General features: G+C 34.8%; 1 protein-coding gene across 1 annotated transcript; it reads right to left on the reverse strand.

Annotated features, from left to right (window-relative positions):
* Positions 1–682: 682 nt before the first annotated feature.
* Positions 683–54,769, reverse strand: Secisbp2l (SECIS binding protein 2 like). The gene is made up of 18 exons (XM_026390696.2): positions 54,553–54,769; positions 45,518–45,696; positions 43,343–43,667; positions 41,613–41,748; positions 38,794–39,023; positions 38,493–38,517; positions 38,035–38,150; positions 30,153–30,287; positions 28,707–28,787; positions 27,534–27,701; positions 27,246–27,387; positions 23,172–23,338; positions 22,122–22,254; positions 20,546–20,708; positions 18,017–18,237; positions 17,168–17,322; positions 8,265–8,484; positions 683–4,896 (listed from the first exon to the last, which is right to left on the reverse strand). The coding sequence occupies exons 1-18, from the start codon at positions 54,574–54,576 to the stop codon at positions 4,214–4,216; spliced, it is 3,303 nt and encodes a 1,100-aa protein (XP_026246481.1). The 5' UTR covers positions 54,577–54,769; the 3' UTR covers positions 683–4,213.
* Positions 54,770–63,285: the final 8,516 nt, after the last annotated feature.

Below are 63,285 nucleotides of genomic sequence, written 5' to 3' on the forward strand. Positions count from 1 at the left end.
TTTAAGTATCTTACTGTTTCTGAATAGAGAAGAGTCCAGTCTTTCAGATTCCCTGCCTTTCATTGTGACAGTGACTACTCTAGGGAAAGTGATCAGGTAAGGATCAATAATCCAGTCCCTAAAGCAATCAGTTCATTCCTCAAGTTTCACACTGAGTAGATGCCTAAAGGTAGTGAAAGTATGCTCAGTTTGTATAGCCTCAGCACTTTGTGCAGAGACCCAAGAAAGCAGTGATTAAAATCAAGCACTCTGGAATGGAACTGAGTTCTGCTACTGACCATCTATGGGATCCTGGACAAATCAGTATCTCCATGACTGTTTCATCTTCTGAAAAGTGAGTAGTAGTAATGGCATCTCTAAATGTGTTACTTTTGGGAAGTGGCTTAGAACAGTGTCTGGCACAGAGGAACTCACAAAAAGGACGACTCTTCAGGAGCCTCCTAACAATAGGATGGTCTCTGGCTACATCCCTAAGCCCTTGCCACAGCTCATACCAACCATCCCATATGAAGATTTTTAATACCTTCCTAGAGATTTTACAATATTCTTTGGCAAACCTAGGTGAGCACTGAACAACTCTACAAACTAAGCTTTTCTTTTTTCACTACTCTACATGTTGGGTGAGTACCTATTCTGAAATGATAAGACTACTTTTCAATAATCATTTTATTAGTACAGAAGAACCCCCACTAGAATTTACATAGTGCAAAATAAGCTGTTATTACCCCCAATGTGATAACAATTATTCTTCATACAGCAAAAAAGCAAGATGAAAATCCCTTCATATTATAACTCAACTAATGTTGCTAGTTTTTATTAGAGCATTATAATTAAGACATTAAATTATAAACTCATATGGTATATTTGGAAATTACATTATAAAATAATACAAATACTTTTAAGGTGTGATGTGCCAACAAATTTTAAATTTTTATCATTAAGATTTAGATTTCAGTTTCAGATTAGAAAAAATTTGGTTGATATTGTGGTGTGTATAAAGACTGAAAGGATAAGGGAGGAAGAAGACAAATAAATTACTTCACAGAAAAAATTTTTAAATCAAAAAAGATAATTAATTAAATTTTTAGCAGATTAATGTTCTAACCTGTTGGCACAACATACAGAAAATACTTACATGATGAGTTCTTTTTATTTTTTTAAAGCCAACAGCAGCTTTACAAACAATAATACTTTTTTATACATATATTAAAGTAACAATGTGTTACGGTTTAGCAGTTTTATGTTAAAGAGTTGAAAATTAATGTAGAGATCATTACTCATTTGCACATTATAATTCCCACCCCACCCACCTTCCCTAGCTTATTAAGAAATCAAACAAGTACATTATTTGGATATTAATTTATCAATATTTAAACTATGTGAATTCCTTTTGACTAATTCTTTTCCAAATACCGGAAGCATATAAAATACCATCTCTGCAAAAATGACCTCCAGTCAAAGCCTGTAAAAACTTTTCAATATAACACACATTATTTTTCCATGTTTAGTCAAAAGAAATATATTACATCATTTACAAACATATTTAAACCAAAAAATTAAGCTAATATGAACATTTGTCTTTTGAGAAGTAATCTTCACAGCAAACAAATCTACTGAAGCAGAAATCTAATTTGGGGAGTGTAATTCATACTGTAATTCATATACTTATATACTGAAATAGAAATCTAACATTAAGTATTGCCAGTAAAACAACTATACACTAAGAAAAAAAGTCACTATGTTTTTATTTCTTGTGCTAATGAACCCTTACTCTTACCAAGAGATCTCTTTCTAGGTCTCCAAAGAGTGAACCACACAATTTCCAAAAATAAAACTTTCCTAATTCTCATACCTCATCCAAAGCCTATAGTTCAATATACACAAATTTCAAAATTTAAAGAAACAAATTATAAAGACATCATTAATACATACTTTAGTATACTCTCAACATAGTAGCATTTTCTTTAATAAATCTTGGGTTGTCCTCTAGAAGTGACCTGTCTCATATAAAAAAGGCTATGGTCCCTTGGTTTTGCTGGCAGAAGAGGTACTGCATGCGTGAGAGCATTTATCAAACATAATCAAATACTTCTGAAGTCTATAGCAAAATTAAATTACTGGTGTTCTGAAGATTTCCCCAACTTCTCTTTTGATACAAATGTCAAAAATCTAAAATGGTGATTCCTGTTCAGAAGAGATACAAAATATAAGAAACCTTTGAAAAGCCATTACCTCAAGATCAAGAGTTATCTGAATCACTGACATGGAATAAAGGAAATTAACATCATAAAAAGTATGAAAAGTTTTTCAATTCACTTTTAAGATTGTCAGTAGTTCAAATCCTCTATCATTTCTTTAAACAAACTAACACTTCCAAATGTGTAGAGACAGTAAGATCTGCCACGTATAAATCCATGATAACTATTTCAGAGGCTTCATTCCTTACACGCTGTGTTCCTTTAAGTATTGGATAATTAGTGCCTAGGAAGTCTATACTGGAGAACAGTGTAGACAGGACATATAATAATGTCCCCTTTTAGCACACTAATAAAGCTGACAGACTGACATTATAGCAACGCTCCTAAACTTTCGTAAGCCACAAGTACTATATTATCAACCAAGAATCTAATCTCTCCAGTAATTAAGTGCCAGCATTATAAAACATCAAAACTAGCACAGTAGTCCCAGTAAGTTCAGTAAAGAATCTGCCCAACTCTTCTCTCCCACCTCTGTGAGGCAATGCCTTGCCCCATACAATCAGGGTAGGGAAATAACACTCCCTCCTCTGTTTTGCATCTATGGGAGCTTTTAAGTAGAAAGCTGATTGAGCATGTGCATGTTAGCCAGTTGGAGATGGAGGAGGCGGTAGAGGGAAGACAGCGAAATGAATAATTTGTAATTCTCCTACCATTACATAAACTTGTAGATATCATTAAAGTTCAGGTGATGATTGACTAGCAAATAAAATATTAAGCTCAGTAAGTGTAACTTCTCCCAAGCAAGTACACACACTCCTAGAGAAGGGCAGAGATAAATAATAGTGAATAAAAAATACCTGCATATATCTGTATATAAGTCATCTAATAGGTTCAGCACAATTAGAACAACTTTCTCTGTTCTTCTAAAACTTCCTCTTCTAAGCCTTGATTATCAGGATACATGTTATGAACTGTGCAAAATTCCCTTTCCTTTCAGTAATTATGGTGGTCGCTATGTGGAAGGTTCTCAAGGCTAGGCTTGAAATGTATATTTAAAAAAAGATGAAATGGTTTTGTACTCAGGACAAGTTTGAATGCCCAATCAAATCCATATCTCAAATCAAGAGTGTCCTGAACCAGAAGCATGCAAGAGAACATATCAGAATAGACTTTTTCAGGATAGCTTACATGTAAGTGCTGCAGTCATACAATCAGTTACAGTTATTCACCTGTCAAAATTAATCTAACTTTATGTAAATAAGACTATGTACAAAAGCATTCCTGAGGTAAGTAAGAAGCAATTCAAGATAGAACCTGACAGGTCCTATCTTGGGTGACTATTCATTATCATAAATGACATTTATCACTTTTTACAAATGAGGTCAGCCAGTTCTAATCTATCCCGGTGGCGTCATTGCTAAATTCTGGAGACTCTGTTTTAGCCCATCACAACTTTAATGGATTATAATGATCAGTGACTTCTGAAGTAAGCATTTATGGGCCAAATAAAAGTTGCATCCATTTCTTAATGTATACACTTTGTGGACTCATTAACCTCAGCCTTTAAGCTTTCTGAGCCTATCTTTAGCTCTTTTTAAAACAACAACAAAAAAAACCCAACTTTTTAATCAGACAAATTAAGAGTGAAGTTGTAGTCATGAAACAAACACTGACAGCTGTTTTTATCCTTAGAACCTTGACCTTAAGCTTTCAAAATGAACTTAAATAGGCATTTTAAATTTATTTTCTTTAAAACTTGGTCTTCTCTTTTAATTATTATTTTCATTATAAAATAAGGTGAAACAGATCTGAATTTTCTGCACAGTCCTTAGAAAGACACTTTGATGCTAATTAAAAGCTAAGCTATCGATCATAACGAATACATAAAAGCTACAAAAATATTTGTTGGGAATTAAACACACATAACTATTGGACAGTGCTAAATGTTGAGATGAAGCATAAAAGGTGATGGCTGCAACCCTTACATGGTTGGGAGATGGGTGACATTTCCTGAGTTATATATTTTGGGGTGCAGAATTAGAATCAGATTGTTCTTTGTTCATAGAGCTGCAGTTACTGGACTTCTGTTGCTCAGGATTGGCTTGTTGGTCAGGAGTCCATGCTTCATTGTCCATTCCTGGCTCCAGCACCTCAGGTGCTTCTGCTTCCTCTTCTCCACCTAGTTCTACATTGTCTTCCTCAGAACCATTAAGGGTTTTTCCAAGCTGAAGGGTTTCCATAGTTCTCTGGGTCTCTGAGACCCATGACTCAATTCTACTATTAAGCTGCACTTCTACTGATATACGTTCATGAGTATAATCTTCCTCCTCTTCCTCCTCTTCATCATCCTCTTCTTCAAGCATGCCAGGTACAAGAGTGCTAGTGGTGCTGGTGATGGAGGAATTCAAAAGATCTCGGCAACTACCATCCAAAGAGCCAGTCTCTGTACTCTGCTGTGAGGCCCATTCCAGGTCATCTGGCTTCACTTCCTCTTTATCCCCTGCTGTAGATTTCCCAGGATCTGTAGCTGAGGTAGTACTGCCTACAGACACTAATGATGGCTGCTTACTAACATGAATTGTGTCAAGTGGAAGTTTAATAGGTTTTTCAGAAGTGCTGTGCTTATAGGAAACCTCTTTTTCATTTTCTGATGTTTCCAGTCCATCTGAAGTTTCCACCATGTTTCTCCAATTTGTTTCTACAAATAGCAAACAGATTTTTAAAAGCTAAAACACTGTTTCAAAATCATGGCACTTAAAAATGCAAAAAGAGTGACGAAAAAATTACTGAAATTTGTTGGCCTCAGAAATTGATTGAAAAACTAAAAATTAAAGCAAAAGCTCTTACACCAACAGGAACCAATGACATTCATATATAAAATCCATATATTCATGAAAATCAATGGATCATCTACACTTTTTTTTTCTTTTCTTTTTGAAGGGGGCAGTTGGCAGGTTATGGTTATACTAAGCTCAAGTAGTCACAACTCACAGATGGCAGAGCCAAAATATCCAGCAAAATATTCTGATTTCAAGAGTTTATATCACATTTGGTCAGCAAGTTACTAAGATATTTTGGGGAATGTAATTCCACATATAAGCAATGAATCAGTCCATGTATTCCTAATACTGTGAAAATCTGTTTGATAGTATGTGTAGCTTGGCTTACACAGTGATTCTGAAGTACCAAATGTTATTATATAATACAGTGGTGATAATCTAAAATTATTTTTAATATCAGGAAATCAATATAGAACAAAAAATGTACCAGGAATCAGTAAATGAAACACAGCTCTTCTACCCCTCTATTTTTATCTTTTAAATAAAAATATTTAATTACACTCCAGCTCTGACTTGTATTTTATAAGTATAATATTTTCATCAAGTTGTAGTGAAATAAGAAACCTACTCATATTAATGTATTCAATTTGATTATCACCCATAGACTGACTATACTTTGACACAGACCATATTTATGGCACTTTGAGTCAGGTACATGGTTTATAAAGAAAAAAACTGCCTTTCCTATGAACAGATCCTTCCCATTCTCACTTCTACCTCATGAAAACAAAATTTTCTCCTAGATTCTCAATCTCAGCTAATTACATTACCATTCACAGTCTTGAAGGTGAAGAAACCTCAGAGTAATCCTTGTCTTCTTTCTCCCTTAAGATACATCTTCATTCCCCTGAATTTATCCTGTCACTTCTAGCTCAAAAACTACCAAATTTGATCAGTACTGCTTTAGTTCATGCCTTATTTCTTCTTAACTGGTTCTGTGAATTGACTATATCATTATCTAACTGGCTTTCCATCACCCTAGGACAGGATTCAAACCCTTTAGCTTAGCATAGCCAAGCCCTTCATGATCCAATTCTGTGTAGTCTGTATGTGAGGTGTCCCCCAAAAGCTTATGTGTGAGACAATGCAAAAAGGTTTAGAGGAGAAATGATTGGGTTATGAGAGTCTTAACCCAAGCAATGAATTAATCCCCTAGTGGGATTAACTAAGTGTAGCTTGAAGGCAGGTAGGGTGTGGCTGGCACAGGTGGACATTGGGGGCATGTTTTGGGGGGATATATTTTGTACCTGGTAAGAGGAACTCTCTCTGCTTGCTGATCATCATGTGAACTACTTCCTTCTGCCACATTCTTTTGCCATAATGTTTAGCCTCACCTCAAGCACTGAGGAATGAAGCCAGGTGCTATGGACTGAGACCTCTGAAACTGTGAGCCCCCAAATAAAACTTTTCCTTCTCTATAGTTGTTCTGGTTAGATCTTTAGTCACAGCAGCAAAAAAAGTTGATTAAAACAGACCTTTATCTATCTTTCCAGTACCATTTCATCCTGACCCCAACCCATGCATGTCATCTTGTATCACTGAATTCTCACTGCTGCCTGAAGTCACTGCATAAGCTATGCTTTAGCATACAACATTCTTTCTATTCAAATTATGTTTTCTTTTACCCCTCAAGACTCTTACTCATCCTTGATATCCACCCTTAAATGTCAGTTTCTTTGTGAATCTTTCCTGACTTTTCCACAAGAGGCATTTACTAACCTAACTCCCACAGCATTTTTTACATAGTTCAAAAAGCATTTGTTCTATTTGCTGCTCCACACATCAACTCTCCTCACTCCCAATCCTATGTCCTCTATGGTTGCCATATACTAAGTACAGGGGGCGGGTACTCAAAATGAAAAAGTTTACAAATATATTTATAGATATATTCAATTATGCAAAAAACTTTAAAAGCACTAAATTTCTTAAAATTTTATGGCATATTTACATTTCCTTCAAACATTTTTTTCCTAAAGAGAAATCTGAGGTTCAGAAATTAATTGATTATACCTAAATCCCCTAGGCAGAGAGTGAAAAACCAAGTTTCAATCTTTGAACAGTTTAAATCTGATACTAAATCTTTGAGAGTTTCTTTTCATGCTGTTTTTTTCCTATACATCCCCATATGGAGATTATTTATCTATCTGTCATTAGCCCAAATCCTTTGCTTTATAGATATATCTTGCAGAGTGCTTTTGAGACTTGGCCTTTTACTAAATATATATACAGAGAGAGGAGTGAACTTATTTACTTCATTTTATTTTTAACTAGCTATCACTTCAGCAAAAGAACCATGGCTGCCTCTAGCAAGTAACATCTGTCTATGACCAACGGATGATTCCTAAAGACCAAAAACAATTTGTTAATTGCCTCTGGCCTGAAGATTTATCAAACACTTAGCTACAATCACAGACAAGAAGCCACAGAAGGGAATGTGGGAAGAAAAGGGGACTCAGATTTCTATATATTAAATTTTAGGTGATAACAAACTATTTGATAAACTCTTAGATAAGATTAACATAAGAAAAAGAAGAACAAGATGCCAAAAAGAAGGAGGAGGTTATTCTTTAAAAAAACCCAAAAAACAATAAACAAAAAGAACAGCAAGATAGGATACATGAATCAGAAACTAGTTCAAGGAAGAGAAGTTAAAAGAGTTCAAAGTATTATAAAACAAGGCAAGGAGACTACTAAAATGCAGACTGCAGTAAATAATGTTAAACATTAAACACATATACTGTGGGTCTGTATTTCTTTTTTATCTCAATTAGATTTAATTCAAAGTAAATGTCATGTGTCTAGGTTTTATAAGACTGGACTCAGCAGTATTCAGTTCTTTAGTTTACTTAGTAAATATAGAATTCAATAACTGAGTATAAATTATTAGAATAAAACTTCCTAATATTTACTTAGTGATAGGTCACATGTATGGTGCATTCTATTTTTAAGATCCACGTTGGCTATTTTAAGATTTTAGAACTGTGATTGAATTCCAGGATCTCATAGAATGCCTATTTCAAAAATTCTCCTGAGTTTTAACCCATTATGTCCCATTGTCCTATACAGAATTGAAAACTTAGAAATTTATAGGTTATTGAAATGTTTGGATGATTAAAAAAAATAAAGGTAAGAACAAAAGGTAGAATGGAAAGTTACATACAAAATTATTTTAATTAATTAAATTATTTTAAAGTTTAAGTCATTCAAATGGTATGCAATAACTTACCATATTCCTTTTCATTTACTTCAGAGATAGGTTCAGAAATAACACTGCAGAAAGAAATGGCACTTGCTGCAGAGGGGTTCCGAGAATGCCCCATGTGGTGTGGTACCTTTTTCACATTTTTTAAGGCTTCTTCAGCTTGCTCTTGCTCCATTGCTGCAACCATATCTTTATATGCTTTCCTGGCTTCCTCAGTGAGTTCAACTAATTTATTAAACAGGCTCTAGAAAGAAACAGAGATTCTGATTAATCCCTGAAGATTCCAATTAGTCCATTTTTTATTACCCTTCTTTTCAGATAAAAAAAATCTGAATGGTACGCAAACCATAGAACTACACAAGTCTGAGAAAATTCCTTGATTCTAACACTAGCCACTAACTGTGATACATATTTAAAATTCTTCCCAAGTTTATCAACTCAACAACAAAACAAGTTAAATGCACTTCATTTTGTGTCTTGTTTGTTATCACAGAGAGTACAAAGACTGGAAAACCAACTTTGCTTTTGTGGAACTTTCTGTGTGGCTACAAAAAGACAAAAGACAGCTATAATTCCAGGCACAATATCTTAAACCCCTTGAGAGGTATAACATATTATGGCTTTTAGATAAGACATTAACTCTAATTGCTGAAATTCATGAAGGAAGATGACACCTAATATCCATACAATTTTGAGGGGTAAAGATAGGGCATTCTTAGCTAAACATACAAAGCCACGAATAAGGGTACAGACATTGAAAAAAAAAAAAAGTACAGGGCTTATCTGGAGAGCACAGGGCTTATCTGGGGAGCAGTGAGGAATCTTATGTGGATTAGGATTTAAGGGATGACTATATGTAGGGTGACATTTGCAGATGTAGAAGAGGGCAGTCTCCACATGAATTAAAAATTCCCAGTAATTTCACTTATTGGAAGAACATGCAAAAGACCAAAAGGAAGTCAGCTAGGGCCTTGAAAATGATAAAAATATTACATTTACAAAACAGGTAAGCATGATTATTGGGTCAAAGGCAAATTATACAAGCAGTACATTTTAGCTGGATTAAGTTTATGATTATGAACAAAAATGAATAACAAAATTTCCCGTATTTTCCTTATTCTATTTGGATTACAGTTAAGTTTATAATTATGATTAAAAACTAACAACAAGGGGGAGATCCAAGATGGCGTGCTAGAGGGAAGCTGCATTCTGTGTTACTCCCAGAGCTGGGATTCAAGTAGTGGAAATACCGTTTCTCTGCGAATGATTAGAGAACCCCTGACAGCTGCTCCCATGCAGGACTCCTGACCACTCCTCCATGCAGGTCCTACAGGTGCCCAAGTAGGACCACCAGTGTCAGCACCCATGCGGAACTCCTGCCCACCAACCCGCTCAGGAATCCTGACTGTAACACCTGTGTGGACCCATGTCTACCAACATGGGCTCCTCCAGTCTCCTTCATCTTGGGGCACTGCAACCACTGCCACAGTTCTCTACATGTGGTAGCCTGCACCTGGGGACATTGCACTGGGTCTGATGAAAGCCGCTAGCCACAATACTGCACACCACAGAGCTGCATCTCTGAACACACCTCTCAACACCACCATTCAGCCCCACCTCATCTGATACTCCATCACTGAAAGCAGCCACCTCCATCTTGGGACACCTTTGTCGCCATCTCTAGTTGGGGCAACTCCCAGCTTGGAACACTGGCTGAGGTTTAGAAACATAATCAAGGTACCAAAAGTCCCCAACTCCACCCTCTTCCCAGCAGCCCGATAACCTGGCACAGTGCCTGTGGCTATGCAGCCAGTCTGAAGCCTGCAAAACCAGGTCCTGAACTGCCCAATATAAAACAGTTCTCTGAGACAGGTGCACAGCCCCCTGAGCACATCCCACAAGACCTCTGGAGAAAAAGATTCCTAATTGGGAAGTAGAAAGGGAGAGTGTGGGTGAGACACAGTTTAGAGACTAAATTAGAGACCAGGAATTATGAGGTCTACAGGAAATATAAGGAGATAAGACCAGGCACCCACATCACAAAAGTGGGCCCCAAAGGAGATCCTTGGGGTACAGTCTCCCATCGATGACTGGCAAGTGCTATACTCTATTTCCCAAGGAGCTACATTCCCAAGACCAATCCTCACACCCTAATAATCTTCACCATCCTGAGGGTGGAGATAGGAGCAAACAACAGACAACCCCACCTACTGGATGAGAAGGGAAGCTGGAAAGATACTGATCTCCAACAAAAACAATCCTTGTATCTTCCTTGGGATTTCTCTTTCTCTCTCTCCTCTGGTCCTCACATCCCCAACATTTATGAAAGAAGTACTTTTCATGAATTAGGCTACTAAGGACTGGGATGTCTAAATAGCATATACAGTGGTGTTGTATATTCTTTTATCTCCTATTTTTACATTTTTTACTTTTCCTAATATTTATGTTTGTCTGTCTTTTGTACTCTACTGTCTTCTCACTTACTTGTCTCCCCCAAATCACTTTCTCTCTCTTCTGCTACTCACCAACTTCTTTAGATTCCTCTTTCATGCTTTCTAAGATCTAATACTCTATATCCTCACTTCCTACCCCAACATCTCATCCTATACCTCATCCCTGGTTCTTTGTCCACCAAGAGAAAATGAAGACCCTTTTGCAAACCTAGTGTTTATACTGTAGCTAATAATTGAAGGTACCGTTTCTGTATATTGTGACAAAACTGTTAATGTCTTAATAGCAGCTCTTTGGTTTAAGGTTGTATATCATTTGTATTGAGATCTGTTCACACTGTTCTTCCCCTTAAAGGAGAGATATTGGAAACCTGCAGAAACACTATAAGCCTATAGGGTAAAAACTGTAAAGCCTTGGATTTACAGTGCTAGATGGGAAGACACACGAGCATCATTAAAAAAAAAGGGGGGGGGGGAGAAAGTGCCGCCAACAAACCAAGATACTACAATATTAGGATCCATGGCCAGCACAACAGAAGAGAAGGAGTTCAGGATGTAAATAATTAAAATGTTGTATGAATTAAAGGATGATATAAGAGAGAAAATACAGGCAGCAAAAGATCATTTCAATAAAGAGCTACATAAGCAAATACAGGAAGCAAAAGATTACTTCAATAAGGAGATAGAGGTTCTGAAAAAAAAAACAGAAATCTTTGAAATGAAAGAAACAATAAACAAGATTAAAAGTTCAACAGAAAGCATAACCTAGAGATTAGATCACTTGGAAAACAGAACCTCAGACAATGAAGACAAAATATATAATCTTAAAAAGAATGTTGACCACACAGTAAAGATGGTAAGAAACCATGAATAAAGCATTCAAGAATTATGGGATAACATAAAAAGACCAAATTTAAGAATTTTGGGATAGAGGAAGGCATAGAGTCACAAACCAAAGGAATGAACAATCTATTCAATGAAATAATATCAGAAAATTTTTCAAACATGAAGAATAAATTGGAAAAGAGGCTTACAGGACACCAAATGTACAAAATCACAACAGTTCCACACCAAGGCACATTATAAGGAAAATGCCTAGCATAGAGAATAAGGAGAGATTTTTAAAAGCCACAAGAGAAAGGAATCAAATTACATATAGGAGGAACTAATTAGGATATCTGCAGATTTTTCAACCCAGACCCTGAAAGCTAGAAGATCCTGGAACAACATATACCAAGCTCTGAAAGAAAATGGATGCCAACCAAGAATCTTATGCCCAGCAAAATTAAGCTTTAGATTTGATGATGAAATAAAAACTTTCCATGATTAATAAAAGTTAAAAAGAATTTACAACTAGAAAGGCTGCACTACCGAATGCCCTCAGCAAAATGTTCCATGAGAAGGAAACAAAATACAATAATGAAAATCAGCAAAGGGAGGTATTGCACTAAAGGAAATACTAATCAAAGGAGAAACCAAGTCAAGTTAAATACCAAAAATAAACAAAAATGGCTGGGAATATAAATCATGTCTCAATAATAACCCCAAATGTTAATGGCTCAAATTCACCAATCAAAGACAAACTAGCAGATTGGATTTAAAAAAAAAAAGACCCAACAATATATGCTGTCTTCAAGAGACTCCACTTCATAGGAAAAGACATCCACAGACTGAAGGTGAAACATTGGGGAAAAAACACCTCTCTCATGGACTGTGGAAACAAGCAGGTGTCTTATCTTCATATCAAATAAAGTAAACTTCAAGCCAAAATTAATAAAAAAGAATAAAGAAGGACATTTCATACTGCTTGGGAGAACCATATATCAACAAGACATAACAATTATAAATATATATACCCCAAACAATGGAGCTTCTGTGTTCATCCAACAAATTCTTCTCAAGTTCAAGAGTCAAATAGACCACAACACAATAATTCTAGGTGACTTTAACACACCTCTTTCCCCACTGGATAGATCTACCAAACAAAAGCTAAACAAAGAAACTATACAACTCAATAATACAATCAATAACTTAGACTTAACAGACATATATAGATATTTCATCCATCAATGAATAAATACGCTTTCCTCTCAGCAGCACATAGATCCTTTTCTAAAACAGACTATATATTATGCCACAAAGCAACTCTTAGCAAATGCAAAAATGTAGAGATACTACTCTGCATTCTATCAGATCATAATGGAATGAAATTAGAAGTCAATGTTAAAATAAAAAAAATAGAAGCTACTCCAACACCTGGAGACTAAATAATATGCTACTGAATGAACAATGGGTTGCAAAAGACCTCAAAAAAGAGATTAAAAAATTCTTGGAGGTAAATGAGAATACTGATACGACATATCGAAATCTATGCAACACTATCAAGGCAGTACTAAGAAGAAAGTTCATTGCATAGAGTTCATTACTTCAAAGAAGAACAAGTCAACAAATAAATGATCTAACATTATATCTCAAAGCCCTAGAAAAAGAAGAACAAATCACCACCAAAAATAGTAGAAGACAGGAAATAATTAAAATCAGAGCTGAAATCAATGAAATTGAAACAAAAGAAACAATTGAAAAAATTGACAAAACAAAAAGTTGGTTCTTTGAAAAAGTAAATAAAATTGATAAACCCTTAGCCATGCTAATGAAGAGAAGGAGAGAGAAAACTCAAGTTACTAACATATGTGATGAAAAAGGAAATATTACAACAGACACTACAGAAATACAGAAGATAATTAGAAATTATTTTGAAAATTTATATTCCATTAAAATAGAAAATATCAAAGGCATCAACAAATTTCTAGACTCATATGATTTGCCCAAACGGAATCAGGATGATATACACAATTTAAACAGATCAATTTCAGGCAATGAAATAGAAGACACCATCAAAAGCCTACCAACCAAGAAAAGTCCAGGACCAGATGGATACATAGCTGAGTTCCAGGAGACCTTCAAGTTATTTCATGAAATCGAAAAAGAGAGAACACTTCCAATCTCATTCTATAAAGCCAATATCACCCTGATTCCAAAACCAGATAAAGGCACATGAAAAAAAGAAAACTTCAGAACAGTATCTCTAATGAACATAGATGCAAAAATTCTCAATAAAATGCTGGCACAAATCGAATATAAAAATACATTAAAAAGATAGTGCACCATGATTAAGTGGGGTTCAACCCAGGGATACAAGGTTGGTTCAACATATGGAAATCAAACAATGCATCACATCAATAGATGTAAAGATAAGAATCATACGATCATCTCAAAAGACGCAGAAAAAGCATTTGACAAAATACAGCATCCCTTCATGTTCAAAACACTAGAAAAACTAAGGATAACAGGAACATATCTCAACATTGTAAAAGCTAGCTATGCTAAGCCCAAAGCCAACATCATTCTAAATGGAGAAAAATTAAAAGCATTCCCTCTAAAAACTGGAACAAGACAGGGATGCCCTCTTTCACCACTTCTAATTTAACAGAATTCTTGAAACTCTAGCCAGAACAATCAGACAGATGAAAGAAATTAAAGAGCTACAGATAGGAAAAGAACTCAAATTTTCACTATTTGCCAACGATATGATTCTATACCTAGAAGATCCAAAAAATTCCACCAGAAAACTTCTAGAACTAATAAATGAATTCAGCAACACAGCAGGATATAAAATCAACACCCATAAATCAAAGGCATTTCTGTACATCAGTGTCAAATCCTCTGAAAGAGAAAATAGGAAAACTACCCCTTTTATAATAGCCTCAAAACAAAACAAAATGAAACAAAACAACAACAACAACAACAAAAACTTGGGAATCAACATAAGAGGTGAAAGACCTCTACAATCAAAATAACAGAACGTTAAAGAAAGAAATTAAAGAAGACCTTAGAAGATGGAAAGATCTCCCTTGTTCTTGGATAGGCAGAATTAATATTGTCCAAAATGTCCATACTACTAAAACCACTCTTCAGATTTAATGCAATCCCAATCAAAATCCCAGTGACATTCCTCATAGTAATAGAAAAAGCAGTCATGAAATTCATCTGGAAAAATAAGAGACCCAAAATAACTAAAGCAATCCTTAGCAAGAAGAGTGAAGCAGGTGGCATCACTTTACCAGACCTTAAACTATACTACAGGGCAATAGCAACAAAAATGGCATGGTATTGGCACCAAAACAGACTGGTAGACCAATGGTATAGAAGAATAGAGGACAGAGAGACAAATCCACATAAATACAGTTATCTCATATTAGATAAAGGTGCCAAAGTGGAGAAAGGATAGCCTCTTCAACACATGGTGCTGAGAAAACTGGAAGTCCATATGTGATAAAATGAAATTAAGCCCCTGTCTCTCACCATGCACAAAACTCAACTCAAAGTGGAACAAGGACCTAGGAATTAAACCAGAGACCCCATGCCTAATAGAAAAAAATATAGGCCCAAATCTTCATCATATCTGATTAGGCCCTGACTTTCTTAATAAGACTCCTACAGTGCAAGAAATAAAATCAAGAATCAATAAATGGGATGGATTCAAACTAAAAAGCTTCTTCTTGGAAAAAGAAACAGTGAGGTGAATAGAGAGCCTACAGAATGGGAACAAATTTTTACCACAGACATATCAGATAGAGCACTAATCTCTAGGATATATAAAGAACTAAAAAATCTTAACATCAAAAACAAAACAAAACAAAAAAAACAACCCAAGCAACAAATGGGCCAAGGAACTGAACAGATACTTCTTAGAAGATGCCATATAATCAATCAACAAATATATAAAAAATGTTCAACATCTCTAGCAATTAGAGAAATGCAAATGTAATGTATTTAGAGTGCAACCAATAACAAGAAAATATGCATATGGACAAATGATTTTGAGATTAACATTGGTTTTACAACATACATAAGTTATTAGGAATAAAAGAATATAAGGGAAGAGAAGAAAAATTAAGGAGAAAACTAGGATCAGGGAACAAAAAGTCTTAAATGTGAGAATAAGGAAAGTTTAATTCAAAGGTTTTATCAGATAATAAAAATAACTTAGGTACATATTACCACAAATGGACATACTTGATAATATGCCAATATTTTATAAAATTTTATTTTAAGAGTACATTTTAGTTTAAATAATAATTTACTCACCTTAATATTATAGAGGGCTAGAAAAAATGTGCAAAGCTGGCAAATATTTTATAATATAAAATTATAAAAATAAATTAACACATATAATTCATGAAGAAACTGATACAATTAAAAAAAAATTCACTTTTCTGGACCCTAGCTCTGTTCCTATTAGATAAACTCTTAATAGTGAATTTAAAAAGAGGACATTTTTATTAGACATCTATATGTGACCCTTCTTTTTCAGCACTCAAATTCCCACATATAGTTAAACATAGGCAGATGTACATATATCACAATTTATTCAACAAACATTTGTCACCTGCTCACGCTCAGGTAATGTGAAAGATGTCAGGCACACAAAGACAAGGGGCCTTTCCACCCTCAAAAAGGTCAGTTAAAGAGAAACACACATAAATTATAGCAAAGAAATGCGATAAGACCTAAGGGAGAAAAGCATAGGCAATTTTGAGAGCACAAATTATGATATATTCATAGAAAGTGGGTGGGTAGATAATTTTGTAGGCAAAGGAAAAGAAACTGAATGGAGGGGGAATGGGAGGTATACAAACACAGTGAATGGACACAAAGGGGGAGACACTTAAATACATAAAAATAGTGTGTTTGGCAAGAGAAAATGATCTGCCCATGATATCACAAAGTACTTAAGAGTCAACTCCATAAAAAGATAGTCATAAAATGCCATCAGGGGGCTGAGGTTGTGGCTCAGTGGTACAGTGCTTGCCTGGCACCTGTGAGGCACTGGGTTCGATTCTCAGCACCATATAAAAATAAAATATACAATTAAAATGCCATCAGTTGACAGGCATTATTCTAAACTAATAACTCTCATATTATCAATCCTATTGTAAGCTCTGTATTAGAAATTGCCAGAGGCGAAGGTATCATATGTGCAAAACTATTCTGACAACTGGTTTAGGTAGTTAATTTTCTAGAGGAAAGTTCCTTCAATAAAAGAATTCTTTTCTCTCTTAATTCCTAGTATACAAAATATAACCATCACAGTGTCTATTTCACATTGCATAATTCTGGATATCTTCAACTAGCAGTTGAATAAATAATCAAGTATTAAACAGCTGAGCTCAAAAGAAAAAACCACTGGCAGAAGAAAAACTAAGATCTTCTCAAACTGAACATAACCTACACAAATGTTTTCACTGATTTCAAAGGAAAAGGTAATACTCAAGAATTTCCACGTATTCTTTGAGAGTCATCAACTCACTCCTTTATATGCTTAAACTTAATTCTGGTATGTGTCCACAGAAAATGTACTATCTGGGGGATGTGAGGGGAGGGAAAACTCCAAGAGTGTGTGTTGCTTATTCTTACCTCAGCACCAAAGTAGTTGAAAATTCCCACTACACTAACAGGAACCAGCTTGTTCACACAGCGTCCTAGAGCTTTTCTTCCAAGGGCAAATACAAAAGGAATTTCTTGTTCCCGTGCCATAGCTATGACATTATAGAGAGCCTCATCTAGACCACCTATGAAAATCAACATATATGGAGGTAATTTAGTTATTTCCTAAATGGAGCTAATCTAGCAAGCAACAGCTAAAGCATAAAACACAGTAGCAAAGAATTCTATGAGAATTCTTATAGCACTTCAAACCCAATATTTTTGTCTCTCCATACAGATTAGCATAGCAGGAATCAAATTTCAATTTAACAGACATTTATAATGAAGAAATTATTTGTTAATAGTAGCTAACTCCTTTTTCCAATCTTTCAGCTCAAATAATGACCTATCACAATGCAGTGAGACAGATAACACATTATTGATTTTATTTGGTATTTCTATCCTGTGTATTTGCCTACCACTGCTACTGGGACAGATCTGTCTACTCCAATCCACCTAAAGCAGCTTTTCTACCAAAAAAGGACAAGTAAAGAAGCATGACATGGCACAATGCACTCTGACTAGTCTCCATTCTCATCACAACAGTAGGGACACTTAATGGACCCAAGAGAATCCTTTTACCACTATTCATACATGGGGATTTCCTTTGTAACTCAATCCCAATTATCCTAGTTAATTTTAGGCTCTGAAATACTTCATTCTTTTCTCAGGCTCAATATTTTGTTTCATATTATGCTTTACAGAGAAAGACCTGTGTTTAAATACCCTACAATTATACCAAATAAATATCAAAACACTTCAAAATCAAAGTGTACATACCTTTTGACTGGATTTTTTCACAGTTTGGAGAAATTATAACACACTTGATCTTATTTAGCTTCATATGTTTGGTGACTTCCCTTAGACCCATAACCAGCCGTCTTCGTGCTTTTGCTCTTACAGGATCCTTTTGGTAGATGCGTTCCTGAAAACTGACAAGTTCTTGGAGAAGAAGGGTCACACATTCATCAATCTCTTTACAAAGAACCTGATTACAGTACCTATAAAGGAAAGATAAATAAAAACATAAAAAACAACAGGAAACTCCACCCTATTTTTCTGTAATTATAAAGTTATATTAGGAAAATATCTTTAAGAGAAACTATATTCAATAAAAAGTTTTCATGAAAAGTCAAGTCTTCAAAACTTTTAAATCCTTATCTGGGAATTGTGGTTTTCATGCTTGTAATCTCAACGACTTGGAAGGCTGAGGCAGGAGGATCACAAGTAGGAAACAACATAGCAAAACCCTGTCTCAAGAAAAAAAAAAGGTGGGGGGCTGGGGATGTAGCTGTGTGGGTAAAGCATCCCTGGATTTAATCCCCAGAACCAATAAATAAATAAAGCCTCTGAATCCCTCAGTTAACTAGAAATAAGAGTGATATAGGCTATCTTTGATAATGAATTTCAACAAATTGGCTTTTAGTAAAGGATAGGTTAATAACCTCTATGAAGTATCCAATTATTAAATTCCTAAAGATATAAATCAAAATCAAATGTTTGCTTGCCATGTGGCTAAAACAGATGAAATATTTCTGGTGAAAAGATATAAAGTTATTTCTTTTCAATGAATACTAAAGATGCTTCTCCAAGAAAAGAAAGGTAACTTCTAAATGAGTGTCCTAACAATTAATTTTGAGTTTGAATAAGTGTCTGGGCATTTCTCAACCACAAAAATGAGTCAGATGAGATGACCTTCATGGCCCAGTTAGCTCCGAAAATCAACAGCTATTGAGGATAAACTCAATAGTTGAACTGAGGCCAAAATCAAACAGACCTTGGGGTAGTAGTCATATATCTTTGTATCAGACAAAGCAACTGAATGTGATGTCACTATAGTACTAGGATAAGAAAATCATCTAGACATATTTTTTATATACCCTTTCCATCTTTTCTAGTTCTCATCCCTTATCTCTACCAAAAGCAGGCATTTTATGAGAATTGGTGTAACTTCTAATCTAGTAATAAATAGGCAAGGAAAATAGAAGACTTCTATTTCAAAGTTATATAGTGGGAAAATCCAGGGCTGCCCTTCTTTAGTGCAAAAAGGAAAAAGAAAGAAAGAAATTTTGTGTGTTGGGAATTTTATTATGTATATAAAAAATGTTTAAATAAGTACAACATTACTTGAGAAGAGAAGATAAAACTGGACACACTGTGGGAGAATTAAATATCATAAAATATTAAAATTAAGGAATGCATTTAAAGAATAGAATATTGAAAATACAATTTTCTTCATTCTTTTTTTCTTTCAAGCTGTTATTTCATACATATGTAACATTTCCTAAATGGTTCTTTTGCTCCACATCTGTTATCTGACATTTAATTAACTTCTGAAAGCTGGGCAAAAAGTATTTGCTAAAAACAATGGAATAAGGAAAAGGAAAAGAACAAACTGATACGGTTTGGTTCCTTGCAGATTATACTTTCGCCCTGGAATTCTTTCATATGTCATTAAGAGTTTTGGGATATAACTTGGTTGTAGAACATTTGCCTAGTATGTGCAATGTACTGGGTTTGATTACCAGTACAACAAAAAGTAAGTAAATAAATAAAGGTAATTAGGGTTGTGTAGTTCACCTATGTAAATGTTAAAACCCTGAAATGCTTCATAGCAATAACCATTAGTTTAAGGTTATTCACAGATAAGGTATCATTTTGTGATTCACTAATTGTTTCAATTCTAAAAACCTATAAATATCTGCTTAAAAGCAAAAGCAAATAGGTGGTCTTGGACATGTATCTCAATGGTAGAGCGCTTACCCACTATGCACAAGACCCAAGGTTCAATTTCTAGCACTTTGAAAAAAGAAAAAATTAGCTTTATGTAATAGATTAATTTCACAAAATAGGGTTTTCAGAACTTTATTACATGTTATTGATTGATGAGAGAAATTTTTGAAGGACTAATTACATATATATACACATATACATATATATATATACACACATATGTGTGTCTATGTGTGTGTGTACGTATGTATGTGTGTGTGTGTGTGTATGCAAAAGCACCTGGAGGGGAAAAACTCATAGCACAAAATTATATATGTAAGATGTAAGAGGCTAGTAGTCCAGGGTAGAAACACTATATGATATCAACAGAATATATTTAGTGTCACATCACTCTCTATGGACACTGACAAAAGGGAATGCTTCAAATAGAGCAAAACCAGCTGTTAAACAAAATTTGAAAAAAATATTTTTGGTGTTTGGCATGTTCAACTCATGAAGTAACAATGACAATACTAGATTTGGAACCACAATAAAGATCCTAAACTATTCAACCTCAATAAAGAGACAAAAACTTACTCTCTAAATCTTTTGCTATGGATTTTGGTTATTGTTGATGATGCCATTGGACTGCCTATCCCAGAACTGGCAGGAGAGCCTTGTGACACAGGTGTCATGCAGTATGGAGAATTCTGACTTGCTGGAGAGAGTGAAGTATCACTCGGTACGCTCAGTCCAGTATCTGTGGAGATGTGAAATGAGGGGAAAGAATTTAGAAACCTCAAATGCTGACAAGCTCTACACTGATCTATATAAGCTAGAATGGCAGTTGTCTTTTGGGCTACTTCCTAATTCTCTGCAAGCTAATGAGTTAGGCATTGTTCCTTTCACACTCACAAAAAAAAAAAAAATTCTCTACAAAACTACAAAAATTAAGTCTTCCTATTATCTATAAAAATATGCTCTTAAAATTTAAGCACAGCCTTGAAGTCTCCACAAACAAGATGAGAAAAGGCCAAATTATCAGAATCACATATTCTCAGGGGATTTAAATTAAAGAACAAAGATCTGTACTTACTTTTGATATTACCCTATCCTCCATCTCTACTTGTCCACCTATTTCTTAGAAATCTTTCTTTTTAAAGTTCCAATTGTTGCTGGCAATGATAAATTCTACCTCACTCTTTCTCTCCACATTCTCCTGATTCTCTTATGTGGCATTTGCTTCTGTGCTTAAGGAGCCGCATTTTTAAGATGCCATCCCTTGACTCTACCATTTCCTTTGTTCAATTACTGCTTCTTCCTTCACAACTCAGGAAATGAGTTCATATTTCTATGTCCAGTAGAATCATTAGCAAAGTTGCACGTATATCTATCTTATCTCCCTACTGGATCATCACTTTTTGATGACAGGACCTGCCTACTATGTATCTTCTTTATATTCCCCAACCTCTCTATTCTTGCTAGTAAATAAAATACATGTGGTAGGATTCAATAAACATCTGCTGCATGAATAGATGGATGAATAATCCTAAATACAAAGGGAGATATATGAGAATAAAGGGGAACTTAACCAAATATGCCCTAGATGAATAATCCATGGAAGTAAATTCATTTCTCTAAAAACAAAACACTAATGTTTAATCTGTGTATCAGTAAGATTTAAATGTACTGCAAAATCATATGTGTTCAGTATTTATTATATGTTTCTGAATCTTATTGACTAACTGGGCTCTGCTCTGCAATTCTCTATCACACATACATATCAATTTCCTAAAAGCAAAAAGAAAATCAACAAAAATGAAAAATACCTCTTTGAAGAAAGATAACCAACAGAGTTTCAGATATAAAAGAAGAGAAAATTTTTAAAAGGGGACAGTATCAGAGTAACTAGTGAGATCTTAATTTTGAGGGTTTATTACAAATTCTGAAATTTGTAATAAAATGTCATAGATTCACGATAACACTTGCCCCACCCTCCAGCTATCCTCTGTCTAAAAACATCTTCAATTGAAATCACTCCCCAAAACAAAGAAATTTATGCAAAATAATGGAGCACATCCTCCACATAGGAACATAACCAGCAATAGCTCATCCTTCAATTAAAATGCTCTAGACCATTCCATGAGAAGAGGAGAAAAAAAGACCTCCTTACCTTCCTGGGAAATAATCTCCTGTGGCAAATCATCAATAAAATCTAAATGCATTTCTGTTGGCTCTTCAGATCCCAAAAGATTATGGTCCACAGTTAAACGTCCCTTCTTTTCCTCTCTTTCTTTCAAAATAACCTAAAAAAGTCATTATACCAGTAGATTACAATGTACACTAAAACAGAGGTATATATAGTTTGCTTACACATGGAAGTGAGGATTTTAGTAGGTTATTTGTTTACATGGCTAAAATATAAATGAACTGGGAAAAGGTAAATATAATTTTATGCACTATAGGTTGAAGGAAATACTGTACACAAAAATAAAGGGAAGCAATTGTGCTTGAGAACATTTAGCTATCAAACTATACCTGCTTCATTCTTTAAATCCTGAGTGATAAATTGGAGTTTCCAAAAATGCAACTTCAGTTTAAAAGTCTGGAAACCAGTTTATATACTGAGTTACATTTCACCATTTTCAATTATTTGTACATGGATTATGTCATTCGAATCCTTCTGATAAAATTAACCAAAGCAAATATCACCTTCAATTTATAGATGAGGAAAATGAAAGTAAAAAAGTTTACCTAAAACTAAGTTAGTACTAAGATAAAGTTAGTACTAAAGTTCAGGGTTGGGGTTAGTGGAACAGCTCAGTTGGGGTTAGTGATAGAGTGCTTGCTGAGCATGCACAAGGACTTGAATTCAATCCCCAGCACTGACACACACATACACATACACATACACACACAAAACAAACCAAACCAACAAAAAACCCCACAGGCTTTTGATCCTTAGGGTCTAATGCTTTTGGATATTCAACTTTTTGTTTTTTAATCTTATAGGGAAAAAAAAATCATTCTCTAGGGCCTTGTTCCTCACAGAAAGACAATCATCATGGTGATATCCCAGACTTCAAATTAACTAGTTATAAAAATGCATGAATATGAATACTTCCCAATAATTTAGTGGCTAAAACATCACAGTTAATTCTGCAAAAACAGATTAAATCCCTTATTCATCCCATAAAATAAACATCCCCAGATTTTGGTTTACCTTTTTAAGTGCTGTAGGCCGTTTTAGTTTTGCAATTTCTTTCTCTTTTCCTTTTTTTGCTTTAGAGGAAGTAATGTCTAAAGAATTAAAAGATGTCAAGCAGGGTTGGCTTTTTGTTAAAGGTTTTCGGTTAGAGTCTTTAGTGTGAAAAGAAGCTGCAGTAACCACTAAAAACAAAAAAGAAATTAGTTTTACTATAATGATCAATTTAATATACTTTCAAAATTTACAAAAATAAATCCACAAAAACAAGAACATCCTCTTCTTGTAGGAAAAAAAAACAGACATCATAATACTTGGAACAGAGTCCCTAAGAAAAACCTCCAAATTTTTAGCTTTCATAAGATAAAAAGCATAAAGCCAAAGCAATTAGCTAATCTGGAGGTCCAAAGTAGGGATAAATTAGTTCTACCTTACTGCAGCAACCTTTATGCACGCTATTCCTTACAAGCGGTCTTCAGTCAAAACCATTCTACCTTTGAAGTTTCAAAACTGAACCTCTTCTCATTCCTACTTAATCACCTATTCACACTTACATAAGAAACTTATGTAGCCCATCACTCCTTTCCTTATTTTAATCTGTCAGCAAAAATGCTGATCTCCCCCCTCAGCCACACTCTAGGTACCATATAGCAGTTCTTTTATGACTGAACAATACTCTTATTCTCCAATGACTACCTCCAACCCTTTAACATTCCTAAACCTTAAAAATGATAACCTCATTTTTTTTTATTCTAGCAGAGTTTTTCTACCACTTCCCTGAAAGGATGCTACTTAATATAAATTATTAACCACAAGAAAGGAAGTGGCAGATATTCTCACTCCTGTCTAAGGCTCACCAACCACTTCTGTTCTTACTTCCATCTCAATTCCTCTAGGATCTTGCTCTATCACTTTCCCCTTGCATTTTTCAATTTCCTCCCTAACCCTTGATTCTTTTCCCTGACCCCTCACAACAAGCCAAAAAAAAAAAAAAAAAGGTTGTTGAGGGTGACAAAGTCTTTCCTTTGACTAACTTTCCTTCAAGCTAAGGCACCACAGCTCCTCTTTCCTTCCCTGGAAACAGTCTTTCTCCCATCATCACTTTTCAAATCATTACAATCTGGCCTTTGCCCTACTCACTCACTTGAAACTGTTATTGTAAAGATCACACATAACCTTGCAATTGCCAAATAAAATTCTTTTTTTACTCCCTTCTAATTTTCTTGGGCATTGGCCCATTATAGTTTTCCTTAAAATCCTTCCTTGCCTTCTGTGATTTCCACTTTTTTTTTTTTTACTCTTTTTCAATTCTATTTTTCTAGTTCTTCTTTGTTTGTCCTAAAAATTTGCACATTCCAAAGGCTCTATCCCTGAACATCTTTTGCCCAATTTTCCCTTCCTCCAACAACCTTATTTCCATAGCTTCAACAATTCTATTTGAAAGTCACTGATCTCTAACCTAAACTATTCATTCATAACTCATGTCAAATAAGAACCACAGGACCTCTATTGCTTGCATTTTAAATCAAGGCTCCTGCCTATTCTTCCCAACAAAATTCTTCCATGATCTTTGTGTTTTACCATCATAGCTCTTTTCACCACACACTCTGTGCCAGAGTAAAGAACCATCTTTGATCTGTTTCTACATCCTACCATTGAAAAAGCCTATCAATTCCTTACAATTCTTTTTCATCACTACCGCAGTCTCATTCTTTTCTTGAACTTTCCAGTAGCATTCTTTGTAATCAACACTTCCAGTTTAAACACTGGTGACTGGTTAGAAGTTAATCTCGTTCTATCTATCAAGAAGTCTACTCCTGGCTGGGTATGATAGCGTACACCTATATCCCAGCAACACCAGGGCCAAGGCAGGAAGATCAAAAGTTGGAGGTCAACCTGGGCAATTTAGTGAAACACTGTCTCAATATAAAAAGGCTGGGGATATGGCTCAATGGTAGATTGCCCTTGGGCTCCATTCCTACTATCATAAAAATAAATAACTAAATAAAATAAAGTGTAAAAAAATACAGAAAGAGAATGCTATTCCTTCTTTAAGCCCAGTTCAAATACTATCTTATATGAAATGATTTATAACACTATTCCCATATCTCCACATTGACATACATCACTCTCTCACTCTTCCAAGGGTTTACAAAACTTTGCTGGTATCTTTCCTAAAGTGCTGCTTTTGATTAGCTGTGTATGACTTTCTAATCTCACTAGATTAAACTTCTTGAATAAAAAAGTTTATCTTCACCATCTCTGCAATCCCAATAGTTTCTGACCGCATATTTTGCAAAGTTGTTTACTATTGATTAACATTTGCTAAATGAATCAAAGTTGTAATAACTCATTTGAAATATTACAGGTTAACAATCTCTTCTTCATAATATTAGTTAGCATTTATTGAGTGATATAATCCAAATTCTCTAAGCTCTTTACATGCATCATCTCTTTACTTCTCAAAACAATCCTGAAGTAAGTATTATCAATACCCCCACTTTAATGTAAAGAAATTGAAGCACAGTAACTTCCCAAATAAATATGTAGAAGAGCAGGATTCAAACCCAGACAGTTTGACTTCAGAGCCCCTGCTTTTAGCTACAAGTTCATGCCTCTTCCCCAACACTGCTTTGTTCTGGAAAGACTACAGGGAGTTGTTACTGCCACTCCCCCATCTCAATAACATGTAACTCTAAAGCTTGGCACACATTCAATATTACTTTTACTAACAGTGACTCAAAGCAAAGTTTTATATTGGAATGGTAACTAGCTATAGGTTTAAACATTGTGCATACAGATGACAGTTATACACTGTTATTTATCTTTCAGTCTTCTAATAAGCACCACTGGAACAAAACACATAGAATTCATTCCACCATTTAGCATTAGTGCTTTTTATTAATGCCTTTCCCTTCCCTTTTGTCCTATTCCTCACCCTCTAAAACAAAGACTATAACAAAGAAATGAGGGAGCACATTAGAACTGCTGAGAGCTCTAAAACTGACAAGGTTTGTTAAAATAGAAATTACTGTTTCAGTAGAAAATCAGATCATTTTCTCATATACACACACACAAAATTTGACCAAAACTTCTGTTTGGTATTTAAACTGGATAATAAAACAGGAGAACCAAATAACTTGTGATTTTTATTCTAACCATTAAAGAAGAAAAAAATGTGGTTGGTTCAAAATGCCCAATTGACATTTTAGCAGAGATCTGAAGGACCTAAGGGAACAAACAATACAGATATCCAGGGAAGCAGCATTCTAGCAAAAGGGAACAGCAAGCCCAAAGATACTAAGCTAGAAGCATGTTGTGTATACCTGAGATGGTGAATGTGTCAGGAGAGAATGGTGATGAAGGTGAAGAGGCAAAGGGGGCAGAGTGAGGATTTATTCCAAGTGAGATGAAGCCAGATATAATCTGGATTATATCTTAAAAAGTCCACTTCTTTTAAGATAAATTGGGGGGCCCAGGCATGGTGGTATACACCTGTGATCCCAAAGACTCAGGATGCTGAGGCAGGAGGATAGCAACTTTGAGGGCAACCTGGGAAACCTACCAAGACCTTTCTCAAAAGAAAAAATAAAAACGTCTTGGGATGTAGCTCAGTGGTAGAACACCGCTGGGTTTAATCCCCAGTACCCAAAAGGGAAAGGGGGAGGAAGGGAGGGAGAGAAACAGAGGGAGGGAAGGAGGGAGAGAAACTGAGGGACGGGCAGAGAGCAGTCAGAAACTACAATAGTATAATATAATGATGGACAGTCTCAGCATGACAGGAAAAGGATCTGGTGAGTAAATTATGGATATATTTTGAAGACAGAATAGACAGGATGTACTGAAGAACTTGGACTTGATATGGAAAGTGAAGAGACATGGACAATTTTGAGGACTGTGGCTTGTGCTAACTAAAATTGCATATATATAATATGTATATGTATCCATATATACATACATATACAATTTAAGTTAGATCATAAATACATATATATACACATATATAGAAATAAATATAAATTTAGATTAATAATATTCAAAATATATTACCAAAGCCAAATAGCAAATTACCCAGACCAATGATATAATTACCTGTATATGACAGAGGTCTGGTATTAGTAATCTGCCGTGCTTTCATTGCTGCTTGTTGTTTTTCCAGAGCAGCTAACATGTCTCCTAAATCTAGCTGCACAGGTGTTTTATTCTTTTTTCCAGCTGCTTTTGATAAAGCTTCCTGCAAAGTGAATATGAAAATATTTATTTTTTTGTTGTAGTATGAAAGTATAACAAGTTACCATTATTATATGCTTATTACTCCTATCCATCCCATTAAACCTAGAAAATAAATTATCATAATTGTTCATATAAATCACTATATACCTGTAACTTTTTTTGCTCCATACTTATTTCTGAATATTCTTGAGCTGTGGCAAGAGCTGCCGCTAACGCTTTCTTCTTCTGACTTTTTGCTCGTTTAGGAACTGAAGTGGTAATGGGAATTGGAGTCTGAACTATATTGATTGGTGAGTTTTCAGGTAAATCATCCAACTATTGATAACCAGAGAAAAACATTTGTTAGTGATATCATGAAAGTCTAATCATAAAGAAGAAATCCAGAATGAGACATGTTCTGTAACGTACGGATTTGACATCATAAAACAGAGTGAGAAAGTGGATCATTTCAGTCTAGAAAAAAGAGACAACAGCTTACTGCAATGAGTGACCCATGTCTGGATCTTTGACCTCTGAAATGAAACAAAATATCTCCAAAGTAAAATTTTTCACTAACTGAGAAAATTTCTGTACAGATTGTTACATGTTTCATTATGTAATTAATGATATTTTCTGGTCTTGTAATGAAACTGTAGATTTCAAAGAAAATATCTTTGTTTTGGCTATGTTAAAAAGAAAACATTCTGGGGCTGGAGTGGTAGAGAGACTGCCTAGCTTGTGTGAGGCACTGGGTTCAATTCTCAGCACTGCATATAAAATAAATAAAATAAAAATCCATTGACAACTTAAAAAAAAAATTCACAGGCTGGGATTGTGGCTCAGAGGTAGAGCACTTGCCTAGCATGTGTGAGGCACTGGGTTTAATTCTCAGCACCACATATAAATAAATAAAATAAAGGACCATTGACAACTAAAAAATATTAGATTAAAAAAAGAAAGAAAGAAAAAGAAAAGAAACATTCAGGCTGGGTATGGTGGCCCACATCAGTAATCCCAATGACTTAGGAGGCTGGGGCAGAAGGATCTGAAGTTTGAGAACAGCCTTGGCAACTTAGCAAAGGCTACAAATGTTTTAAAAATAAATAAAACAAATAAAAATGAGATGTTACTCAGGGGTAAAGCACCTTGGATTCAATCCCTAGTACCAAAAACAAAACAAAATACAAAAAGAAACATTCAAGTTAAATACTAAACATACTGTTTTCTGTATACTACTCTGCCCATTTCTCCTTATATCTACCTTTAATATATTATTCTTTTCACATAGCCATGGTTTAAAAGATAGTCTATTTGCTTATGTTTCTAAAAAGAATCGCTTACCACTTTTGAAGAAAGTTTCTGTTGAATATTCTCATCCTTTGCATTTCCATTTTCATGTAGTTCTTGAAATCCATCTTCATCCTAAAATAATTTCACTTTTTAATAAAAACAATTGAGGGCAAACTCTTAAAAAAAAACTTTTTATAATGGCTAAGAGTAATGAAAAATGGGGAAATAATTTTCTGTATTGTACTATTGAACTAATTAAAATCAGCCTTAAAAAGGAAATCTCATTTTGTACATGCTAAATCCCACCCAAATGAATTATTAAAGCATGGGAGCATAGCCACATTATGTTCATCCTTGGATTTCTGCACCTATTTTCCATTTTGATTACTAATTACAAATTAGTAATTATAGGTATCCCAAACAGGTAGGTAATTGAAAAAATATTAAATTGGATTTTATCACATTCAGATCATTTGGAAAAGATATGAATTTTATTAATATATTCTCTATCCCACATACACAACTACAAGATTAAAAGCTTAAAATTTTTAAATTTTTCTACTCAAATTAATTCTTAACCAATATCATCTTTTATATTGAAAAATGTATATTTAATATATATTTTTACACTGAAAATATATATCTAAAGTCTTTAAATATAAGAATGCAACCAATCATAGTTAAGTACATATTTAAAAACTGCCATATTTGTAGACACTAAAATTATTTTTCATAGAATAATTGAGATGTACTCTCAAGTACTTTGGGGAAATTACTTAAGCTTATATATCATATTTTTCATCTTTATCCTTTAACCTCAAGAATTCCAGTTTAATCTCCATCTATTAGCCTATTTTATAGAATCTATGATCCAACCAAAATGAGTTATACAAATGGATTATCAAGCAAATTATACTGATTCCTTAAAATCCATTTCAAATGTTATTCCTATCCTGCCTAAAACCCAAAGTGACTTGTGGCTACTTTCAACTCCAACCACACTCAACCAAGTATTAGGTGTTTATATTTCTGCATTCTACTAGGTGGATGGACACTCTCCATAGGAAGGTTGCCATGTACTAGTAGTACTACAGAGTATATTTTTCTTCCTTCTCTAAGACTCACCTGAATGGCAGCACAAATCAACTAGATTGAACTATTCAAATATGAAAAACCTTACAAATGGACTGAACAACAACAACAACAAATTTTGAGAAAAAGTTTCATACTGGATGAAATCCACATGAAATCAAGTTCTACTTTAATATACCATCTCAAAATGAACACACATGACAAAAATTTATAAAATAATCATTAATGAAGTTAATGTAGACTAAATACATCTAACCAAGGCAAATAAAAATGAGTCAATATTTCTGGATAATTTACTATCTAATAGTAGAGTCACATGCTAAGAAATATTTACAGTACAACAAATTAATTTCTTAATGAGAAATTTTCTATAACAGTTTATGTATAGATTTTGGAAAAAAATACCTCAAAATATAAAGACTCAGAATTTGGGTCACTTCTATGGGACTGACTAGAGTTTAAATGCTTATTATCTTGTCTCTTTTGCAAATTCTGTCTTCTTTCTGAGGAAGTACTGTGGCCTCGGCATCTGAATCCAACCTTAAATAAAACCCGGAGGGAAAGAGAAAATATTATTTTTAAGTAAATATTTTATTGAAATATAACATCTTACAGAAAAATATACAAAAGTGTACAATACAATACATGTTCAAAGTGCATAATTTATTTTAAAAAGTTGAAAATTTCTGACAAATAAGGTAATTAAAAGGAAAATATAAAAATGTGACAATTAACGATCATTACCTTTCCTTTTCCTGTACATGAATATTTATTTATATCAGCTTTATTTACAAGAGCCAATAACTGAGAATAAACCAGATGTTCTTTAGTGAGTGAACAGTTAATCTAACTATGGTATATACACACTAAAGTACAGTTGGTCAGTAGTCAGCCATAAGAGTATGAACTACTGATAAGCCCAACATGATGGATCTCCAGAAAATCAGATGAGTGAAAAAAGCCAACCCCAAAGGATTATACAAGTACAATCATAAAACATTCTTTTGAACCCAGAGGTGCTTACCACTGAACTACATCCCCCAACCCTTCTTATTTTTTATCTTGAGACAGGGTTTCGCTAAGTTGTTTAGGCTGGCCTTGAACTTGTGATTCTTCCACCTTGTCTCCAAACTGCTGGGATTATAGACATGCACCACCATGCCCAGCCATAAAACATTCTTAAAACAAAATAACAGAAAGTGAGATCCTGTGATGGATCACTTCTATAACTTAACTGTTCAATGTTAACATCCAGGTGATGATACTGCACTATAGTTTTGCAAAATGTTATTACCACTTCAGGAGACTGCACATTACTCTTTTTCCTTTTTTGGGGGGGTACGGGTACTGGGGATTGAACTCAGGGGCAGCCAACCACTGAGCCATATCCCCAGCACTATTTTGTATTTTTTTATTTAGAGACAGTGTCTCACTGAGTTGCTTAATTCCTTGCCGTTGCTGAGGCTGGTTTTGAACTCAAGATCCTCCTGTCTCAGTCCCCTGAGCCACTGGAATTACAGATGTGCTCCACCACACCCGCCTTTCCTTTTCTTTTCTTTTTTAAATATTTTTTTTAGTTATACATGGACACAATATCTTTATTTTGTTTATTTTTATGTGGTGCTGAGGATCAAACCCAATGCCTCACGTGTGCGAGGCAAGCACTCTGCCACTGAGCCATAACCCAAACCCTTCTTTTCTTTTTTTAAAGGTGACTTTTTAAAATAATTTTCTTTATTTATTTTTATGTGGTGCTGAGGATCGAACACAGTGCCTCACACATGCTAGTTAAGTGCCTCACACAGAGCTCTACCACTGAGCCACAATCTTAGCCCCTACTTTCTTATTTAAGTAAGTCTTCTGATATCTGCCATTTATTTATTTTTTTTTTAACTTCTAAGGAAAAGTAGTTAATAAAATTTTTGTTTCTAAGAAAACAGAAGTATAAGAATAAATTTTTCATCCAATCACATGAATGATTATTGTATCCTCCAGACTCATGTGTTGAATCTTAACTCCCAATGTGATATTATTTAGAGGTGGGAATTTTGGTAGGTGACTAGGTCATGAGAGCAGAGCCATTATGAAAAGAATTAGTGATCTTATAAAAGGGACCAAATGGGGTCCCGGGGGGTAGGGGTGTAACTCAGTGGTAAAGAACTTGCCTAGCATGCAAAAGGCCACAGGCTCAACCTCCAGGACTGGAAAAATTAACAAATATATAAATTGATTCCAGAGAGCTCCCTCACCCCTTCCACCATGTCAGGACATAGAACACAGCCACTAATGAACTAGGAAGTAGGCCTTCACCAGACACTGACTTCTACCAGTGCCTTGATCTTGGACTTCCTAGCCTCCAGGATCATGAGCGATAAATTTCTCTTTATTAGCCACTATGTACACAGTACATTTTGATACTAACGATTTTTCAAAGTGTTTAACTGTCATAAGGTTTAGGGGGAAAAAATTAAGCTAGGCATGGTGACTGTAATCCCAGCAACTAGGGAGGCTGAGGAAGGAGGATCACAAATTAGAGACCAGCCTTGCAACTCAGAGAGAGCCTGTCTTAAAATAAAAACATAAAAAAGGATTTGGAGTGTAGCTCAGTGGTAGAGTGTCCCTGGGTTCAATCCCCAATATCACAAAATAAATCATAGTAACCGTTCTAAGAATATTAAAAGACAATTAAAGCACCTTCTCTCAAATACCCATTGTACCTGACAATAAATGACTCTCTAAACCTGAAGAATTAAAAGATGCAAAAGAAGCTGGGTGCAGTGGTACACGCCTGTAATCCCAGTGGCTCAGGAGGCTGAGCAGGAGGATTGAAAGTTCAAAGCCAGCCACAGCAAAAGCAAGGTGCTAAGCAACTCAGTGAGACCCTGTCTCTAAAGAAAATACAAAACAGGACTGGAGATAAGTCTCAGTGGTTAAGTGCCCCTGAGTTCAATCCCCAGTATCACCCCTCAAAAAAGATGCAAAAGTATGATCTTCATTATAGTTACCCCAAAAATCTAACAATAAATAGAATTTGAAGCAGACTGAGAGAGTAGGTGTTAGAACATAAGCCTTTGATTCTGAAATCAAACATATACATGCAAAGACCTACAACCTGGCTATTCCCATTTTTGTTTTGTAAATCAGAGTTAGTGTACATGTATTACAAACGTAACAATTTTCTTTAAAAACAAATACAACTTGATTCTTAGGGACAAAAGTGCCAAAATTAAAATTAAAACCCCCAGGGGCTGGGGTTGTGGCTCAAAGTTAGAGCGCTTGCCTAGCATGCATGAGGCACTGGGTTCGATCCTCAGCGCCACATAAAAATAAAATAAAGATATTTGTCGGGCTGGGGATGTGGCTCAAGTGGTAGTGTGCTCGCCTGGCATGCGTGCGGCCCGGGTTCAATCCTCAGCACCACATACAAACAAAGATGTTGTGTCTGCTGAAAACTAAAAAATAAATATTAAAAAATTTTTAAAAAAAGATATTTGTCCACCTATAACTGAAAAATAAATATTAAAAAATTAAAACCCCCAAACTAATGGAACCAACAAAGTTCATGAGACCCTAATATGCAAGTATTCCAATAACTTCATGATATCTAAATACTTTGTCAGTTCTAAGAAAGAGTTTTGTTGATAGAAACTGGGAATCATGAATAAAGCAAAGCAGAAGCTATGGTTTCAAATACATATTAAAACTCAGGATTATTTTCTTATGCCATTTACATAACAAAAAAAATACTAGGAAATGATGTTTGAAGATTTATACCAACTTATTTTAGAAAAACTTTGACACTCCTGAAGAACATAGTAAGACAACTCAAAAAACAGGAAGACATACTGTTTTTGTATAGAAAGATGCTACATCACAAGGTAGTTCATTCTCTCCGAATTTATAGATTAATATAGAAGCTGATGGAATAGAAAAGACCAGAGTAGATTCCAATACATGTGGGAATTTAATAGGTGACAAACGGTGATCTCATATCTCTGAAAAAGATGAATCTTTCAATAAATGGTGTTGGCAGATTTGGGTGCTACCAGAAAAATACAAAATAGGATCCATATTTCACACCATATATGTGGAAAAACTTCAAGTAGAATAAAGCTTTCTGTATCTTTTTTCTTCCCAGTATTAGAGATGGCACCCAAAACCTTACACACACTAAATAAGTACTCTACTGTTGAGCTACATCTCCAGCCTCACCCCCTTTTTTTAATTTTTATTTTTGAAACAGAGTCTTGCTAAGTTGCCCAGACTGCCTCCCAATTTTCAGTCCTCCTGTCTTAGCTTTCCAGTAGCTGGGATCAGGTGTGCCACCCGGCCTGGCTAGCTTTAAATGTAAGAAAATGAGACACTCAACAACCTAGAGAAAAAACATAGGCAAATTCCTTTATAACCCTGGTGTTAGGACAAGTTGTTTTCAGTTCATTTAAAACTCAGGAGCCAGCCAGGCATGGTGGTACACACTGAAATTCCAGACACTTGGGAGGCTAAGGCAGGAGAATGGCAAGTTTGAGCCCAGCCTCAGTAACTTTGTAAGACTTTTTCTTAAAATAAAAAGAATTGGGAATGTAGCTCAGTGGCAGAGTATCCCTGGGTTTGAAGCCTAGTACATCATAAATAAATAAATAAATACTCAGAAGCCATTAAAAAAAAAGAAGAAGAAGACTAAAAAGTCAATTTATAAAACTAACTTTCCTAATGTTTTTTAAAATATAAATTTGTGCATGGCAGTAATAATGAGCAAAGTAAAAAATAAAGATTTAAACCTAAATAAAAATCTTTAATTACAGATTAAAGGCTCTTAGAAACTTTAATAATTTGAAAAAAAAACCTTGATCAAATGGATTTTAAAATGTACCCCAAAAAGGGAAAAGAAGTAGATAACATTCAAAAAATATACATGATCAGATAAGTTCACAGAAAGAGAAATTCAAATGGCCTTTTAGCACCTGGAAAGATGCTTAACTACATTAAGATAAAATTTCTACCTAATTGGCATGCTAACTGGTTTGGAAAATTGTTTGTACCCCCCACCCCCAAAGGTTTGTGTTGGGAGCTTGGTTCTCAAGAGTGACAATACTGGGAGGCCTAGAGGAAGGTCCATAGGTCAATGAGGGAGCTGCTCTTATGAATACTGGTCTCCTTAAAGTGAGTTCTCACAATAGAAAGTTGTTATAAAAGCCTTACCCCTCCACCAGCAACAACCTTGACCCCCATCTCTCTCTAGCTTTCTATATTGGGATGTGATTCCTTTCTCCTATACATGAATTCCCTCAACAGAGTCTTTCCAGGTTGTTTGGACTTTCAGCCTCCAAAATTATGAACTAAATAAGCTTCTTTTCTCTATAAAATAGTCTGTCTCAGGTATTTTGTTCCAGTAACAAACAGCTGACAAATACATGGCATAAATCCAAAATACTGAAAACATTGTTTCTAAAACTATATGGAAACAGGCCCTCTTCAAGGTTGTTAAGAAAGCAAACTGGTACAATCAGGTGATATTTACCAAAACAACAGATGAATTTACCTTTTAAACCAGCAGTTCCTTATCTAGGAATTGATTCTATTGGTACACACATTTCTAAATGACATTGTATCGAGTTTATAAGAGTAACAGTTAAAAAACAACTCAAGTGCCTATGGACAAAACTACAGAAATCAACAAGGGTATATGCATACAGTATTAGGAATTTTTTAAAAAAAATTAAAAGCAAGGAAGCCCACTATGTAGTAATATGGAAATGATAAAAATCTCTCCAAGATATACTATTGAGCACAGAAAAGAGTGGGCATGCTATCTTTTGTGTAATAAAGGGGCAAAGCCTAAGTTTCATATGCATGTACTTACAATGTATATGTATGTACTTACAAGTACTTGTATATACTTATAATGATAAGAAAAAACTCTGGAAGTATATAAAAAATGAATCAAGGTGAAACAGGTACAGGTGAGGACAAAAGACAAGGAGAAACAGTTGAAAATGAGATTTTTCATTGTACAATCTTTTTCATCTTCTTTATTTATCAACTTGATCATAAAGCCACTTTAAAAGATACACATTTTTAGATCCTTTCCATAAGTTTTTTTTTGGGGGGTGGGGTGGGGGAAGGGTACCAGGAATTGAACTCAGGAGCACTCAACTACTGAGCCACATCCCCAGCCCTATTCTGTATTTTTTATTTAGAGATAGGGTCTCACTGAGTTGCTTTGTGCCTCACAATTGCTGAGGCTGGATCTGAACTGAACTAGAAATCCTCCTGCCTCAGTCTCCCAAGTTGCTGGGATTACAGGTACACTCCACTGCTCCCAGCTCCTTTCCATAATTTAAAATTGAATCTACACTAAGTACACAAATGAAAGATATTTAAAATTATAATTAAACAGCATGGTACAAGTACAAAAATCAATAAATGGAACAAACAGATGAGAAACAGCACCTAGGATATAAGAAGTCAGTATATTAAGCTAGTACCATGATGCACACCTGTAATCCCAGTGACATGGGAAACTGAGACAGGAGGATTACAAATTCAAAGCCAGTCTCAGCAACTTAGCAAGACTTTGTCTCAAAATAAAAAGTACATAAAGGGGTGGGGTTGTGGCTCAGTGGTACAGCATTCCTGTGTTCAGTTCCTGGTACCAGGAAGGAAAAAAGAAATTATCATATTACTATAATGGAAGCACAAACTACAGAGAAAATGGGTTATAAAGTTAAGATGACTGGTTAACTACTTTGAAAATTTACATCAGTATGTTTACCAAACATCAAGATAAATCTTAGATAAAAATGTCTTGAAACAGAAAGTACAGATATTTATTTGACTTCTAAAAGACTGTGAAAGCCTACACACAATCAGAAATTGCAAAAGGGGAAAATATTTTGACTTAGAAAAGATTCTACATCTCAAAAAATCAAACTTAATATAAACCTAGGAAAAGCACATAACAAAACAGCAAGTAAAAAGAAAACACATTTTTAACATCTGGTTCAGTTCTTTAGGAATGAAGAAACACACAAAATAAACAAAGTTAACAATACCATGTGTATTTGCTTAATTTCCTTTTTTTGTTCTTTTACCATTTCTCAACAGTTGAGACAGAGATAAAATGTTTTTTCATTTCGGGATTATTTCTACTTCTGTGAGCTACTGATACCAAAAATAACAGTGCTACAAATTTGGCAAGATTAGCAGTCTGCAGCTTCAACAAAAAATTTCCTCACATAAACAAAACATTTTGTAGATTTTATCTAATCTATATAAACAAATGTTTTAGCATTTTTGTTTTTGTTTTGTTTTGTGTGGTACTAAGGATTGAACCCAGGGCCTTGTGCAAGCACTCTGTAGTTCTTCTGTTTTTAATCAAATAAAGCTAAAGAGCCTCACAAACCTGCAATGAGCAAGGCATTTTTGCAATAACCACAGAGAAGAGGACATTATTCTGCCTGTTTTCCTGACAGCCTAATTAATGTTAAGGTATATCTGAAGTACTTCATTTCAGGGATGCAAAGAATAGGCAAGTGGTTGGCATATTTAATCCACTATAAACTTGCCCCTTACTTTGATCCATCTGCACATCTACTTATATGATGGTTTTAATCCTTAACTTAGGGAATCCAGGAAAGCTGTCTAAAAACAAAAAGGAAAAACAGCAACCAATAAACAACTTCCTAATTTCATAGCCAACCTATGTAAGTTACTGGAAATCTGTGGTAGTCTTTAGCACATTCTGCTATATTGCAGCTTAATCTTGCTCTTCAAGACCTTCAGGAAGCAACCCAATCTGTAGCTTCTCCCTTATGGCACAATGCAGCAATCACTACGGCAATGCCATATACAGAAGGGTATTAACAGTCAAACATACACATGAACAAAGTTCCAGTCCTTATATTCAAAGAAGATTTAAGACATAAAATGTTTTTAACATATTAACATGAATAGGAAAAATCATGGCAGATAAAACAGTATTGGAGGGCATCCTTTCTTAAATTATGAAATATTCAACAATACAGAAAAGTAGAAAAATGGTACAATATATACTCATATACTCACTACATTCATTCAACATTTTATCGTTTTGTTTTATTATTTAAGTAAGTCTTATTGGCTAAGCCACTTTAAAATTATAGATATTATAATAGTTTACTTCTAAATAACTTACTATGCATCTTCAAAAATTAAGTATACTGTCCTTCATAATCACTACACCATTATTAAAACAAATGGAAAAAGAATTCACCTCACAACCAAATTTCTCCAAACTAATTCAAATTACCTGTGAATTATTTCTTTGTTCCGTCTGCCTTCCACCTCTGGAAAACGTCTGATTTTTTTCCATCCAGGGTTTTTTCTGAGTTGCCTGGCAAGTTACATTGGACCAATTTACACCACCTGCAACAAATATTTAATGATATGATTTGCTTATAAAAGAAACCAAAATCTAAATTGCCCCCTAACTTCACACACTGAAATCCAGGCAATATAAATGTAACACTGAAAATTTTTCTATAAACTTTAAGTGGTATTCCAGTAACTCAAATGTCATCTTACAGAATATCTCCAGCTGGCATTTTCCCAATTCTTTTGAGCCAAACTATGCTTTCAAATTAATCTAAATATCTGAAAGTTTTATAGTTGTTTTTGTTTTTTCTGGCATCAAGAATCTTCATGTTTGAAAACTTTGACAGGGACAAAGAAGAAAATATAGCAAAAACAATATTCAGAAATGAGTACCTGCACATACAGATGATTCCATGTGCTAAAAAAAGGAAACAAAAAAGGGAATTATTTTCTCCTTAAGAGTGGAGATTATACACTTTGCAATACATTTCACAATTTACTCCAGTTAGAAGCATACTTATTACAATTTTAGAATACTGTTCTAAAAATTTTTATTACTAATAAAATATACAAATACATTTTTAACATCTCACTCCTATAGAAATTGTTAATGAAAACAGATACTTAAGCTTTACTAAAGGACACAAAATAATAGTGACATCAATGATTGATAAATCAAGGCAATGTTACGTACATTTATGGTCCCAGAATCGGGATTTCTCAAAGCCCCTGTTGCAGACTGGTTGTTGTTGTGTTTGGGACTGCAGTAACCACTATCACTGTCAATGTCGGCTTCACTAGCCCCCTGTTCACTAGAGGATTCAGCAGTGGGATGGGAAGCTCTTCTCCTCCTGCCTTTGGACTTCCAAAGCATTGTGGCAGTACTCTCTGAGAGAGACTTGTTAGCGATATCTGATGGAAAATCTACAAGGCAAGGAAAGTGGGACAACTCTTTGTGATGACTGAATAAATTCCCATTAAATTGTCAATATGTTTTAAGAAAATAAAAATGAGAAACAGGTTGGCCTGGAACTTGTGATCCTCTTGAGATCTTGTGATCTCCTGAGAAGCTGGGACTACAGACATGTGTCACTGCACCTGGCTCTTTCGCTCAATTTAAAAAAATTAAAAATTTTTCATTTTAGTAATAGTTCTCTTCCTATAGTCATAAAGATCTGCCTGCATTTTCTTCTACCATTAGTTTTCTCACTTAAATCATTAATCTACCTGGAAGAGATCTGGGAGGGATATAAATTAGAGATCTGCAAAGCGATCTCTGTTGTTTTCCACATACGTATTTCCACATATACGTGGGGTTCATTTCTGGGCTCTCTTTTTTTTTTTTTGTAAATTCTTGTACACTACACTGATAATACATATCTACAGAAATTAAAATGATATTTTAAGTCTTTTATATCTAGAGAAAAGTTGTTTTCCAGGTATATCTTTCCTCTTAGACCACTGCTCCTTTATTTTAGAATTAGTTTGTCCAGTTCAGCAAAATTTCCTGCTGGAATATTTACTAGAACTGCACTGACTCTACAGACTAATTATGAGAAAAATGACATTTGCAATATCAAATCATTCTTCATGAATAGAATATTTAGTTTTCTTTTTTTAAAGATTTTATAATAAAGCCTTATAGTTTCTGCATACATGTCTCATGCATCTCTGAAGATTTATTCCCAGAAACACTATATTTTTCTTGCTATTATAAGTGATATTTTTTCCTAAGTTTTATTTGTTGGTGGCATATTGAAATGCATTTAACTTTTGTATATATTTATCCATCTTATTAAACTTTTCCCAGATAATACAAGCATGTGTTCAAAAGTGTATATTTGTTATAACTATAATGACATTTTCCCATCAAATTATAATATTTAATTATCTTATTGATACCAATTAATGCTCAGAAATTAAAAACTAAAGAATAAAAATGTTAACAGATGCCTTTATCTTCTCATTTTCAAATTTTTAAGCTTCAAAAGGTTGCCATTATGGTGACTAAGTGAGCAAACTAAAGAAGCAATAACAATTGTTTTTTTAAAAGCCTTCCCAGAGTTGACAGGATGTAGAAATGGATCACTATGACTAGAACAACTAATACAGAAAACTTCAGGATACATTACCCAATAATTCTTTTCATTGGCAACTCGAAGCATTTGTTGGAGTCTGTTAATCAATCTCACAGCTTTAAGCCCTACAAACCCTTCAACTATACTATAACAATCCCCAGAACTATACTTTTAAACTATCCCCAGATCTTTTCTCTGCTAAGGGTTCAAAGTAATTTTAAAAGGATAATATGAACAGATAACTAATTTAAAAAAAATGCATAACCCAAATGAAAAAAAAAGTAAGCCATTTTATTCATTTCAATCTATTGAACAGAGACTACAAAGAGATAAAAAGTAACTGGAAGGTGAAAGGTAGAGATATATCTCAGTGGTAAAGCACTTGCCTCCCATCCACAATCCCCAGTGTTCTCACACAAACACAGAAAAAAAAAGAAAGAAAGAAAAAGCAAAAAAAATAAAAAGCTACTGTGCCTTGAACAGAACTAATTCTTTCTTGGCCTTGGATCCTTAACAGAATTTCTTTTTTTTTTTTTCTTTTTTCTTTTTTTTACCAATGTCAATGACAATGGGTAAAAAAGAGATACATATCTACTCTACAGACAATAAGCTGAGCTCAGAGACACAAACTAGAATTTCATGATATAAACTGGAAAATAGAACATTACAAGATATTAATTCTGAGTTGGATTCAGTGGCACATCTGTAATCCCAACAAATTTGAGAGGCTGAGGCAGAAGGATCCTAAGTTCAAGGCCAGTCTCACCAACTTAATAAGTCCCTGTCTCAAAATTAAAAAGGACTGGGGATGTAAATGTAGCTCAGTGGTACAGCACCCCAGATTGAATTCCTAGTATTGGGGGGGGGAAGGATATTAATTCTTATCTATTATTAGGATAAAGCATTTTTATTTAATGCTTATACAGTACTTTAAAATTTTTTCAACTAATTAGTTTAAAAATTTGACTAGAATATTTACTTTTTGATAAAATACAAGTGTCATGCATAGATTTGGTCCAGATCTGTGCTTAAAGATGGCACAGAAAACTTGACATAAAGATGTTACAGGAAGTTAGGATGTTTTATGAAGAGCTTTAATCCCAGTTATAAAAACATATACAATTTTGATTTCTAACAAAATGAATTTCTTGAATTTCTCCAGGACCTGCAAAATCCCATCTCTGAACTGTTCCTCTACTACAAGACAAGGGAGGGGAAAGGGAAACTTAAGCCCTGTTCAAAAATGTACATAAGCCAGCAAGTAGTTTAAAGAAAGTTAAGAACTTGGATTGTTTTAGTGTCCTATAGACTCTCACAAAGTGGTAGGACAAATGGAAGGATGAAAGTCTAGAACCCTGAAGAAAGTATAGTCCACAATTAAAAAGTCCATGCATGAAAGCAGAAAACTCAGTGATGTGTAGAACCCCTGCCTTACCGGTTTGCTGTGAAGCATCTACCAGAAGCACAATTTTTGATCGATTATCAGGACCTGCTGCATTTGTTTCTTTCTGAGTAGCTACATTTTTCACCAGCGGCCTTTTGCTTTTTATGTGCTGTTGTAAAAGCTGTTGCTGATTTAAGTCAAAAAAAAAAAAAAAAAAGAAACCTATTCAATTTACTAAACATTATAGAATACACATCCATTATATAACACATCTAAATGTATCTGACAAATTAGTGGCTCTGAACCCATGAGGAAAGGTTACTCTACTAGGTTTTCATGAAATTATCTGCTGTTAAGCATAATTGGCCAAAATAATTTACTTTATACACATTTACATACTATTTTTCAAATAACTATTAATACTACTCTATTAGTTCATTTTTATTTTTAATTCATATGTAACTGTTACTTAAATTTTTCATTTCCTCAATCAACAATAAATAATAAGGGTATAATGATGTCATACAAAGGGTCATAAATTTTTACTTTAAAGGGCCATAAATTTTTACTTTAAAGGGCAAGAAAAAGCATGGTAACTTACTCCAAGGCTAAATTTGAGTTTCATGATAGCAATGATGTGCAAAAAATTCTGCTTTGGAGTTCAAAGAGAAAACATTAAAAAGCTAATCCCTTTTTTCACTTTTTAAAGTTTGAGCATTTATTGTTTAATAGCAATTTACACAATAGAATTCTGAATTTAACTTCTTTAACTACCAAAGCTGAACCACTGGGAATGCATTCTGAGAAATCGTACTCTTTCAACATCTGGAAATTATATACTATTATCTTGTTTTCAATACTTATTTCTTTTCATTCTCAGAGGTTCCAAAAGGATTTCCCTTGGCCCAAACTGCTTCCATGAACAAAGACAAAAAGCTTTTCAAAGTAACCTCTGCTGATTGTTTTTTAATTTGTAAAAATTATGGCAGGAAGCAGCAAAGACTTCACTGAAGAAACTGGGCTAAGGGAATCTAAGAAAAGCAACAACTCCTTGATGATAACAGTCACAAGATGTGTTGTCCATCAGCTGTGTTGCTGACTAGAAAGAGATTTTTCTTATTATTAGTTTTTTAGTTTTCATATTTAAGACCTCAACAGGAAAGCTGCCTAGAAAAAACCTTAATTCTCTTGTAGTTTCAAAGCCTTCATTTTTTTTAACTTAATCAAATGGCTGGTCCTGAATTAAAGTGGTTTCACATATTTCTTTCATTTTCTTCAGTCCTAGGATATCCTTTGTTCATATAATAGCAAAGCACCTCTTAAATAACAAAGTGTTATTTCTACTAAAAATTCACAGAATAGAAACAATGAAGTTGAAGGAATCTAAGGAATCACCAATGTTCTTTTCCATGTCTCCTGATTTCTAAAGATTAGAATATCCTGAACTGCATTAGCCATTCAACACTGTAAGTACAAGATACATTTATTATTATTGATATCACTATGTAATTTCTATCACTAAATTAAAATAATTGGGAAATAACTGTGCATTATGTTTACATAAAACTCTGAGGGAACATGAAGATAACTATAAGTCTAAAAAACAATTATCACAGGAGAAATAAATTTTTAAACCATGAACCTTTTACATTTTATACTAGTGAATGAAATGTTAATTTCATTAATTCAGCATTAAAGGACAATCAATCCAAGTAACAAATTACTTATACTAGTATTAACAGCCCAAATATCAAATTTAAAAGCCAAAGACAGTCACTTACTTTTGGTACTACTGGCCCTCTGTTACTGTTTCTGCTTCGATGACTGGATAATGGGAAGACCTGTCCAAGCTGATTTGGACGCTCGGTGCATTCTGTGGTGATAGCATTTACAGTATTTGCGGCCTGAAAGGTGTTGGAGTAAGGTGTAGGAAAAGGATGATAGAAACCCATAACTTGGGCGCAGGGTGCTGGCATCAGTTGATAATATGTATACTCTGTAGAAACAGGTGGCTGAGCAGATATAATGGGATAGGCAAGGTATGGTCCAGTAGGGTTTGGGTTGGGCTGTTGCCATCGTATATCATTATTATATAAAGGAAATTGCCTGCAAAACCAAATCAAAAAGGAACAAATCTATTGACAAGTATAAAGGTAATGCTAAAGCAAATCTTTCATCTCTTTTTTAATAAAAGAAAAAAATGTGGCTTCACAATAATTCTGAGAAAGAGGACAAATCATATAAATTTCTTTGCTATAAATAGAGATCACCATGTACCTATAACAATTTAAATGACAGTAGAAAGGAATCCATGCTGATAGTGTTATGACATTCCATATACCATTATTATTTGTACCTCTGCCCTCAACCCTGTCAGGACATTTCTGCTAAAAGTTAAACATCCAGCTACTGGGTCTGTAAACAATGTCAGTCCAAAGTTCCTGTCCAGTGCTAACAACTATGACAGTCTTCAGCAAGATGCAGAGTAAGGCAATGACTGCGTAAGGTGATCATTACATAGGATGATTTTCTCCACCTCTCATTCTTCATGTCCATTTAGGGCTTCCAACTCCACTCCTATATTCCCCTAACTTCTTGGTTAAGTCCAGGTCTTCCTGGCTTTTCTCCCTATCGACAGAAGCAGGCTCCAGGTACAAAAAAGAGATGAGGCAAAACTCTCCATTGACATCTTATCCTCAAAATTAGAGCTTCTTGTAGAGCAGTTGTTGTAAAGAACCTGCAAGAATTCTTCCTGTCTCAACAGCCCCCTGGCACTGTGGATGAATGAGGAATCCTTGAGAGTGGAGAATTGAAACAAGCTTTTCCTCACTCACTACTGTCATGGCAAAGAAAAATGGAAAAATGTTCACTACCATAATTCTAAAAATATTTAAAAATAATATGCTGGCTGGCTGGCTTACTCATGAATTCTCAGATTACTTGCTAAGACAAGAAAAGAAAACCAGTTAAATTTATCATACTGTATACAACCATTTTGTCAAACAGAAAAATATTACTGGTTTACAAAATCAAAACTCACACATTTTTCAGTAGGTCAAAGATTTTTAATATAATGCTAACTTTAATCAATAGTGATCCTTTAGTGTCTACTATTTGTCCAACGCTCAAGATTTTTTATTAAGAATCTCAGGATATTAACATGAACATTTAATATCTGAAAAGGTAGTTGAGTGGCCTCATATATCATACATCCAGAATTTCTCAAAACATTGTGCATTGGTACACTAGTGTGCCACAATGTGTTATAGATGTGTGGAGATATTGATTGCTTCAGCCCTCAAGGAAAGCTAGGCAGGGCCCATAGCCACCAGTTGCCTCATGCATTTATCCCACTGTGCTGGGGAAATACAGTTTTCTGTGTGTAATATAACTTGAAAAAGACTAAACGTACTTCTTTACAGCAATAAAATGAACTGAAGTTCCAATGAAGTGCCAAACACCATCACAGAAGGGCTAGCAAGGCTATCATGACTATAAATTATATCCTAACTACTATTGTCTGAATTGCAGGCATTTTGCTAAACCATCCTGTGACTACAGCACAAACACTAAGTTTAAACCAAAATCAGAGTCTAGAAATATTTGCTAACTAACCATGAAAACTTGTATTTGCCAGTTTATGAGATTAGATACCTAATCTCAAAAGGAGATTTCTCAATATTGCATTCCTCCCTCTGGGGAAATTTATTTCAAATAAATTTCAATGACTTAATAAAGGGAACATATAAAAAAAAAACTCCATTTTCTCACAGAAAGAATGAGAAAATAACTCATGTTAACAATTTTCAAATTTCTACATCATTTGGTTTTATTTATTCCTCTTAAAAATAAACAAAGGATTAATGTCTAAAAGTTACAAAAGAAAACTGAGTATGTTTTGCCAAGTTCTAGACCCCAACCCACACAGGAAACAATACAGAAAATAAATAAGTTACCTATTGGACTGATTTTCCTGAACAAATGGATAACATGTAATCAAGTAGCTGGGAATTGGAGTTGGTTCTACACCAGAGACACTTCCATTATCATTTGGGAGAGCCATAGGGATCATAAATGTATCAGGATTCTTCTTCTGGGGAATAAACGGTTCTACCTCAGCTGAAAGCTTGACATTCTTCAAATAAAAGGTAGAATACATTATTAACAAATAAGCAAACAACTTAATACAAATTCACAATTTAACAACAGAACAATCCCTCTTTAAAAACATTAATCAGAAAAGAACAGCAATGTCAATTTAAAATAACCGAATAATGATAAAGTTATTTAGACAAAGTGATCAATAAAATAAGGAAAAATTTATCAAAGGTTACTACATTTCAATGAAATAATTTCTTACATAACCAGAGCCGTTAATCAAGAATGAAAGGAAGTCATACTTCAGTATCAAAAAACAAAGCTAAGAGTAAGAAATTTTAAACTCTTCGGACAACATGGTTTTAACTAATTTTGTTTGAAGAAAGAAATCATTAAACAGTTCTGAATATAATTATATTTGTTTCAATAGTCTGAAACATATTTCTATCCATTTCAGGAAATTATATATTAGTATCCTTAAATTAAAAGGTAGGAAAATGTCTAAGATGAAGCAAACAAAAGAAACCTTAACAGAAGGGGAAAAATTCCTGGTTCATAGTTAAGTGGGGAAAAAATGAGAACAACTTCATTTTCTCAGTAGACATCTGAGCAAACTATACAATGTACTCCATTTTAGTTTCCTTTCTACTTTTTTATAAATCTATAGAGAAATTAAAAACATAAAATATAAATTATAGTATTTAGGGATGCACATATGAATGACAAAACTATAAGGAAGAGTAAATAAGATCCATAGAAGTCAAGGACAGGAACTACTCTTAGGAAAGAGGGAGCTAGAGAGCTTTTGGGGTGTCTAGCAAAGTTCTGTACCTTGACTGGGGTGAAACTTACAAAGTGTTTACCTTACAACGATTTATTAAGCTGTACAGAGTTTTAAGTAGTCATATAAGGGTTTTAAGTAGTTTTCTGCAGGAAATTTTTAACAAATTTAAAATTTTAAATTATAAGAATGTTAAAAACAAAGTAAATACTAGAAAGATATTAAATAATTTTTAGTGAAACAAGTTAGTGAAATACAAGCATTTTAACCACTTAAAATAATTAATTTAAAAGCAATGTCATAAGCAGAACTTTTCCCCAATAAACTCACTAGGGTGATATTAGAAGCACCCACAAAAGCACAATTCTCATTTTTCACAAAAGTAGTTAGTAATAAATCCATGAAAACGTAAGACAAGTCTTGATATGCTTAGTATGTAGCCTTTGTTCAGAAAAATTAAATCATCTATACAGAAACCAGTTTCTGTTCTAAGCACAATTCTAGATACTAGAGTCCATTCTGTATGTAGAAATGCTTGTAGAAAAAGGGGGATAGAAGCAAGAGACAGAAATCTGAATAATATAGCAGTATTGATTCAATATCTTTCCTCCCTACCTGATATAACTTTAAAGTCTACATTTCTATTATTAACCAAACCTGAAGTAGTTACAGTTATAACAAATATTTGTGAGATTAAGTTGGCTCCTTGTGTTTTAACATAAGACAAAAAACACCTTCTAATGCTAATAAATTAGTAATTCTTACTGTGATATTCATTAGAACTCAAGATTTATTTGCATAAAGTATACTATATCAAACTAATAAGTGTTTCCTCAATTTGAAAAGAAGATTGACTTCCAATAATGATGCACAGATAATGAAAACTTGCTATATGAAATTTACACATATGCATAAAAAAGGAAGAAATTTAATTCATATTTTTAACTATATTAAAAATGTAATTTTTACAGGCTTGGGTTGTGGCTCAGAGGTAGAGCACTCACCTAGTATGCGTGAGGCACTGGGTTCAGTCCTCAGCACCACATAAAAATAAAATACCTATAACTAAAAAAAATGTTTAAAAAATGTAATTTTTAGGATTTCTTATAAAAATCAAAAAGTTCTTTTAACATATGAAAACTCTCTCAATAGTTTTATAAATCTGGACTAGTATCTGTACTATATTCATTTTTTAAAGCAAGGGGAATGTGAGTACACCAAATAATCTGAAGTGAAAAAAGAACCATAGAAACAAAATGAATTTTTAAATAACATTTTTCCTGGGCCCTTTTCCCCAAAATATCCCCAATTTATCAATTACTTTGGTAGCAACAAATTCAAAAAGTGAAATGCGTAATTTATAACTAATGTCTGTACATATACACAGCATAAATCTTTAAAGTTTGTACTGGTTTTTGTTCTAAGGACAATTCTAGATACTAGTGTTCAGCAATAAAACAAACACTGAAATGACCCTTTGTTTTCAGCAAAAGAGAGAGAGCGCGTGTGGAGAGAGAGAGAAGCTGCTATAGTCAACAGCTGCACAAAAACAGAAGATGTCACTAGTAGGAACAGACTGACAAACTTTCTCCTATAGTTATAGCTCTGTATGGTCTCAAAAGTTGTTTATTGTGACTTTGAGGCCTTTAGTATTTATAAAACATCAAAATGCACCATCTGTTATTCTCAGACCTGAATGGCAATGGTAACATACCAAATGAGTCTTAAAATTCCATATAATAAAACCCATTTAGATAACGTTAGGTAAACAGATTCTGGTAATATTTTGACATTAGAACAGATAGAGAAAAAATGTTTTGCATAGTAGTCAGAAAAAATGTTTTAAAAATATTAGACGAGTTACTCAGTTTGAATTTTCATGTTTAGTATCTACTTTTGCCATGAACTATTTATTCTCTTAGGGGTCAGAAATGTTATATCAGGGAGTTCTTTAACAAAAAGAAAATACAAATATGGCATAAGTCTAAACTACACTGAATACAGTCTAGTCATTATTGTATTACTAGCTTGCTTCAACTCTCTACATGGTAAAATTACCTTTATCTTTCAGAAATTTCCAAATTAATAAAAAATTAAAGTATTTTCAGACACCTATCTTTGAACACATATTTAAGAAGTTTCACTCATTTTTAGTTTTGTATATATGTAAGCAAATGTCAATAAATAAAATGTCTTTGATGTGAATCTAAAAATCCGATAAATTTTTTTAGAACATTAAACTATAAAAACCTTGCTTAGAAGAGATTATTGGACAAATGCATTCTGATCACCAAGAGATTATATAATTCAATGCATTGACCACATGTTCTGAAAGAGAACTGCACTAGAGCAGTTTAAGGGAAATGGGCAAACATTACTAAGAAACACACATCAGCAGACAATGCATACTAAACTTCTCAGAGACTTCTCAGAGACAGAACCTCCAAGAGAATGCAAATAATTTTCCCAGATTAAGCAACAGAAAAAAGACACCCACTTAAAACTGAAGTAGAACATAATGCGACACTCTCCCACAGCGAAACTTCAGAATATGTACCACACACCCACAGAAAAAATATGATCATGGAAACCCTCCATATTCTATGTTAAGGTAAAAACATCAAATGTTAAAATATTTTATATCCCATACACAAAGATAAAATAAATATCTTCTGAAGGAAAAAGAATTAATGTTTAAGAGATACCTGTTGGTTATGTTTTATGATTGCATTGGCTCATACTGAAAGTAAATCACTTGCCAAACCATCGTGCAGTTTGTCAAGACTTCAGAAAATACTGAGGAAAAAAAATCAAAGTATTTAACAGACTGCTCATTTGCATTCTTATTCACATATTTTTGCCTTTTCCTTAACAGAGCAAATCTAATCCTGTTAAAATTTGATGGTACCGTTCTAACAACCAGCTTTCTAGATTTAATATTAGTTTTTAGATTATCTAATTTATTAATTTGTTTTTATATTTATCATTTTCTCTTGTTTTAATGGGTCTTTCCTTCTAATTTCTTGCCATGGATGGATAATTTCTATCTTCCTTTTAAACTGTTTAACAATGAAAGCATTTTATGACTATGCATTTGCCTCAGAGTATAGCTTCATCCATGTCTACAGGTTTTAATATATATTTCATATATATATATTAAATATTTTCTTTTAGTTGTAGATGAACACAATACCTTTATTTGTTTTTATTTTTATGTGGTGCCGGGGATCAAACCCAATGACTCATGCATGCTAGGCAAGTGCTCTACCACTGAGCCACAACCCCAGCCCCCATTCTATATTTTTATTTCCTCTCTGACCTAAGACTTGAAAATGTCTTTTTAAATTTAAAAACAGGTATTTTCTCTAAATGAGCATGTATTCACTTATCTATTTTCTGATCATAAAAGTTTTGTGTTAAATTAAAAAAAAAAGTTTTGTGGGTTTTTTTTTTTTGTTTTTTTTGTTTTTTTTTTTTTTGGTGGGGGGACCAGGGATTTTACTGATGTCACCAGTGCTTTTTAGTTTTTATTTTGAGGGTCTCACTAAGTTGCTTAGAGCCCCATTAAGTTGCTAAGGCTGGTCTTGAACTTGCAATCCTCCTGTCTCAATCTAACCAGTTGCTGAGATTACAGGTGTGCACCAACACCCAGCTAGTATTTTTTAAATCTATTAAGATAGGTCAATTATTTATACCCATCTACCCATATATACCCATATACAGTGTTTAAGTATTACTGAATAATAGCATTTTATAGTAACTTAGTTATTTAATACTGAGGATTAAATCCAGAAGAGTTTTACAACTGAGCTACATCCTTTACGTCCCTAGTCCTTTCTATTTATTTTGAGACAGGGTCCTGCTTGTTTGAGCTGGCCTCAAACTCGGAATACTTCAGTCTCAGTCTCTGGAGGTGCAGGTATTACAGGCATGGGCCGCCATGCTCTGTAGTAACTTACTTAGAATACAGTATCCCTCAATAACCTAGGGGATTTGTTCCAGGATCCTCACCACAGATACTAAAATCCATGGATGCTCAGGTCCCTTATATAAAATACCAAAGCATTTGCATATAACCTATGTACATTCTCCTGTATATTTTAAACCATCCCTAGGTTATTTATAATACCTAATACAATGCAAATGCTTTGTAAATAGTTGTTAAATAGTTTAGGGAATAATGACAAGGAAAAATGTCTCTACATGTTCAGCACACACTTAAATTTCCCTTCAACTTTTTCAGTCCATAGTTAGATTCAAAACTTGTGGATACAGAGAACTGTACAACAAGTTTGAAGTACTGATATTATTTGAAGTGTAAAATTATTTAAAGGGAACAGTTGTAAGTCAAACAATTTTGTATTCTTATTGGTGAACAACATAGCATGATATTACATGTATTCATTATATTTGTTCTTCTAAGAATTGAAGATATAGGCTGGGGATGTGGCTCAAGCGGTAGTGCGCTTGCCTGGCATGCACGGGGCGCTGGGTTCGATCCTCAGCTCCACATAAAAATACAATAAAGATGTTGTGTCCACTGAAAACTAAAAAATAAATATTAAAAAATTCTCTCTCTCTCTCTCAAAAAAAAAAGAATTAAAGATGTAAGTAAAATCAGTAATTCTGTAAATTATTTTAAAATTATCTAATATTAATGTACTAAAAATTAGGCCAACATTTAAATTGTTTGTAATAACACAAAAGAGACTGTGAACCAAGCATGGTAGCACATGGCTTTAATCCCACCTACTTAGGAGGCAGAGGCAGGAGAATGGCAAGTTTGAGGCCAGCCTGGGCAACTTAGTAAGACCCTGTCTTAAAATAAAACTGTTCTTAAAAAGGCTGGGGGAAAGGCAAGAGTTCACTAGAGGAAGGGACCACAGGAAGAGTGATATTGGCCAAATTATATTGTTATATTGTGTGCATGTACAAATGTATAACAACAAACCCCATCATTATTTACAACTATAATGCATCAGTTTAAAAAAAAAATTGTGAGCGGGGGGGAAAAAAGGGATGGGGATGTCTTTCAGGGATAAAGTGCTTGCCCAGCATGTGTAAGGCCCTGGGTTCCATTCCCAGTATCCAGAGAACAGAGAGAGAGGCAGGGAGAGAACTGCAAGTGTTCTATCACTTCTAAGCCCATGGTTTATTAAATCTCCAACCACTGTTCCAAATTTCCTAAAAATAGAGACACTAAACCTTTATAAACAAAATGAACTCAATGATTTATTCTTCACATCCCTTAACTTTCTTTTTAGAAAACTAAAATTATACCAAGTAACATCCCTTTTTAGAACATCTAACTCTAGCAGTTAAAATTTAGCTACCTGTTTCAATTAATACAGTTTTGCTAAAAGAGAATACTCCCAAAATTCTCTTCTAGACAGATACAACATTCTTTCAAATGGTCATTATTGCAATGAAGATTATCTATCTAGCACTGTACTCTCAATGAGTTACTTTTCATAATCTTGATCCATTTATACAAAATGTATCTTTTTATAAACATTTTATATAAAAAGGAAATCTGCAAGAACAGCAACATGAATGTCTCAGACACAAAATAATTAGACCTTTTAAAAAGTAATTTTTGTGCAATACTCCAAGGACTTAATTAGACTAAGATGAAATGCAGAAAGTCTCCATTAAGTACTATTTTATAAAAATCAAACATCTAGCTGGGGGTGTAGCTCAGTGGTAGAGCACTTGTTTAGCATGCATGAAGCCCTAGTTCAATATCCAATACCACAAAGAAATTTCTTTAAAGATAATAAAGCTTTATAAATTGCTAAACACTACAAGCCAAAACTGGTTTAAAATGGGGGGGGGGGGAATGTGGGGAAATAAAAGGGAATTCAGCACATACCACATAAACTTTTTATTTATTTATTTATTTATTAGTTATAAATGGACAGCATGCCTTTATTTTATTTGTTTATTTTATGTGGTGCTAAGGATTGAACCCAGTGTCTCACACATGCTGGGCAAGTGCTTTGCCACTGAGCTACAACCCCAGCCCCCACATAAACTTTTTAATGATTTGTACCCAATTTATAATTTCAATAGTAGGAACATAAAAGTATATTCTAAATAATCTGGAAAAAGCCATCACATTACTGTATGGTATAGTGAGAAGAATCAAGAACTCCACAAAGCTGAGAAATCTCAGCCCCTCATCTACAATTAATGGTTCTTACCCTTTTTCTCAAGAACAGACCCTTTTGAGAATATGGTAGAAAAAATGGAGTCCTGCCCAGAAAAATAAATATAAAATGAAGTGTGCTCTTTCTAGGTCAACCATATCTCCTGGAATTGACTGCCTAATACATTAACTAAACAAAGACACATGGCTTTTCTGGATCTGTTTTCTGAGTATACAGGTAAGTGGGAGAATTCAAATTAATGTCTTTACGGTTAGGTTGGGGAAAAGGCAAGAGACTCTGGAGGAAAAAAAAAAAATCTTCAACAGAATACTTTCATCTCCTTCATGACTTCCCCCTACCCCCGCCCCTAGATCTTATATTTCTATAAAGCTTTAATAGATTGGAGAATTTAGAAGAAGGTTGGATGAAAAATGAAGAGCTAAATAAATTGCTCACAATAACCTGCTGTTAAGATAATCACACACAAACAGCTAAGCCAAAAGTTACCATCTAAATAGTTAATTACATTTCCTCTAGGATGAAAGGAACCATAAGTATACATATGGTGGCATTACTGGTTACAGTTCTAGCATCTTGGTGAAGGACCAAAATGTAGAACCTTTCATTAGTGACATACAAGGAAATGATTCAAGGAAATTTTCCTGTTGGTCAGTAGAACTTTGAAAACTCAGGTATTTCTGATAACTTCAAAAACAAAAACAATCCTTAAATTAAATCGGATACAGGCTGTATAAAGAAAACTCCGGGGTTTTTGCAAAGAGCACAACATCAATTTTTTTTTTTTTTTTTTTTTTTTGCTTGCACCATTTAATGAAACTCTGGGGCTTTCAGAGTTGTATTCACATAAAGTTTTTTGGTTTTTTTTTTGGGGAAAAATTAAAGTTTATGTAAAATTAAAAATGCACAATTTAGAAGCTGTGTTTTGCCTGCTAAGAATTCGATTTCAAAGTCAAACTGGCTCTTACTAGGTCCAGACACATATACCAGGAATTTAGGAAATCTTGTCTCATTTATTCAAGTGCTAATTATAAATTTGTAAACTAAACAGCAAATCACTAGCCTCTCTTCTTCTTTCATCCATTTGCCTAATATATCCCTGCTCAAGACCTTGGAAGAGGGAATGGACAGTGAATAAACGTTAAGACTTCATCAAATTAAGTCGTTTCGAAGTGATCCTAAGACTGGAAAATACCGAGGGAAAACTATTATCTTAGATTATTTTTTTTAACACTATCACTGTTCCTGCCTCCCAGCACCTACTCGCATGGATAATAGATCTGATGCAATTAAAAATAAAACAGAACACTAATGGTACTATTTTGCGACTATGAAAACGGTCTTGGAAATGAACTCATGTTCCTATAACCTTAAAATATGAGCTTGATTTTTTAAAAACACTAACTACATTTAAAAAAATAATAATTATATAGATATGAGGACATGGAGAAACTATAGCTATCGTTGCTTAAAAAAAGAATACTTCCCTAAGCCACTACAAAAACAATGCTTCGCTCAACTGAACACAGATATAAAAGGCCCATGACACTCTTCATCTGTAGTTACCGCACATTCTGTCTTCCTAGGTGAAAAGCCTTCAAAAGCCTTTCCACCTTGAAAACGCATTCCAGAACTGAAGGCAAAGGAGCAGGGTTCACTGGAAGTTACAACCCCCGCTTCTCGGGAGGGTAGGGAGGACTTGGAGCCCTCCGACCTCTGTGGCCAAGACCCGGGGAGAGCAGGGCTGGAAAGCCCCGAACCCGAGCAGCAGCTGCAACAATGCAGAAGAGCACGGCGCAGCCGGGCTGCCGGAGACAGGGTGGGTTCCCGCAAGAGCCCGAGGTCTCCAGCCGCCGGGCCTCACGTTCGGAAGCTCGGGCCTGGCCCGAGAAGCAGCAGCGACCCTCAACCCGTAGCCAAGCGGGCCCAACCTAAGCCCGCATACCTGGTCTGTTGGGGCTCGGTCCATGGCGCCTGCAGCCGCAACACGCCTGCTCTAGTAGGTATAAAGAGCGCCTCGGGCCGCTTTCTCCATGGCCCCCCGCTCGGGTCCAGGCTGTGCTCCGGACCTCCACCACTATCTAGTTATCGGCGACACCAAGTCGGCTACGCCACTGGCCGAGGAGGCGGCTCCAGCTCCGGGAGATGGAGGAGGCGGTGGCAAGCTCGGGGAGGGATCATCTGGGACGGAAGCCGAGGAGGGCCGAAACAGGCGGAGGCGTAGTCGGAAATGGAGAAGTGCGGAAGGGCAGGGAGGAGGGAGAAGGCAGAGCACGGCGGTGGGCCGAATGGCCGTAAATGACCCGAGCTGGGGCTGCTAGAACGCTGGCTGGCCTACGGGCTGAAGCCAGATGGATATGCACAAGAGTAGGTTCCTCGAGACACGCTCCTTCTTCTGACTTTAAACCATAGAAGAGTCAGGCCACTCAGGACTCAGGACACGCGATGCCAGTGGTCGCGGACCTCAGAGACCCTTTAGGATCCAAACCACTTCTAAGTGATGTTAGAAGAGATTTTAGCCACCCACTGTACATATCATCCTTCGTGTTACCTAGATAAAAGCAGTCATGACTAGAAAGAAATGAAAACAATGGAATCTTGCCCAAGAAAAATGCCTACGTAGGGTTGCTATCGATAAGAAGCCCTGTAAGAAAGCCCCACAAATATTTATTGATTAATTAATTCCTTATCTAGATCCAGCCCCACCTCTAGGCTTGCTTCCAGTCTGATGTTGACCATCTCACAACCCTAATTGTACCCAGAATCTGTGTTATATTACCTAGCAAGTATGCTGCTTTCACTACTACACGTGTTGATTATTCCTTTTAATCTGTAGATCCTTGAAAGCAGAACTTGCCTTTAAACTGGCCACTTCCTAGAGATGGTCAGTTCCTTCTGGGCATCTCTTCAGACACAGCTTTCAACATACACAGCCTCCCTGAAGAGTTCTTTGTTTCTGGTAAGCTCTTCGAGGAGGAAGAAATATAAACAGAATAAGCTAGACCCAAGTGAAGAAAGGGTAGAGTGACTGCTGTTTGGGTACTATTGAGGTAATCCATGATTGGAAAGGGGAAGAGAAATGTAAGAAATTTGCTCTGTCATGCTTCAGGAAATGTCAGTAAAGACTGGAATTGCCTTTTCAGTTTGTCTAGGTTGTTAGTCTGGTTTTGTTTGAATAACACTCCAAAATGAGGCTGATCTGTGAAATCCCTAACTATAATTGTGTTGATACTTTATTTTGGCCTGTTAAAAGGAGCTATATGATATCAATAAAATTTATATCAAGGCTAGCAATAGAAACAGTTTTTAAGAGAAAGATTTGTACTTGTACATAGAGAGCTCTCATTTGGTTGTATTAATTCTACTTAAATTTAGGAGGAGGCAGAAGATTTATAACTATATCTATCTGCATATATATTTAAATTACACATATATTCATGAATGTTACAAATGTGCAATTAATGTATGTTAAGTCCTTAGTGCCTTCTACACACCTAGTCATGATTCAATGAATGCTGAATGAATTTAAGATTGCTCAGAAAAACTAAGCTGTTTATAAGGTGTAGTTATGTAAACTAACAGATGATCATTCTCCACAATTAAAAGATACAACAAACTCCAAATTTGGTGGTTAATAGCTATAAAATACCCCCATATGGATAAAAGCATAATAATAATGCAGTTATGAAAGTATTACACTACTACTAAAGTACTTTGAGTTTTTTTCCTTCTTCTGAGGAATGATCTGAGGACATTTAAATATAGAATATCCAAGGATCTTTCTCATTATAGGGTTTTTAGGACTGAACTTTATTCAAAGAGTATTTTTTATGTATAAGATATTCACTTAAATTATAAGAAGAGAATCATAAGAAATTATAGTCATTAAGCTGGACACAGTGGCACACACCTATAATCCCAGCTACTTGGGAGGCTGAGGTGAGGAGAATCACAAGTTCAAGGCCAGCTTTAGCAACTTAGTGTCTCAAAATAAAAAGTAAAAAAAAAAAAAAAAACTGGGGATGTGGCTCACTGGTAAAGCACCTCTAAACTCAATTCCCAGTACCCCTCCCCCCAAAATTATAATTATTATAGAAACAACGTTGTAATGCCCTTATTTATTAATATAATCCTGAAAGGGATGGCAATAATTATTAAAAATTAAATCTATGGGGGCTGGGTATGTGACTCAGGCGGTAGCGCACTCGCCTGGCATGCGTGCAGGCGAGTTCCATCCTCAGCACCACATACAAACAAAAATGTTGTGTCCGCCAAAAACTAAAAAATAAATATTAAAAAATTCTCTCTCTCTCTCTCTTTAAAAAAAAATTAAATCTATGAAGAAAATGAAGACATTAATAATTCATTTTACAGATCATATAAATTAATTAAAATTAATTATCTCATTTAGCAACAAATATTTATTGTATTTAATGTGCCAGGTACTATGCCAAGTTCTGGAGACACAGCAGTTAAGGAGACACTTTTAAGGGCAAAGGCCATGTTTGTCTTATGGGCAAGACACACATTATAATAAGTAATTAGAAGTGAGTGAATTTCATGAAAAAGGAAGTTTAATAGGTATATGGAGAGAAGGTCAGAGAAGGCGCATCTGAATAAATAGCATCTAAACAAGGGGAGTGGGAGTTATGAAGGGTGAAAGAAGTAGTAGAAAAGTTGTTTCAGGAAGAGAAAAACGTCATGTTTTAGGATGTCACAGAGCAAGTCCTCTGAGAAATTTGGAGGAGGTAGGATACAAAAGTCAGAAGAAGAGATTGGCCTCCTATGAAAGTAGGGACTTGAAATCCACTGAAATTGAAGGAAAGAAATAAAAGATAAGTATGGCTGCAGATACATTTACAGGTATGATGCTGAGAGTTGGAGGAATGCCTGTTTGATGACTTCTGTGCTCTCAAGGAAGTGGGAGGCAAGGTTACTTGCTGACAGTGAAAGGAGGCAGAGTTGTGATCATGCACTTATTAAAACTCAGCAGACATATTTAAGGTTTATACATGTCATCATGTGTAAATTTTACAATAAAAGGAAAAAACCATAACCAACTCTAGTTTTAACAAATGCATACACCTATGTAATTCAAATGGCCTCCGTTAAGACAGAAAATATTACCATTACCCCCAAGGATTTTAAAAACTTTTCTTCTTACAGCAAATGTTTGTCTTATACACTGTTGTATTCTTTTGTTGTTGTTTTTGTTTTGTTTTTCATAGTATATATCACTTTAGTTAGGTAGATGGAATTCTTTTCAAAATTCAGGTTTTAAAACTTTTCATGATCATTTTTCTATATCAATAAATGGCCTATGAAAACTTAATTTTAATGTCTGCATAATTGTGCATCATTTGAATGCACCATAATTTATTTAATGACTCCTTATTGTTAGACATTGCATTTCTAATGTATTTGGGTTTTTTTTTCCATTTGAATATTATTTATTTATTTTTTAAATTAATTTTTGCTACCTATTGTATTCTTACTACCTATACCAATGCCTACTAGCATGTAGTAGGTGCTTAATCACTAGATATTGAATAAATTATCATGTGATATAATATCAAATCAGAGTTTTTTCATCCAGGGTTGGAGTTTTGTTAGGCATGTGCATTTTATTGATTAAGTAGGATTCAATAAAGTGCAAACAGAATATTATTTTTTACTGCACAGTACCTTCTCATACTCTGAATGCTCTTTTTTTTTTCTGCCCTGGGTGAAATGTAATGAAGGTCACACAAACTTTATTCCAAGTCAAAGCTTTTCTTTTTCTCCAGTTTAGTTCTGCATTAGACTAGATGCCTGAAATAAGGGATATGGCATATCTGCTTTTGTTTTGTCTTCTATCACTGAACTATATCCCAGCCCTTTATATTTTTTATTTTAAGATGGGGTCTCATTAAGTTGCTGAGACTGCCTTTGAACTTCTAATCCTTCTACCTCAGCCTCCTGAGTTTCTGAGATTACAGGTGTGTACCACTATGTGTGGCTTTTTAATTTTGTTTTCTATCTTTTATATTTCTACCTTCTTTGATTTGCTCAGCAAAGTATCAGATCCCTGGTCCCTTTATCTTCCCAGACTCCAGGAGATATGCTATCAAGTTCTCCAAGTGTTCCTGTGAAAGCTCCTCTCACATATCTTGAGGTAAGGAGAGGAGTCTCTTTTTCCCCATAGTGGGGGAAGAGGTTTTAGGTAAGTATCAGATATCTCCAAAACCATGCTCTTCAGGAGCCCACTAGCTACCATGGGCTGGAGGTGAGTGATGATTAATGCCACACCACAATTTCTTAGGTTATCTTTCATGGTAGACTAACATTTGGCTTAGGATATAAACATGGGGCACTTATGTATTGTCTTTTGAGTACCTGTTCAAAATTAAGAGCATCCTTATTGAATATTGTATTACATGTTAATTTAATTAATAAATACTTTGAGCATCTGTTTTGTGCTAGGCACATATCTTGGTAGTGAGGATACAGCTGTGACTAAGACTACATTCCTGCTCTCATGTAATTTATAATTTAGTCTGGGAGGTATACAGTGAGCATATAAAAAAGAAGATGATTTCAGGTAAAAATGAATGCTATGAAGGAAGTAAAATATGCTAATGAAATAGCTGCAGATGGAGAGGGAGGTGGAATACTTTAGATGGATTGACCTCTGAGAAGGGGATACCTGATTTGTATACCATATATATAAATATAAATATATATATGAAAGGAAAGACAAAGCATAGACCCCAGGAGGGGAAAATCTTCCATGGGAGGAACAGAAAGAAGACACAAGTGTGAATAAAGAATGGTAAGAGGGCCAGATGAGGTAGCACATGGCTTCAATCCCAGCTACTCAGGAAGCCAAAGCAGGAAGATTGCACATTCAAGGCCTGCCTGGACCCTTAGTGAAACTGGCTCAAAATAAATAAAAAGATCTGTGGATGTAACTCAGTGGTAGATCATTTGCCTAGAATGTATAAGGCCCTGTATTCAATCTCCAGTATCACACACAAAAGAAAAAATGGTGGGAGGCAAAGAAGAATAGTTGTAACTGGAGACTAGACTAAACCAGATCGTGTAGGAATTTTTAGGCCATGATAAGGAGTTCAAATTTAATCTTAAGGAAAAAGTTACTTGGAGGATTTTTGTTGTTGTAGTTTGGTACTGGGGATTGAACCCAGGGGTATTTTATCACTGACCTATGTCCTCAATCCTTTTTATTTGATTTTGAGACAAGGTTTCATTTAATTGAATAGGCTGGCCTCAAAATTGTGATCCTTCTACCTCAATCTTGCAAGTAGCTGGGATTACAATTAAGGGCCACTGTACCTGGCTCATTTGGAGGACTTTGAATAGGTGCTTTGAATTCAAATTTTGTCTAATACTAAAGAACCAAATGTTAAAATTAATGCTTCTGGGATATAAAAATAAATCTGAGTGTATATTTAAGAATTGGGTCATTATTATAATTTTATTATTAAAAATCTTTAGTAGTCAAACTTTAGAAATTTGTAGTGCAATAACAACTCATTAGCATTATTAGTTCCTAGGTGTTCTTATAGCCAGATACTGCATACTGTGATCTTTATAAAAGTCTACTTTTAGCTAAAGTCAGATAAGGAGCAAGATTTTTTTTTTTTTTTTTTTTTTTTTTTTTTTTTTTGGCTAGCTCTGCTAAGTATAGGATACTTCGGATAGTGATGTTGCTACATATTATTCTTCCCTTCTTTGCTAACAGAAGTTGAATAAGGTGAAGTTTTATCTGCTCTTCAACTCCTTTGGCTTTGGCTGATGGAAGTGATTTAATTTCACCAAAGCCCCTAGGATCTTAAGCTAGTGCTGTGGTTCAAGATCCTTTATAAACATTTTCAGATGTAGACTTAAGATTGTTACTGTCACTTAGTGAATTAACATTTAATATGCATTTATTTCGGCATGACTTTCATTATTAATTATATTATTCGTAACTTTGTGGCTCAAAAGGGTTTAATTTTCTTCCTAAATTTGTTTAGTCAAACTTTCTTTAAATTGTATTGCCTTTTAATTATTTCTCTATTTAACTATTCGGAAATTTTTCCTTAAAATAACAATTTTTGCGACCATTATTATTGTTATTGCAACTTGCTCTATATTTAAACAGTTAATGGAATTTCAATATAAGGAGCTACTTCCAAAATGCTTACTTATTTGAAAGTGCATATTCACAGATTCACTAACTCTGACTGGCATACTTTATTCTTATAACTTATTTAGTTACACTGATTAGATGTAATGATTACCCAATGAGATTACCTAATGAGGGGGGCATACCAAGTTTAGAGTTGCTAGAAGGTGAAATAGGAATTTGACAATGTTGCTTTCCAAAGGTCAAGGCTGAAGTTGAAGCAGGAAAGAGTAGATTTTGGCTAATCACAAATGCCAAAACACAGCTGAACTTGAGTATATGTGTATACATACACACACACACACACACAGACACACACTCTATATATATAGAGTGAAAGAATATATGTGTGTGTGTGTGTGTGTGTGTGTGTAGAGAGAGAGAGAGAGAGAGAAAGAGAGAGAGAATAAGATGATCTAAAGAGGGCAGTTAAGGTGATGGACCATGAAAAATCCCACTATTATGTATGATTATAATGCACCAATAAAATGTGAAACAGGAAAACATACTAAAGGTAAATACTAAAGATGAGTGAAGATAATGTTAATAAAAAATTACTAGAGGTACAAAAGACTAGGAATGCAACCACCATATGACCCAGCTATACCTCTCCTAAAGAATGAAAGTTATCACCACTGGGCACTGTGATTCATGCCTGTAATCCAGGGGCTCCAGAGATTGAGGCAGGAGGATCACAAGTTCAAAGTCAGCCTCAGCAACTTCGTGAGACCTTAAGCAACTTGGTGAGACACTGTCTCTAAATAAAGTACAAAATAGGGCTTGGGATGTGGCTCAGTGGTTGGGTGCCCCTGCGTTCAATCCCCAGCAACCCTCCCCTCCAAAAAAAGAATTAAAGTAATCATACAAGAGCAATACAGTCGTACCCAGGTTTATAGCAGCATAATTCACAATAGCCAAATCATGGAACAAGCCTAGGTGTCTATCAGTGGATGAAGGATAGAAAATGTGATACATATATACAATGGAGTTTTATTCATCCATAAAGAAGAATGAAATTACACCTTGTGACAAATGCAGCCTTGGAAGAGCTTTGTTTGGAGACAGGATCTTGCTAAACTGCTGAGGCTGACCTGGAACTCCCTATGCTAGCCTTAGGGTCCTGGGCTAGGATTAGAGGTGAGAGCCCACTCACGGGCTGACAGGCCATGTGACTAATTCTCATCTTCCACAACATGTATTGATTCTCCTATTTTTTTGGAAAACGACACATTCCTACTTTGTCACGGCACCTGGCTACAGCACCTTCTTTCTGCTCCAATCAGCCCCTGAATCTAATGTGTTCTGGAAATCCCAATAAAAGTGCTTCTCCCTGTTCAAAAAAGAAGAATGAAATTATGTCATTTGCAAAAGAATGGATGGAACTTGAGAATATTGTTAAGCAAAATAAGACAAACTCAGAAAGTCAAAGATCATATGTTTTCTTTCATATGTGGAAACTAAAGGAAAAGAAAAGGACAAGGGGAACTCATGAAAATCAAAGGGAGATCAGTGAATTGGAGAAAAGGGACCAGGGATGGGGATGAGGGGAGAAATGAGGGAAAATACTGGGGAGTGATTTGGTCAAATTACATTGTCATATTGTGTGCATGTACAAATATGTAACAAAAAATCCCACTATTTTGTATGATTGTAATGCACCAATAAAATATGAAATAGGAAAAAATACTAAAGGTAATACCTGTATGTTTTCAGTATATAAAATAAATCACAAAATTTCTTTATATCAGTGGCAAACTGATTGGAAAGAAAGTCCCACTGATGACATCATCATGTGAAGGAAAGAGCACTATTAGACAAAGAGTTTACAACTTGGATTTAAATCTTAGTTATGCCCCTTACAGGTCACGAAAGCTTGAAAGTCACTTGAGCCTCTTGGGCCTGTTTCCCCATCTGCACATTGCAATTGGTTGTTGAGAGGTTCAAGTTGAGATAATGAATTTAAGATCATGTTGCAAGCTCTAGAGGAATAGCTCTCAGTCTGGAGTACTTCTCCCCCCCCCCCAACCCAGATGCTGGGAATTAAATCTAGGTCTTTGTGTATGCTAGGTAAGCACTCTACCACTGAGCTACACACCCAGTCCAATTTGGGACACTTAAAATTAAGATGCTCAGGCCTTTCCTTAGACTAAATCAGAATCCCTTAGGTAAAAAATCTCCCAATCAAACAGAGTGAGCCATAAAATTTCAAATCAGAATATATCACTCCTGTCTTCAAACCCTCCAATAGAGATTCCCATATCAGTGTAAAAGCCAAAGTCCATAGATTAGTCAGTGAGGCCACTATAATCAGGCTCACACCATGCTCTAGCCTCATTTGCTACTTCTCCCCCTCTCTCACTGGGCTTCAGCTACCCTGGCCTCCATGCTATTCCCCTTTCATTCCAAGAACATTCCCATCTAGGAGCCTTTGGCCCTGCTGTTTCTGCTGTCTGGAATTCTCTTTCCCCAGTTAACCCATTTGGCTCCATCATGACTTGAGGCCTCTGCTTG

This window comes from Urocitellus parryii, chromosome 6, assembly GCF_045843805.1.
Source record: "Urocitellus parryii isolate mUroPar1 chromosome 6, mUroPar1.hap1, whole genome shotgun sequence".
In the NCBI taxonomy this organism is placed as follows: Eukaryota; Metazoa; Chordata; class Mammalia; order Rodentia; family Sciuridae; genus Urocitellus; species Urocitellus parryii.

Bases quoted from the DNA above. Each gene is read 5' to 3' on its own strand.
- Secisbp2l (XM_026390696.2), bottom strand. From the start codon at position 54,576: ATGGACCGAGCCCCAACAGACCAG. The intron at 17,323-18,016 runs GTATGTACACTT...TGATTTTCATAG, and splicing joins TGAAAAAATCCAGTCAAAAG to GTGGTCTAGATGAGGCTCTC. The intron at 8,485-17,167 runs GTAAGAATAAGC...GTTTCTTTCTAG, and splicing joins TCAACTACTTTGGTGCTGAG to AGCCTGTTTAATAAATTAGT.